The 66,245-nt window shown below is 32.9% G+C and overlaps 1 protein-coding gene and 1 long non-coding RNA gene across 5 annotated transcripts; both read right to left on the reverse strand.

Annotated features, from left to right (window-relative positions):
- Nucleotides 1–15,256: 15,256 nt before the first annotated feature.
- Nucleotides 15,257–41,961, reverse strand: LOC114931324 (very long chain fatty acid elongase AAEL008004-like). Of its 2 annotated transcripts, XM_085483534.1 has the most exons (4): nucleotides 41,897–41,961; nucleotides 41,725–41,781; nucleotides 15,775–16,077; nucleotides 15,257–15,440 (listed from the first exon to the last, which is right to left on the reverse strand). In XM_085483534.1, exons 2-4 carry the CDS (start codon nucleotides 41,743–41,745, stop codon nucleotides 15,276–15,278), a joined length of 489 nt encoding a protein of 162 aa, XP_085339660.1. In that variant the 5' UTR covers nucleotides 41,746–41,781; nucleotides 41,897–41,961; the 3' UTR covers nucleotides 15,257–15,275. The 2 variants fall into 2 exon arrangements, with proteins under 2 accessions (XP_085339660.1, XP_085339659.1); XM_085483533.1 differs by lacking the exons at nucleotides 41,725–41,781; nucleotides 41,897–41,961 and adding an exon at nucleotides 26,073–26,336.
- Nucleotides 41,962–43,564: 1,603 nt separating this feature from the next.
- On the reverse strand, nucleotides 43,565–45,651 carry LOC146722910 (uncharacterized). 3 transcript variants are annotated; one of them, XR_014924863.1, is made up of 4 exons: nucleotides 45,418–45,651; nucleotides 44,202–44,435; nucleotides 43,792–44,018; nucleotides 43,565–43,701 (listed from the first exon to the last, which is right to left on the reverse strand). It is a non-coding gene; the product is annotated as an uncharacterized LOC146722910 (long non-coding RNA). The 3 variants fall into 3 exon arrangements; XR_014924864.1 differs by lacking the exon at nucleotides 45,418–45,651 and having other exon boundaries at nucleotides 44,110–45,224; XR_014924862.1 differs by lacking the exon at nucleotides 45,418–45,651 and having other exon boundaries at nucleotides 44,202–45,221.
- Between the last annotated feature and the right edge of the window lie 20,594 nt (nucleotides 45,652–66,245).

A 66,245-nucleotide genomic window follows, 5' to 3' on the forward strand; every position in this document is an offset into this window, starting at 1 on the left:
AAAAAGACCTTTTCAGGAAAAACCTTATCTTTCTTTTCACACCACGCACTTTGCCATAAGATCGGCATAATTTATAACTTAGTTGATAGATGTCTACTATTATCATATTCACAATTTTTTAATAAAAACTTGATATTAATTATTGACATATTAAGAAGCAACGGTTATCCCCTGGATCTCATTTTTAATAAAATCAACTATCGGATAGGGCATCTTATTTCCAAAAAAAAGTATCTTAAATAGACACAGTAAAAGACAAATAGGCAACTCAGAAAAAGAACCAGTGCTAAAAAAATTCTTTGTTATCCTATATATATCAATAAAATTTCAGAAATAATTGTCTTTTCGGTAAATAATACGGAACTCATAACAGGATACAGATGTATCAATAAACTCGATAAAATTATTAAGACGTAAAAAGATAAAAATGAACACCCATGTACGTCAAATGTAGTCTATAAGATCAATTGTAAAGATTGCAACTTTTCTTATGTCCAAACGAAGAGACAATTGCAGACTAGAATGAAAGAACACGTTAACAACATAAAGTTAGATTTGACAAGATATTCGGTAATCTCTGATCACATATCAAATGAACATCATTCTTTTGATTGAGACAACGTTAAAATTTTAGACAGTAAAACTAATTATCATAAAAGACTCATTTCCGAGATGTTACACATTAAGGAACAAAAAAATGGGTTAAATCTAAATAGAGATACCGAGTTGCTTAGCGAATCTTATTTTGATATATTGGAAAAACTAGCAAACATGTAATAATAATAAAAAAACACACAAGAGAAACAGATCGTTAAAATCCTAAACACACTTAAACTATATAAACACACATAATTACAAAATGAGTATATTTGGAAATGAGAGGTCATGTTACGTTAGTACGGTCTAGTTGGGAAGCGGCAAACATTACAAGTAAGCTCACAGATCACGTAAGACCAATTTTTATATTTTGACACATTATTAATTTATTATATCTCACTACTCATAGTGCGTTATAACAACAATAATTTCTCGCATACTAACGATGAAATCTATGGGATCGGCCAAACATCTCAATAGAGCGATCAATCCGTAAGAAATATACTGATGTTTTGTAATTTGACTTAACACGACATGCACTAATTTGGCGATAAAATTGCGACTTACAATCACTTATGATCATCTACTTTTAATTCCTATACTGAAGAAGACCGCGTGCGGTCGAAACGTTTGTACTGTATTATCTTATATAGAATAAATACTTAGTTTATATCATCTAATAATGCTCGATTAGTTGGCCTTTTTATATATTAAATTTTGTTTTAATCAATAGACGAGCGAATACACGTTTTTAATATTCAAGATTCATTAAAATCGGTGATCACTTCCGACTGTTCCCTTGTCAAATAATTTCTTAAGGAGGACTCTTGAGTTAGAAGGAATAACCTCCTTAAATTTGGCTGTTGAAAGAGTGAAAGCAGTAAAAATTATTTAAGAAGAGAATTTTGAAAGAAGGAAATAAAATTTCGGAAAATTTAATAAAAATTTTGATAGATCAAAAAGCGGAGAGAAATGACGCGCGGAAATAGAACGAGAAGGGAGAAAATAAAAACAACGGAAACGGCGCGCGAAAAGAGTATGGAAAGAAAAATCCTTCGGGAGGAAACTGGCGAAGAAATAATTTTTTTTTGAAACGGAAAAAATGTTGGATGTGCGGAAACACAGGGCACTTCCGTTCAGAATGTCCTGAGGAAAGGGGAAACACGGGGTGAGCTTGACTTATTTGCGAAAAACCCCGATGATAAATCGATTCGTAGATTTAGATATTAGTAGAATTGGACAAAAATTTTTATTATGATGGAAATATTAATGGTGAAAGGTGTTCTTTTAAGATAAACACGGGCTCCGATATTTCTGTTTTGAATGAAATGTTGATGAATAAAGATATAAGAAAAGTTCGAATTGAGAATTCCAATTTATGATATGCGACGAGAAAAAAAGTATTAATTAAATTTCAAGTAGAGATTAGAGAGTAGAAAGTGGAAAACATTCTATTTTGATTCCCATGGTCGTTGCTAAGATGAATGATGATTGTTTGTTGGGAGCTGATTTTCTTCAAAGAATTAATTTAAAAAAACATTTTCGATTGTGAGTTCAATGAATCTGAATTGAATAAGAAGATTTATTGTATAATTGTTCTCGAATTAAAGTTTTTTCTAAAGTTCCGTCTATTTTGAGAGAATTTTTCGAAAATAATTTAATGAATTTGAAAAATGCACAAAGAGAAATTTTTGCTAACTTTTTGAATAATTTCCGTGATGTGTTTTCTGAAAATATTGTGGCTGGAAATTGCAATGTAGTAGAACATGTTATCAATGTGAAAGACTCTCCCCATAAAGCAGGTACCTCGTCGAATTCATATACACATAAAAAAGGAAGTAGATAAAATTCTTGAGGATATGAGGATACAAGGAGTAATAGAGGAATCACAAAGTCCCTGGATTTTTTCGGCCGTTATAGTGAGGAAAAAGAATGGCAGTTTAAGATAAGATTTTGTATGGATTACCGTAAATTGAATAATGTGACGGTAAAGAACTCATACTCTCTTCCCAAAAATTGACAATATTTTAGATCAACTATCAGATAATTGTTAGTTTTCTATGCTTGATTTAAAGAGCGGCTATTGGCAATTAAAAGTTCGAACGGAGGACAAAAAAAAGACAGCCTTCTCAATCGACAGGGGTCTCTGGCAATTCACAGTGATGCCGTTCGATTTATGTAACGCTCCCGCGACATTTGAACGATTAATGGAAAAAGTTTTGCACGATTTATTATCAAAAAAATGTTTGGTTTATTTAGATGATGTAATCATTTTTGGAAAAAGTTTTGACGAAATGTTTGAAAATTTAAATGTAGTATTTTCGCGGTTAAAAGAAGCTAATTTGAAAATTATTCCGAAAAAATGTATTTTCTTTCAAAAGAATGTTAAATATTTGGGACATAATTTCCGAGGAAGTCGTTACTACGGATCCAGAAAAGGTTATTGTCGTGTGGGATTGACCAATTCCCCATACGAAGTTTTCTCGGGTTCTGTTCTTACTATCGGAAATTTGTGAAAGGATTTTCTTCTTTGGCAAAACCCCTTTACGCATTAACTAAAAATTAGATAAAATTTGTTTGGGAAAATGAATGCCAAAATGCTTTCGCAAAATGGACAAAATTCGAAAATAGCCCTTTTTGCTATTTTAATTGCATGTCTCTTAAAATTGTGACGTAATGGAGCAATTTTGAAGACAGATTCATGTTCAGCGTCCAGAAAGCTATAAGAAACAACTAGCCTCATTCAGGTGTTCGAAAAAAGTCATTTTTTGTTGAACAGTGCAAACAAAAGGAAAAAAGGATAATTCGACTTATACGTATAATATAAAACTGAAGAACAAGTAATAATAAGAATACACAATCATGTTCAATATTTCTAATACGCGAGAATATAGTATAAACATGTCCTTACTGTCTTAATTTAAAATGTAGATTTTTTTATTTCTTTATTAATTGTACATAATACAATATTATTATTTACAGCTTGCATTCTGGTTGAATAAGTGCAATATGTGGGAAGAAATATTAGCAATAATTACTCATTTTTCGAAAGAAATCAATGAATTAACTGTTGAAAATAAATTTTTGTTCAACAACTTACAATCATATAATTGTTATACAAAATTATAATATATCCTTATTGCCACATCTTAAATCATCTATAATTCTATTAAAACCTTGCACTTGCGCCTGTCCTTTTTAGTGAAGAAGATTATGGTCTATGATTATATAATATTTTATGATTTTTAAGATATTTCTTATAAAAAAAATTCTTTTTATGTTAAGTAATTTTTTCAAAAATTACATCTGTAACCAAAATAATTTTTCACAAAGATTATTCAAAAATTATAAATTATATTTTATCTTTATTAATAACACAAAAAATCTTTAAATATTTGCATCAAAAAGTAGTGAAATCAAAAAATCACGCTAAGTAAATTTAGGAAGATATTTTTAAAAAATTAAAGTTAAAAAAATAAAAGAAAAACAAATTTAATTAAAATTAAGCAAAAAACTTTGCGCTGTTTTATCAAGGAAGCTACTTTAAGGCTAGCTAAATGCGTTATTATCACTTATGTTATGTATATAAAGATCAGTAGTTATATATAGATATTATACTACATGTCTAAAGCATTATAAGAGTTACAGCGTTAATATTTTTGAAATATTTTTGTAATATTTTTGATGGGTGTAAAACTATAAAAAGATAACTTTGTGTTTATTTATAATAAATTTGACTTACTTAGCATGATTTTTTATTTTACTATTTTTTTATGCGAATATTTTAAACTTTTTTGTGTTATTAATAAAGATATAAAATATAATTTATAAATATAATTTTTGAAAAGATATTTTTAATGCTAATTTTTTTTGGCGAAAGATATACTTAGCGCTTTTTTTTAACATCTGTGATGTCTATTGTATGGATTTCACATATTTTTGCAAAGTATGTATAGCATGAAGAAAAGGAATGAAAGAAAAAGCACAAAAGGAAGACAAAAAGAAAGAAAAAAGGAAAACAAAGCAAAAGAAAAAAAACTTGCCGCATGAATGATAAATCCGCAGTAATTATTTTTACAATTTTTATTTAATAATTTTATTAATAAAAGGATAAAGTAATTTACTGTGTATCCCCGTGGGGTTTACAGATTCCCTTTTCCAATTTTTATCCCTTCCTCCTTCTCTCTCTATCGTTGGACCCACTGTTTAACGTCTCTTCCGAAAGACGTGAGCCCAGTTTTCCCACCGCGATCTCCCCGATCCCGGTGATGAGCGCAGCGCGGAAAAATATTCCATGTTTACATGACTTCAGTGGACTCAAAAAACCGCGATCTGCGAGTTACGAGTCTGGCGCTCTACCACTGAGCCACACTGCCGCTCTTATAATTTTATTAATAATTATAATATTATTTTAATATATAAAAATTAAATTTACAAATTTTATGTAATAATTTTTTGCATAAATTCGGCTACTGTGGTTTCCGCGGCCGCAGCTATCGAGGTCTCCGCGGCTTCGAGCGCATTGCGCATATCAACGCGCTCTTGAGCGCCCAGCTCCTCTTCTGTATTGTGGATCTAAAATATGAAAAATAATAATTTTTATTTTATAATTAAAATGCATATATATATATATATACATATATTAAATATTAAAAAGAATATATTGTCAAAAATATATACTATCGTTTTAACAAGTCCTTTTCCCCGATATTTCAAGTGTGTGTTGCGAAGTCAGAATACCAAATGTCAAAATAGAGAGCGTGATGTATTTATTTATTACCAATGTTTTTTCTAAATTATGATTCAGCAAATTTTTTAAGTATGTCAAAATAACTACTGTCTAACAATTCGGTGTCTGTATTTAAATTAATTCCATTTTTCTGTTCTTTAATGTGGATCATTTCAGATATTAGTCTTTTATGGTAGTTTTTTTCGTGATCCATAATTTTAATATTGTCCCAGTCAAATGTATGTTGTTCGTTTAAAATGTGTTCTGTGACAACCGAATGTCTAGCAGAGTCTAGTTTAATATTATTTTTATGTTCTTTAAGTCTCGTTCCTAACTGTCTTTTTGTCTGTCCGACATATGTGGCGTCACAATCGTTGCAATTCAATTTATAAATAACATTAGAATTCGTGGGGCAATTATTATTGTCCTTTTGAACTTTTATAAAGTCATTCAATTTTTTAATGCAACGATATCCTACCACTACGTCAGGTCTTCTTATTGCTGAAGCAACTTTCTCAGATATTGATTCTATATATGGTATGACAAAATATTTAATGTTAGTATTAGTATTATTGGTATCTGTTATATTGTTATTATTAGGCTTGTCAAATTTCTTAGTTGAGAGATTTTTTAATCTGCGTTTTATTTCTGTGAAAATTAGATCAAGAGGATAACCGTTGGATAGCAAAATGTTAATAGCTTTCTCTATATTTTTTTTGTGAAATTGCGGATGTGATAGTAATAAAGCTCTATCTACCAAGTTATAAATTGTTCCTATTTTATGACAAGTCGGATGATTTGAAAAAAATGAAAGTAATCTACCTGAGAATGTCTTTTTGTGATACCAATCTAAATAAATTTTATTATCTATTACTTTGATCATTATGTCTAAAAAGCTTATACAACGATTATCCTCTTTTTCCAATGTAAATTGTAGTCTATCGTTATAATTTACTTCTATATATTTCTTGTTGCGGCTCTTGCTGCGGCTCTTATTGCGGCTGCTGCTGCGGCTCTTGCTGTGGCTGCTGCGCAACTCTCGCAACTGCTTCTGCAGTGATGGCTGTTGCTGTTGTTGCGGTGGCTACCCGGTAAAAATATTTTATATAAAATTATATGCATAAATTTTTATATATGTTTATGTATATATACATATATATATTGATAATAATTACAGTGTTAGCAAAAAGTTCGGAAACGGTTAAAATTCTTGAAAAATATTGATTTATTGGAAAAACGTTTCAAATAAAAGTTGTAAAGCTTAAAAAATCTATTAGCTGATGGCATTCATTTGACCTTGGGGTGACCTTAAAAACCATGATTCTCATCAACATAAAAATCTTAAGTGGAAACCCTCAATTTTTATTACACATTCTTGTAGCTGACATCTATAAAAAAGATGTGTAATTTACAACTATTTTTTTAAAAGCAACTATATGTTTTCTTTACAGCAATTGATTGGTCTTACTATTCCGTGCAAAAAACTAGTAAGGTATTACCGAACTAGTAAGGATTACCGAAAACTGAATATTTTGCAAGATATTTTACATTTTATGTCAAAAAATTTTCAACTTCAAACCTTTATAAGTCAAGTACGCAAGAGAAAGATATTTTATTATAGTGTTTTGGAAAGCTCTTGAGCTAAGCTACAAGAATACATAATAAAAATTGAAGGTTTCCTTTTAAGATTCTTATGTTAACGAGAATCGTGTTTTGCAAGATCATCTCAAGGTAAAATGTATACTATCAGCTAATAGATTTTTTAAGCGCTATAACTTTTATTTGAAACATTTTTCTAATAAATCAATATTTTTCAAGATCTTTAACCGTTTTATAACTTCTTGCCAGCATTGTATATACAATTAAATATATTTTTTAAATATGTTTTGTACAAACCTCTATATGATGATATATCTTCATATATGTATAATTACTTACAATTATATATAATTATATCACCAGAAAAATCCAATAAATTGAAAATTTAAATGCATACACAGAAAAATATATGTTTATATCTAAAAATATGTATATGTATAGAATTTCTATAATAATTATGTATAATTAAAATTAATTATTTATATGGACATATTTCCTATATAATTTTATAAAAAATGTATAAACATTTTTTTACCGGGCGTTGCTGCGGTGGCCCTTCTTGCGGCTGCATTCGTTGGATTCTTTGCAGCTCCTGCCGCACCTCTCTTTGCTGCTCCAGTATTTGCTGGAGGATGAGCATCATTAGTCTTTTATGCTCATCTTTCAGCTCCATGTCTACCATATGTCATCTAAATCTTCTGTTAAAGAGAAAAGTTTATTACAATACATATTACAATAAACATTTATCTTTAACAATATTTAGAATATATAATTCGGGTCTCGAAATTCAACATACACTATATATGTACATATCGGCCAATAGAGCCTAACGCGATGTCTTTTTGGGTGCGGAAATTAAGTTATAAAAGGAAAACATAGGAATTAAAAATCCCAACCAAAAGATACTATTCCTACTTAATTTTCGCACGCAAAAAGACATCGCTATAGACTCTATTGGCCAATATATACATATATAGTGTATAATTTATTTTTAAGATTTATTTTTTTACTTTACTTGCCGCTCACATTTTTATGAAAATAATAATTCATGAATACTTTTTTAATTTAATATGCTTATGTTATTAATAACGCTTACGGCAAGAAAAAATGTAAATTTTATAATTATTGGAAGATTAATAATAAATTATACTTACGAGACATTGCGTTCTTTTGGTCTTAATAATCACTCGCGGAACGTTTAGTCGCGCGTTGCTCTCTGGAAAAGTTTCTGTCGACTCGCCGTAACACCGGAGCAAGTTTTCGCGTTCACGCACTAAAGTCGCCTATCGAACAACAATTGGCCCTCGCGAAATCATATTATATTCGCGGCCAATAAAGGACGCATTTCTTTATTGAGTAAGAAGGCCTAATTTCGCGAAAACACGTCTCATCTTTGTCGCTCAAGTCATTTCGGTAGACTACGCCCGAAAAGCATGAAGACGCGAGAAGCGAACCGTCAACAGTGTTCAAATAATTTGCCATTATTATTATTTATAACACAAGTTGTAGTTGGGGAAACTAAAAATGTTTTTTTATTGATCAGTCGAAACAAAATTAGTAAATATTTATTTATCTTAATTAATTAATACTTTGGGAAATGCTTTGAAGTATCTATAGTGTTTCTTTAATCACAACAATATAATTTCTATATAGACCATTTCTATACAGATCTATACAGATAAATTTTTATATAGACATTTAAAATGCATTATTTTGTTGATTATAACTTTTTAAAGAAAGCTTGAACTTAACTTTTTGTCATCCTTTACTTTTGACTTATTTCGACTTTATCAATTCAATTTCTAAAGATGGAGCGTGATTATACACCCTGTGTACACACACACACACACACACACACACACACACACACACGCACGCACGCACGCACGCACACGCACGCACGCACACGCACACGCACACGCACACACACACACGCACACGCACACGCACACACACAAAATGTCCGGTAATGAAATAATCAACCGAGAGATAATGATAGATTAAGTGAAACTGAACAAAAAAGTCCTCTATTATTTTGCAAAATTCAAAGAAATTGAAGAAAAAAGTTTACCATTGTACAGTGGCAGTTAAAAAATAAAATAAAACAATTAGTACACAAATTGTGTTATTTTGCAAATATCTGTTTATATATCCATTTTATAAAAAAAATATAAAAGTAGAAAGTTAAAGAATGCACAATTTTACATAAAGTGTATAGTGTTGTATAATTTTTTACGTACGAGCAATACTTTTTACGTAAAAAATTTGCTAATTATTTGTTGTGCGGTGAATATACAAAGCTCGATAGAGCGTATTATGTAATATAGGTATTTTACAATTTCTCTAAAAATTCTACGATTATTTGTTGCCATTTTTATGAGAAAAGGCAAAAATTTTCTGTAAAATTTTACATAATAATAATTCGTTCAAAAATTATAATTTTTGTGCGTGCGTGTAACGCTTCAATCCACATAACGTCTATCGGTACGTACCATCGCGTTGTCAATTCACCGTACAGCGTACATCTTGCAAAATTATTTACATAAAATGTATCACTTGTATAAAAAAGACTTATAGAACATTTTTATGTAAAATTATTATATTCTTTAATTTTGTACTCTTATACTTTATTATCCTTTTTTGTAAAATTCATATTTAACGAAATATTTGCAAAAGACATTTGAGTCCAAATTGTTTAATTATTCTTCTTAACGGTCACTGTATGATGGTAAACCTTTTCCTCCTTCAATCTTATGCAAAAATAAAGGTCTGTACCAAAATTCAGCTTTTTAACATTTTTTCCGACCCCTAAAATAATTGTACTATTATTTATTACGTCTCGGGGGATCGCGGCTGCGAAGAAACGAATGCAGGGCTCGGGCCCTTCCACGAGACACGATCGCTATTACGGGTACGCGAATCTAAGCGATTCTTCCCGGGGATACCCGCGATCTGAGGTTATTTGCGCTGGAAGAAAGGAACGCGTGGTGATCGAATTATGATGTAGAATCTATCTGTGACTCTACTGTTACGACGATAGTCTCGTCGTCCGCTCTCAGCGAAACACTGTTTGGATCGCGTAAATAGTCTTCGTACTTGAATTGACAAAGTTCACACAAGTCCCCGGCTCGTGTAAGGGTGAGGCGATTGCTGCAAATTTCGCAATTTATCCCAACGGGTATTCCGCCTATAACTAAGCTATGCTTTCGAATCCTCGCCCAGAGTAATTTCGAAACTCTAGGTAAGGCGGCGTAATACGAAAGGCAGAGAGCAGCCTTAGTCTCAAAATAAATGTATCCGACACCGACTTGACAATAGAACAAAGGTGGAAACGGCACTATAAAGGTAACCTCTGGAGGAGAGGTTATGCCTCTAGGCGGAAACGGGCACATTGACATGTGAGAACCCTTAAGTTGGTTATTATTCATTTAAATAATTATTATGTCATCAAAAGAATCGCGCCGTTACTTCTCTAGATTTTTTTAGAAAATTAGAATATTTTGTCCTTTTGCGTTTTCGTATTACAAGGTGCTGAGCTGCAGCGCACGTGGTGCGATCCTATTTTTACGACTGACTCCTTTTTTATGACTGACCCCTTTTCCTTTTGACCGACCCTTTTGTGACTTCCGTAGTGGACACTCAAAAAGGGAAAATGCGTAGGATATTTTCCGAATATTCCTTTCCACGTGGCGGTGGCGTCTAAATTTATTCAACATGCGCGATTTCTTAGATCAACATGGATTTCACTTACCTTTAACAATATTTCCCTGATAGCGTCAGCTCGTTTTTGTAGGTAGCGAGTACGGCGGGGGTCGTCCTCCGGGATATTTAGTGGCGGCATGCGTCGTGGCAAGAAGGTTATTGGCATTGGTTTCCACGGCAGGAGCTTGACGTTGTTGTTAGTGTTCGTGTTATTTTTGGTGTCAAAAGTTTTTCGTACTCAGGATCGACCTGGTACTCTACATCAAGTAATTGAGAAATTTGTTCGGTCACAGATTCACGATAAATTTGATTTAACTTACGGAGTTGGTTTTTTCTTCCCGCGCGTCGCGTTTTAGGCATAGTGAATTCAAATCGGAGACATTCTCTGAACAATTGCGTTAATAAAAAAGATCGATGTGCGGCGGACCTCACTATCGATTCCTTATTTCGGCGCGTAAAAAGAATGTTATTCTAGCTGTGATGAGCGGCTGTCCGCTCTAAGCACGGTTCGAATTTGTTCCGAATTCGGGATTCGATGCCTTGTTGCTGATTAGTCACTAGCGCGTTTTTGTCGCAAATAGGTTTCATAAAATTTGTCGAGAAATGTATTAGACACTTGTTTCACAAAAACACACTGGTTTATTCTTATATATAAGTACAAAGTATTATTTAGAGTAAAATTTGAATATATATATTTTATAAATTAAACTTCGGCTCGTATACAATTAAAATATGTGATATAATAAAAGGCCAACTTAACGAGCTTATATGCTATTAATTGAAAAATTTTTTATTAATTCACGTCATACTATACAAAAGTTGAGATAAACGTTTCGACTGTACGACAGTCTTTCTCAATATCCTAATAATATGTTAAAAAATTAATTTAGTCATTTCGACATCATAAATAAATACAACAATTATAAGATTATATGACGAACGCAGTACAAATTCATGTTAGCTGGCATGAGTTAGAGCGTCAGATGCTGATTATATTATGTAACGACACTGTGAACAAATTAATATATCCGCTCAAATATTACATTTAGATTTTTAATAAATATTATTAACTTACTTTTTTGTCAACGAACATAACACTTTTTTTAAAAAATTATTTCTTTTTACTTAACATAATCACAATGTGTACTTTTTTAAAAAACAAATCGATATCTGTATCTTACAATGTCGGCGCGCTGTATATATACCCAATTTTTAAGATGACGTAGACAATTTTTTTAGAATATCATAATAAGAACCGTCAAGACGCTCGGTGTCCTTTTTTAGGTTGATACTGTTGTTTTCTTCTTTAATATATATCATTTCTGATATCAACCTTTTATAATAATTCTTTTCATAATCTAGGATTTTTGTGTCGTTCCAATTGAAATTGTGTGTAAGTTTTACAATATAATCAGAAACCACCATTTCCATAAAGTAGGTTACCCTCTTCGTATCATAATTTCAACGTTGGGAAGTCCGGTTTATTACATTGCATCTTATTTAGGTGAGATTTTACAAAATGCAGTCAAGAAACCTCGATCTCACATTAAGGATAGTTGGTCCTTTGTTGAAATTATTAAAGATAAAAACATTGATGACGATCATGTCATGATTTCGTTGAACGTGACTTCGCTTTTTACCAACACACCGTGGGAATTAATAAAGGCAGCAATAGAAAACCGTTGGGATGATATCTCACAATTTACTTCATTTAACATTGCACAGTTTTTACATGCTATTGACACGGTCATACGCTCGACTAGTTTTGTTTTCGATGGAAAATTTTACGAGCAGGTTTTCGGTTCGCCTATGGGGTCTCCTTTGTCTCCAATTTTGTCTGATATGGTGATGGACGATTTGGAATCATATTGTTTGCGTCAATTGGATTTTGAGCCCTTTTGTTATTTCAGATATGTTGATGACATTTTTTCAATTATTCCGAAATGTAAAGTGGAGGATATGCTTACGATTTTTAATAGTTTTTACACTCGACTAAAGTTTACGTTTGAATTGGAGAACAATTGTTCCTTAAGTTTTTTAGACACAAGCGTTATGCGAGTTAACGGCAAATTGACGACTGACTGGTTCCGTAAGCCTACGTTTTCAGGCCGTTATATAAATTTTCTTTCGAACCATCCGATGCGTTATAAAATTAGTGTGATCACAAGTCTCGTGGACAGGGCTATTTTACTCGCTGACCCTATGTTTCACGAGAAAAACATCATCTTAGTCAAACGAATTCTTCGTAACAATTGTTACCCGTTAACAGTCATAAACAAAATTGTTAACAGGAGACTTAGGGCGATTAAATTTGGCGGTAATTTTGGTGCGTCTAATCGAGATAAATTTGATACACGAAATGTTATAGTGTTGCCGTATATTAGAGATTTGAGCGAAAATATTACTCGTTGCATAAACAAAAATGGAATCGGTGTAGTATATACCGTCCCAAAAAAATTAGACACTTTGATAAAAAGAGGAAAAGATAGTATTGATAACTTAAAAAGAACCGATGTCGTCTATAAGATCGAATGCGCGAATTGCGACTCTACATATATTGGACAAACAAAGCGACATTTAGAAACACGTATTAAGGAACATAAAAATAACATTAAAAAAGACACGACATCACACTCAGTTGTTAGTTTGCATCGGACTTGTAACGATCATGAGTTCCGTTGGGATTCTCCTGTGATTCTGCATCAAGAAAAACAAACGAGAAAAAGAGAAATAGCAGAAATGTTCTATATAAAAAACCAAAGAAAAAGCATTAATTTACAAAAAGATACGGAGAATTTCAGTGGGATTTATGATCGCGTTCTTGAAGCTATTTAATATATTATATTGTCATATGTTACATATTTATTTATTTATTTATTTATTTATCTATTTATTTGACTTTGTATTGACGGTTTAAAAATTGCGAAAGACACAGTACTTTGGTTTTATATTTCCTCAACGCGTAATGACTAAGTTTTCTACTAACAGTCAACATCTATTTATTTCGGGCTTACTTCTGTCAGTTATACATTGTTCATCATAACAATCGTTAATTTTGTCGGGGGTTTGCTGTAAATATGATTTATTGTATTAATCTGGTATGTAAACATATATATTTTTGTAAATTTATAATTATTTGTATGATTAAGCGCATTAAGATTATATTTATATGTATATAATTGTTTATAGATTACTTGAAAAGGGCTGCAATGACAGCCGAAACGTTGTAAATTAAACTAATTATTTAAAATAAATTATTGCCAGTCTGGTCGACTTTAAAATTGGAGGAGAGATTTTCTTATACTTTAGAGTTAGGCTTAATTAGATTTAAAAGTGTACTGCTTGGAGTCGCGAGATGAATTGCCGAAATTCGGGACTGCTCTGAGGTCCTTCGTTTTGGCGGCTCGGGCCTGCGGCGGCCGAGAGAAAGGGAACTCTCTAGAGTAGGGGTTCTCGCTGTGGTGGGAGATCTCTAGGCGCTCCGGAGCGCCGCGCTTAGTTACTAGGCGGAGTTAAGGGCCATGGCCAACATTGGCGCGCTTTTTAAACGGCCTTTGATGAACTTAGAATTTTTTATTCTTTAAGAAACAAAAAAATTTATATGGCCGGACGTGACATATTACAGATATAAGAAAAAAAAAAGAGTGGAGAGGGAGAGAGAGAGAGGATGGGAGAAGGTGGGAGTGAGTGAAAAAGGGTGAGAGTGGGAGATTGTGGGTGGGGTAGATGGGTGGAAATGGAGGTGGGTGGGGTAGGTGGGAGAGTGTAGAAAAGGGTGGAAGTGAGTGAGAAAAGGTGAGAGAGGGTGGCAGAAGGTGGAAACAGTCGGAGAGAGTGGGTGTTGGTGGAGAAGAGTGAGAGATGGTTTGTGAGGGTGCAAAAGAGTGAGAGAGCCAGGAAAAAGTGTGAGGTTAAGCAACCATGTGCCTTGGCGGCCACCCATCTCGGACAATATAGCAGCTGGACAAGTATGACATATCTTAATAAAAATGACACATTTTCGACCGAAAAATTTCTAAAAAAATTTATATCTTTGCAACCACTGCAGCTATCAACTTCGTCAATATGTCACTTTACGCGGAAAAATTCACGCTTTTTATTGATATGGCCATTTTTGAAAAATATGTTCTTGTTCATAAAATATTTCAAATCATTGTTTCTAATATTCACAAAATTGAGTTACCTCCGGTAAAGGATACACAGTAGCATTCCTTCCAGTTTTTTCGATATTTTCGCTATATTTTTGATTGAATTTGAGAAATTTGAGTAAAACATATATACTTTCAATATGTTTTGAATAAATTTGAAAATTTGAAAAAGATATATTTAACGAGACGCTACCGCATCTCCTGATACTACTTGCGCTGTAGCATTCGAGCCACCTTGTGGACACCGCGTCCGCTGTGACATCCGGAGCCACTCTGTAAATATCGCTTATGCGCCGTGGCCTCCAAGCCACTTTTTAAATATTTCTGTAAATATTCTTATAATAAATTATTTGTCTTGTAATTGAGGAGTTTAATAAGTTCAAGTCTTCTCGTTTTTCGAACCTTGATGCCGACAAGCCGATCCGCGCGCTCGAGAGAGTGAACCGCGTTACATATCAAAAAATAAAAGTAACTCTGTTAATAATCTTGTTTTTTCTCTTTTATTGCTTTATTTTTGATGAAACGTACGTATTTTTATAAAATTTATAGAATAAGTACCAATTTATTGTCACATTTAGTAAAAGCCCAATGCCAAAACTATTCGGCACTTGACAATTTGGCATTAAGAATTGAAGCGCGTATAGCATTAGACCAAAGAACTGCACCTATTTATATAAACAAATTAACATTTAATTATATGTATATATATATATATATTTTATATTTCTTTATTAAATAAATAAATTATTTATTAAATATAATTTAATAAATGTGGAACAAATTTACAATATAAACATAATATATTATACATAAAATCTGCTGTTTAAGTTGCATTTTTTCCCTTTAACTTTTACTTTATTTATTAATATATTAAAAATAATATTTTAATTATTCTAAGTTTTTAAACATGTTAATATTTAAAATAATTTTCTAAATATAGTTTGTATTTTTTGTAGAACATCAAATTAGAACAAATTAAACATTAATAGTGATACTTACCATCTGAAGAATGGTGATATAAGGTTTGACCGGCATAATGATCGCTTGAATACGCGATCCAAATGTTGCGAGAAAATAATAGATATACATAAATACATGCACAGTACAATTAACCATAGAGACAAACGTGGATATCTCTTCTGAGTAGTACCTTACGATCAGCCAAGCAATCACCACACTTGATATGTGATGGTACAAATGCAAAATCGAAAGCTGCTTATCTTTGTTTCTTAGTATAAACATTATTGTCTCTGTGCAATCAGCTATTTTTACCAGTAGGACCCACCACATGATTTGAGTATGCTGCAATCAAATTTCGAATATTAATGTGTTATATATACAGGGTGTTCAGTGACTCCCGCATCACCTCTCGTGGGTAGGTAGAGCAGGTCAAACCGAATAGAAAAGTCCTGTACTATTTTGCGAAATTCTTAATACTTAATGGAAAATTAATCAATAAAGATCGATTAATATAAGCACGCCTACAAGCGCGCGACGAGAAGAGACAACCCATATAATTACACCGGTTCAGTTCGACTGGTCATCGAACGTGTATAAGCGCCCCTCCTCCCGGTTCACCGCGCGCTAAGCACTGGTGTAATTATTTGGGCTGTCTCTTTTCGCCGCGCGCTTGCAGGCGCGTTTATTGGCCTGCTCTACCTGCCTACAAGAGATGATATGCGAGTCACGGGACACCCTGTATACATATAAGTACTGTCTGTCTATCTGTCTGATCGCGAACTATTCCTTCATTAATGGACCGATTTTCTCGAAATTAATACCAAAATCAATAAAGTAAAAAAGGCCAGCATAATGATCATTAAATAGAATATAAGAGTTTTAACAAGGCCCTGTAATATAAATATAAATTTAACGTATAAGACGGGCAACAAGAGCCAAATCGCGGATGACAATGCGTTATCCTAACGAAACTAAATAATTTTCCGTTAGAATTAAATACCGGTGCACAAGGCACCAAATTTTACTTGGACACGGCCAAGATTTTAAATATGAAATAATCTCATATTTGAGATTTAATTTCAATACCCCCTTTAACCCCCTTACGGAAAATAAATAAATGAATGCAAGAGAAAAATATAGATCCGAAAATCGCTGAATCGGGAATCGAACCCGAGACTTTTCGCTTGCCGGGCGACTGCTCTTCCAGCTGAGCTATTCAGATCCTTTCGATTCTATACTTTTCTCTGTTATATATATTAATGTTGGTAAACAAACGCATCTTTTAAGCCAGCGTGTATCAATATAAGAGTTTTTTGCGACACGTAACACATTTCTAACATTATTAATTCGATAGGATATTAATGTAATATAATAGCGGTTAAGATATGACTTGATAATTTATGTAACACTGAAGAAGACTGCGTGCAGTCGAAACGTCTAATTCTTTTATGTAAGATTTTGTAAATTTACGGTTTGTCCGATTCGATTGATATTTTTTTCGGTTTAACAATGCTTACAGAATATATGAAATAAATTTCTGATTCTAACATTCTATTTAATGCTCGTTATGCTGGCCTCTTTTACTATATTGATTGTTTCAACAATATACGAGCGAATATTAAATTTATGCTAATACCAAAAATGTTGCAAATTTTTCAGATCAGAGTATTATGTGTTTATTTTAATTTTTTTATTTTTATTTTGCTTCCTCATAGAGAAAAATGTTTCCATGAAAAAATTTTTTCATATTTCTATGCCAATGTGGTCAGAATGTTCCAAAATGTCAGAATCTCATTTTTTTCAGATGTCCGTGCGTGCGTGCGTGCGTGCGTGCGTGCGTGCGTGCGTGCGTGCGTGCGTGCGTGTGTGTGTGTGTGTGTGTGTGTGTGTGTGTGTGTGTGCGCGCGCGCGCGCGTATGTATGTATGTGCTCACCTACATTTTTTTAATTTAAATATTTCAAGAACTGTTTGACTTGCAGCGCTCCAAATTGGCATACAAGTAAAGTAGTATTTTTATTTACTGTCATTTTTATAAAAATTTATAGTATTTTAAATTTTAACAAGATAAATTAATAAAAACGCTCGAATAATAATAACAAATTTAAGAGTTTAACAAGGCTCTGTAATATAAATATAAATTTAACGTATAAGACGGGCAATAAGAGCCAAATCGCGGATGACAATGCGTTATCCTAACAAAACTAAATAATTTTCCGTTAGAATTAAATACCGGTGCACAAGGCACCAAATTTTACTTGGACACGGCCAAGATTTTAAATATAAAATAATCTCATATTTGAGATTTAATTTCAATACCCCTTTAACCCCCCTGCGGAAAATAAATAAATGAATGCAAGAGAAAAATATAGATCCGAAAGTCGCTGAATCGGGAATCGAACCCGAGACCTTTCGCTTGCCGGGCGACTGCTCTTCCAGCTGAGCTATTCATTATTTCTCTTGCATTCATTTATTTATTTTCCGTAGGGAGGTTAAAGGGGTATTGAAATTAAATCTCAAATATGAGATTATTTCATATTTAAAATCTTGGCCGTGTCCAAGTAAAATTTGGTGCCTGGTGCACCGGTATTTAATTCTAACGGAAAATTATTTAGTTTCGTTAGGATAACGCATTGTCATCCGCGATTTGGCTCTTATTGCCCGTCTTATACGTTAAATTTATATTTATATTACAGAGCCTTGTTAAACTCTTAAATTTATACACGCTGGCTTAAAAAGGCGTTTGTTTACCAACATTAATATATATAACAGAGAAAAGTATAGAATCGAAAGGATCTGAATAGCTCAGCTGGAAGAGCAGTCGCCCGGCAAGCGAAAGGTCTCGGGTTCGATTCCCGATTCAGCGACTTTCGGATCTATATTTTTCTCTTGCATTCATTTATTTATTTTCCGTAGGGGGGTTAAAGGGGTATTGAAATTAAATCTCAAATATGAGATTATTTTATATTTAAAATCTTGGCCGTGTCCAAGTAAAATTTGGTGCCTTGTGCACCGGTATTTAATTCTAACGGAAAATTATTTAGTTTTGTTAGGATAACGCATTGTCATCCGCGATTTGGCTCTTATTGCCCGTCTTATACGTTAAAAATAATAACAAAGATAGAAAAAATATTTGCTGTGCAAGCCTAATGCCTATTTATTTATTTATTTGACTTTGTTATGAGGTTTTAGATTGCGAAAGACACATTTGTTTTGTCTCGATTTTCTTAACGCGTAGTAAGTAAGATTCTTGCTAACTGTTAACATCTATTTATTTAATATGAACGTAGATATTTGAGAATCGCCAGACAGAATTTAAAAAAGGTAAAATTCTTCTCTCGACCGTACTGGCAAATATTATTAATTCAATCACAACGTTTCGACCCTTCTTTGAATCCTTTTGTTAATATTACAAAATGATGAAAAGAAATGATGGATGATCTTGAAACACAGTGTTTAAGTCAACTTAGTATTAATGTTCCGACTTATTATAGATACGTTGACGATATTTTCGCTATTATTCCAAAGACAAAAATCCATGAAATAATTGATACTTTTAATAACTATCACCACCGTTTTACTTTTACATTTGAGACGGAATCAGACGGATGTCTTAATTTTTTGAATACAACGATCTCTCGGTCAAGTGGAAAGCTTGTAACAAATTGGTACAGGAAGGAAACGTGTTCGAAGAGATATATAAATTTCTTTTCCAACCACCTTTTTAAATATAAAATGAACACAATTATTAATCTTGTAGATCACGTGATTCTTTTATCTAATGACCAGTTTCACGACAAGAATATTAATATCGTGAAACAGATTTTATTTAATAACTGCTTTCCTAAACATGTAATCGATCGTTGGGTTAAAAAAAGGATTAATTTTTTAAAACACAGAAACATGAATGAATCGAGTAATGAGCGAAATATTGTTGAAAAGTCTCTTTTCATTTCACTACCTTATGTTAATAGCTTAGGCGATATCGATAAAATTTTTAAAAATATCGGATTTAATGTTGTTCATAATGTTCCTAAAAAACCGAATCATTTTTAATCACACTCGGCAAAGATAGACTGCCTACAGATAAAAAAAACTGAAATAGTTTACAAAATTAATTGTAAGGATTGCAACGTGTCATACATTGGACAAACAAAAAGACATCTTTGTACACGTGTAAAGGAACATTTCAGCAACATCAAAATGCATTCGAGTAATTTATCAGTTATCAGCAAACATAAAATTGAATTCGATCACGATTTTGACTGGACTTCACCTGTTATCTTGCATAGTAAAAAATACGTAAGAAAAAGAGAAATCGCTGAAATATTCTTTATTAAGGGAAATAATAACGCTATTAATTTTCAAAAGGATACCGACAATCTAAGTAATATCTACGACAAAATAATAAAGGTCGTTTAGTCTCCAATAACTCGTCTAAGAGTCTTGACGTGTTGTCAAACCGACACTATGTTCGTTCTTGACATCTTAGAATTATAATTTTATTTTTATTTTTACAAGTAAATCTCGCTTCTTTTTCTTTTTATCATTTTGTAATATTGTTAGTGAAGTAATTTTGGTTTTTTTAATGTATTAATCTCTGTCTATGTATATTTAGATCACTTGATAAGGACTCAAAGAAGGGTCGAAACGTTGTGATTGAATGAATAATATTTGCCAGTACGGTCGAGAGAAAAATTTTACTTTTTTTATCTATTTATTTCTTGCTTACTTCTGTCAATTCTACATTGTTCATTCAAACAATGGTGAATATTGTCGGTATTATACAGTGAATTTGATTTACTGTATTAATTTATTATGCATTTACGTTTAGTATGTAACATATTTTTGTATATGAATTTATAATTATTTGTTGCGATGAAATGTATTAAAATTATAATTATTTTCATGTAACTTTTTATAGATTTATTTGAAAAGGGCTGCAATGATAGCCAAAACGTTGTATTTTAACTAATTATTTATAATAAATGATTGCCAGTTTGGTCGACTTTTACCATTGAGAAATGATTTTTATTAATTATTACTGGCGAACCTTAAAGATTATTATCTATCAAATTTTAGATTACAATAGAATTTTATAATAATACACCTTTACATAGTAGTTTTTAGAAAACGTTAAAAGAGTAATAACGTAAAATATTACGTTACTTTGTGTGTTTCTTTAACTTTGAGGACTTATAACTTTCACTTTTCCCAACGTAAAAAGCTTTTCATAGGGTGTTTTGGAAAGCTCTCGATCTCAACTATTATATACAATATGCGATCAAAAACGTGCAACGCTTTGGCCCAAAAATCGGCCTTATTGGCCCTCCTCTTTTAACAGTTATAATGCTTAAAAAGATTTTATCTATTGTAAAAATGTTACCTGTATGTTTAACGCAAACCTCTCATCTTTGTAATAAGAATAAATATACATGTGTCAAGCGGTAAAAAATTAAATTATGAATTACATGTAAAAAACTGTAGTATAATACACATGTTTTCTTAATATTAACTGCTGTGTTGTGAAACAAACATTGACAACAATTATTAAAAGACTATTTTTATACCCGAGAAATAAACCGAGTTGAGGAAGCAATAACAAACAAGTTTTTTTCGTGTTTGTTTTGTTAAAAATAGATTCAAGTAACGGAAAATAGGATGGATCCAAATATTTACTGTCTTTTGTTGCATTTAAACCATTAGATTGTCGTTTAATATAGATAGTTTCAGAGATCAATCTTTTAAAATAATTCTTTTCATGGACTATAATTTTTGGATTTTTCCAATCGATATCGTGATCCGTTTCTGTAATATATTGGGACACTACTGTGTGTTTTGTCTCATTTTGTTTTAAATTAGACTTATGCTTCTTTAATCTAGTCTGTAACTACCTTTTTATCTGTTCCACATAAAAAGCCGAGCAGTCTTTACATTCGATTTTATATATTACGTTATTGTTAGATTCTTTTGGAGTGGCACTTTTATGTACTTTTATAATATTATGAAATTTATTAAAACATTTATATTTCTTAATAAATTCTACAATCCGGAAAGAATTGCTGATGTGTTAAGTTTAATTTTTTATGTACGGAATTGCTATAATTTTTGTTTTTTTATTAGATTGGTTATTATCAATATTATTATGATCTAACTTTGTATATATTAGTTTTTTATTCTGACCTCAACATGCTTAAACATAAAAGACGGAGGATACCCATTTTTTAGTAAAATGTCTATTTTGTTTTTATAATGGTACTGTGAATGTGACAAAAATATGGCTATATCTATCAAGCTATATAAAGAAAGGAAAATTGGCGGAAAGTAAGAAAACGGAGTTTTTGATGTTCCAGTTTGTAAAGTGGTGGAAGGTGGAAGTGAAGAAGAAGATTTAAAGTGGCAGAAAGTGAAAAGTGAGGAACGAGGAATGCGTGAAGAAAAGGAGAAAAAGTAAAGGAAGTATAGAAAGACGAGAAAAGGAGGACAAAAGCTGGAGTAAGAGTCGTAAAGGAATGCTGTGGAACAGTGGACACGTGGCAAATACGGAGAAACACACGGCAAAGGAGAGGAAAAAGAGTGAAGCGGAATGAGGGTGCAAGGAAAAGGAGAAGGAAAAAGAAAGGAGGTTAAAGAAAGTAGGTTGATGAAGTGAAAAGTGGAAAAAAGAAGATGAAAAAAGAAGGACGAAAGGAAGGACGCGGAGAGATGTGGGAGAGGAAGTGCAACGTTAGCAGAAGATCGGTAAAGTAGGAAGAAAAAGAAGATAAGAAAGGAAAATTAGTAGCAGAGGAAGACAAGAGAGAGAGAGAGAGACAGACACAGGTACTACAGGAGAAATGTAAGGCACGTGAAGATGTGAGGCAAGAGAAGAAAAGAAGTGAAAGATTATGCGCACAAGGCATTGTCAACCAGTGAAAGTAGCAAATAGAGATACACGCAAGGAGCGGTGGTAAAAAGGTGATGAGGAGAATAGAAGGAAATAAAGTGCAGGAAGAGAAGTAAAAGGAACAGAGGAGGAAAGAAGAGAAGAGATGAGAAAGAAAGGTGAGAATGTGAAAAGAAAGAGCGGCAAAGGAAAGGTGTGCAGAGAAAAAATTTACACGTGTAAGTACAAGCAAAGCACGGTGGTAAGGTGGTGAGAAGGAGGACAAAAGGAAGGAAATGGTGAGAATATACTCGTAAGTGAAAGGTAACAGAGGAGGAGAGAAAAGAGGAAGAGGAGTCAAAAAAATAAAGGAAGGAAAATACGAGAAGGAAATGAAAGGGTGGTAAAGAAAAGGTATGCAGTGTAAGAGTCAGAGAAGGTGGATAAAGGAAAAGAAAGGAAGATGGCGAAGAATGGGAACTGTGGGTGTAGGGAGGAACTGAAAGAGGCAAGTAGAAGGATAAATAGAATGGTTACGGGGGTAGAGGAGATGGCAGGGTGGATGAAGAAAAAAAGAGAGAAGAGAGAAGGAGAGAAGGGAGGAGACTAAAGGAAGTGAGAAAAGAATGGAAGAGAAAGGAGGAGAAAGAAAGGAAAGGGAGAAGGAGGAAAAAAGGAAGAAAGGAGTGCAAGAAAAAGATGCGGCGGAGAAAAGAAATAAAAAGGAAAGAGAGAAGGAAACTGAAGAAGGAATAGAGCGAGAGATGGAAAAAAAGAAAAAAAGGAAAGGAAAAGGGAGGAGAGGTGAAGAAAGAGGAAGAAGATAAGAGAGATGGTAGCAGGAGAAGTGAAAAAAGTGAAGAACAGATAAAATACATAGGGCAGGAAAGACAGCGTGGGAGGACGGAAGAATGGTGGAGGTTAGTAACGGAAGAAGAAAAGGTGAGAAAGAGGGAGAGAAGGAAGGCGGAGAAGAGGAAAAAGAAAGAGAAAAAAGGAAGCGGGAGCCAGAGGAGAAGAGAAAAGAAGATGGAGGAGAGGAAGTGAGACGAATGTTGGAAAGAGACGGAGGAGGAAGAAGAGGAAAGAGGAGGGAAGGGCGAAGAAGGAAAGGGAACAGAGAGGAAGAAGAGAATTAGCGGAAGAAAAGGACAATGAAGAGAAGGGAAGGGAAAAAGGAAGATACATGGAGAAATGAAGAGGAAATGTGGAGAAAGATAGAGAAAAGGGAGAAAAGGAGAAAAAGGGAGTGGAAAGAGAGAATAGAAAGGGAAAAGATGAAGAGACTGGATGAGCAGGAGAAAAGAAGGAAGAGGAAGAGAAATGTAATCTGGAGAGAATTAGACGGAGAGGATTCTGAGGTAAGGAGGGCGTTGGAAAATATATGGAAGTGGCGTTGGGCAGTACAGTAGGGATAGTAGGGTCGATGGAAGTGAGAGGAGACGATGGAAAGATGTTGATAGTGGAAATGGAGGAGAAAAGGAACAAGAAGAAATTATTAGAAAGGGGAAGGATGATGTGAAGAAGATGAGAAATAGGGATAGATGAGGACTTGACAAAAGAAGAAAGAAGGATTAAGTAGAAGATGACGGAGAAAGCAAGGGTAGAAAGGTGAAGGAAAATGAATGTGGTAGTTAGCGGGGAAAGAATGTGAGTGGAAGGAAAAGAATGGGTTTGAAATGAAGAGGAAATAGGAGAAGAGTAGGAGACGGAGAAGGAGAAATAGAGTAGATTTTTTGTTGGAGGAAAACTTTTTTGAAGGAGGGAAAAGGGAAAAAGAGAAAGAGAGAGAAAGAAGAAAGGGAATGAGGAAAGGATAAGGAAAGGAATAGGGGGCAGGGAATAAGAGTAGAAAATTGAAGAGTGAGGAGAGAAAAGGGGGAAAAAAGGAGAAGGAAAGAAGGGGTAAGGGTGCTTAGAAAAAAAATTGTAAGATCGCAAAATGACCAGAAAAAAAGGAAAGAGGAAAGGATATATGTATGTATATAAGGGAATGGATGAGAGGGGAAGGGTGAAAGGAAAAGAGGAAAAAGTGGAGTTTAGTAAAGGGAGAGGAGGATAGGGTATTCTTTTTGTTAAAGGAAGAAGGGAAGGAGAGTGGAGAGAGGAAAGAACAAGGAGACGAGAGAGAGAGAGAGAGAGAAAGGGCAGGAAAAGAGAGACGAGGAGCAAAAAATCAGAAGGAAGGTGAACGAGGATATAGAAGGAAGGAGAAAAGGATGCGGAGAGAAATGACCGGGGAGAAGTGGGACAAAGCAAGCTAGCAGGAGGCCCACCCCCGGTATTCGCGAGAATTCAAGGGAAAATTGTAGATTGTAGGTTTTAGAATATTTGTAAGGTCGCCAAGTTAATAGTGAAAGGAAAGCAGACTGTGAAAGGTTCAGGAACGCTCCTAAAAAGCGCCTTGTAAATCTATCTATCTATTTATCAAGCTATATATTGTGCCCACATTATGGCAAATTGGATGATTCGAAAAATATGAAAGATATTTGTCCAAGTGAGTGTTTTTATGAAACCAGTCAGTGACAATTTTCCCATCCTTGTTAATCATAATTTTTAAACCTAAGAAATTGATAGATTTATTGTTTTCTATTTTGCATGTAAACTACTCTGTCGTTATAAGAATTAAAATTTTCCACAATTTTTTTAGTCATTTGCAAGCTACTAATAATATGTCATCCACATATTTGTAATAAAATGATAATTTTCCCCTAATTTTAATAGAGCTTTATTTTCTATATCCTGTATTATTATGTTTGCAATTATTAGAGATAGTGGTAACCCCATGGGAGTTCCGAAAGTCTGTTTATAAATGATTGTATCAAAACTAAGGCATATCAAATCTAGCAAACGCATTCAACAAAGATAAAAATAATGCCTAGCATCTAAGGAAACAAAATTTTTATAATTTATTAAAATTTAGCAGCCCTTCAAATTTGTCGCAAAAGTCCGAATACATTCTGTATGTTATCATATATAATATATTATTATTATATATATTATATTTACATACATATATACATAATTTGCATTTTATCTTGAAGAAGTATGATTCTTTCTTACTCCAACATTCTTTCGCAATTTTGCCTGCTCTCCCTTCCTTTATCTTTACTTTGTATCTCCTTGCTCTAATTCCCCATCCTACTCTCAACTTATCCATCATCAGTTCTCTAGCAATTATGTATCTAGATGTGCAAAACTCTAAACCGAAAATCCATCTTGTATAGTCCATCATTATCTTTTCTAAATTCTCTTTCTCTTCCCACTTCCATATTTCTACCCCAAACGCCATTACACTCTGGACTAAATATTGGAACAAAACCCATCTCCTTCTGAAATCATTTCTACATATCTTTTTGCCTAGACCCCAAATCCTTCTCGCGGCGCTTTTCCCCTTTCCCCCAGTTCTTTCATATGTTTCTTATAATTACCTTTATTACTTAACACAAAACCAAGATATTTAAATTCTTGTACCTCTTCAATTTCCTTTCCTCCCCATTTCCATTTTTCTTTCTTTTCCTTTCTTTTTCTGTTAACCACCATCATCTTTGTTTTGTCCGCACTTAACTCTAACTTTATATCTTTTAAAAAGCGTCTGAATACGCTCATCATATCTTGCATCGCATCTCTATTATTTGCTAATAAAACTATATCATCTGCATACGCCAGGTTCCAAATCCTAATTTTGCCTATCTTAACGCCTCCTATATTTCTGTCCTCCATAATTTTATCTATGTCCGCTATATACATACATAAATTAAATAAGAGTAAACTCAGAACACATCCTTGCCTTACTAGTAAAGGAGTACCTTTTGTTGTCTTGAAACTGTTCGTGTATCCCTGTTGCGTTCTCACTGTCACTTCTGTCTCTTCATATATCCTCTTCATTCTTCTTATTAAATGTTCCGTCATTTCCTTTCTTCTCATACTCTCCCACAGCCTCCTTCTATCCACCTTATCGAAGGCTGCTTTCAAGTCCGCGAACAACATATACAGGATGTTAAAAAAGTGTTGCATACGCTCAGTACCATTCGATAGAGAATGAAAATCTAAGAATAAATGTCTAACACTATTTTTCGATCTGATGAATAATTTCACCGCAATTAATTATTGTAATCAGTCAATCAGCGCAGAGTTACAAGAATAAGTCAGGGGCGGGCGCGCGAAGTTAGCTGCGGCGCGGCGGCAACCGCGCTCACGTATAGTACGCAGTTTTACTTTTTCATAGCATAAACAATATTCCATTTAATATAAAAAGATTAAATAATTAATTGTCTTATATAATATAAATGAAATAAATTTATATTGATACATAAAAATAATTCGGTGAATTAAAATTATGTCGAGACATAAAGATAATTCGATGAATTAAAATTATTTCGAAACATAAAAAAAATTTTGGATTATTATTATGTGGCGATATATTTCTAACTTAAAGAATTTTCAACCACAATCTATACTTCATTCCTCTCGACCAATAGAGCAAAACGATGTTATTGCGACAATTAAGAAAGAAAGAAAATTTTTGGAAACCAAGGAATTTGAATCCTATGGTTGGGATCTCAGAAATTCCCCTTGTTCCTTCTCTTAACATCCCCTGTAAAGAATAGGCAAGAAAAATTCTGGTCCGAAAGTCGGCTGAATCGGGAATCGAACCCGAGACCTTCCGCTTGCCGGGCGACTGCTCTTCCAACTGAGCTATTCAGACACTTACAAATCAATATTTCTCTCAATGTTTATACTCCCCCAACCCCCCACCACCCATTAAAGAATTTTCATTATGCGGCGACATAATAATAATTCGATGAATTAAAGTTATATCGCGACATAAACATATTTCGGTAAAATAAAATTACATCGAAACATAATAAAAGTTCGATAAACTAAAATTATGTTTGGGTAAAAAAGTAATTCTCTATTCTTATTATGTATCGACATAATTTTAATTCATCAAAATTTTATTATGTGGCAACACATAATTCCATGAATTAAAATTATACCGCGACATAAAAATAATTCGGTGAATTAAAATTATGTCCAGACATAATAAGAATTCGGAATTATTATTATGTCGCGATATAATTTTAACTTAATGAATTTTTATTATGTGGCGACATAATAATAATTCCATGAATTAAAATTATGTCGAGAAATAAAAATAATTCGATAAATTAAAATTATTTCAAAACAATAAAAATTCTGGATTATTATTATGTGGCGATAGAATTTTTACTTATCAAATTTTTATTTTGTGGCGTCATAATAATAATTCCATGATTTAAAATTATATCAAGACATACAGATATTTCGGTGAATTAAAATTACATCGAAACATAATAAAAGTTCGATAAATTAAAATTATGCCTGGGTATAAAAATATTCTCTAATTTTTATTATGTCTTGACATAATTTATATTTATCGAATTATTATCAGGTCGCGACATAATTGTAATTCATCGATCTGTTATATCGCGGTATAATAAAAATTCGAAAAATTAAAATTATATCGCGACATAATTCCGATTTTTCATTATATCTCGATATAATTTCAATTTCGGCAATGTTTTATTCTACAATAGATGTAACAATGGATAAACAATGCACAAAATGGAATAAAATTAAAATTATGTCGTGATATGAAATAATTCGGTGAATTAAAATTATGTCTGAGTATAAAAGTAATTCTCTATTCTTATTATGTATCAACATAATTTTAATTTATCAAAATTTTATTATGTGGCGACATAATAATAATTTGATATATAATTTTAATTCATCGAATTATTTTTGTCTCGACATAATTTTAATTCACCGAATTATTTTTATGTCGCGGTATAATTTTAATTCATGGAATTATTATGTGTTGCCACATAATAAAATTTTGATGAGTTAAAATTATGTTGATACATAATAAGAATAGAGAGTTACTTTTATACCTTAACATAATTTTAGTTAATCGAACTTTTATTATGTTTTGATGTGATTTTACTTTACCGAAACATCTTTATGTCGCGATATAACTTTCCGCCTTCTCCATTCTTTTTCTTATGATTTCCGCATAGATCTTGTACGCCGAGCATAGCAGCGATATTCCTCTGTAATTTCCTACTGACTCACCTCTTGTCACATCTCTTATACAGTGGCACCACTATGCTCTTCTTCCAATCCCTCGGCATCGTCCCACACTTCCAAATGAGTTTCAACAGGTCGACCAATTTCTTCCATAAACTATCACCTGCGTACTTCCATGCTTCCATCGGAATCCCATCTACTCCTGCCGCTTTCTTCAATTTCATTTTCCGTACTGCCTTTATATTTTCTTCTTCCTCTAGCATATCCTCTTGCTCCATCTCTTCCCTCTGCTGTCCTCCTTCTGTATCACCTTCCTTCTCCCTTCGTTCCAAGAGGTCCATAAAATGCTGTCTCCAAACCTCCCTTTTTATTTTATTTTCCATATTTTCTCTCTTGTTTCTTGTCCTATTGATGTACCTCCATATGTCAGCTTCCTTCTTCAGTTCTCTGAGTTCCTTCTCTTCCTCCTTCCTCTTATTTTTCAGTTTCTTCTCTATTAACTCCTTGAACTTCTTTTTCTCCTCTATAAACTTTTCTTTTTCCACCTTTCTTTCTTTCCATCTCCTATACATTCTCTTTAACCCCCTCTTTTTCTTCGAACAATTTCTGTCCCATCAGTCTTTATGTCCTAATTCTTTCTTCTTTTGTCTTTTTATTTTCCTTCTCACCATTGCCCCGTTTATTATCCTCTTAATTATTTTCCACTTCTCTTCCACTGACGCTGGATTCCGGTCTTTACTATCTTCTAAACGACTCAGCTCTTCTGTCTTTTCCTCATACATCTTTCTCGACTTTTCGTCCCACAGAATGCGCTCTATTTCCTCTTCTTTTATGTCCCCCAGCTGCTCCACTTGATCCTCTACTTGTCCTCCCTCTTCCTCTTCTTCCATCACGAACTCCATCGGTAGGTGATCTGAGTCCACTCTTTCGCCGATACAGAATTTTCCTATCTTATTCCGCATCTCCTCACTCACAATAACGTAATCTATAACTGTGCTACCCCTGGCCCCTACATACGTATACTCCCCATTTCAATCCCCCTCCGTCGCTCCATTTAAAATATAACACCCGTTTTCTTTTATCCAATCTGATAAATTTTTACCCCCATTTCCTACTATCTTATTCTTACTATACCTTTCTACGCCTCCTTCCTCTACACTCCTACTGCTTAACTCACCCATTCTTACATTAAAGTCGCCGCCAATTACAATTTTTCCTTCCTCATCTTCTCCAATAAACTCCTTTAGCCTATCGCCTAGCCTTTTACCGCCATCTGACACATAAACTGATATAACTTTAATCCTGTCTCTTTCCGTCCTCTTCTTGCTCTCCCCCTCCAATTCCGTCATTACAAAGCCTTCTTCCTCCTTGCATATCTTGAATTTCATCTCACCCCTCTACCCCTTCTTTCTACTTATTATGAAACCCCCTTTCGCTCTTCTTCTTCTTTTATTCTTAACCGCAAAACTACATATCCAATCGTGCGTCTCCGGTAGCCTGTCCTTTATTCCAGTTCACCCTATTTCCTCTATCCATGTTTCGCATAGGCTGATGAAATCGAATTCTCCAATATATCTCCAGAAGTCTCTATCTTTATTCCTTATTCCTGCTACATTCCAAAATAAAAATCTCTTGCTCCTTTTCTGAATTCCCACGTGCTCCTCGTTATCCTCTCACCCATCCTCATCATTCGATTTTCTCCTCCCTTCTCGGCATTCATCTAGAAATTTGCCCTTGTTCTAAGCTCCTCTTCCTCTTTGTTCCACTCCCACTGTTTTCCATCAATAAATATTTTCTTATATCCTACCTTTTAGCAATTCTTCCTGTTTCTTTCTCTTCTCTGGCCCGCATTCTTATTTTTCTCTGTACCTCCCTTTCCTCTTTCGTCATATCGTGATCAATGTATATATTCTCACCTCTTAGTTTACTCTTCTCTTTCATTATCTTCTCCTTAGTTTTCCATTCATTCAGCTCTACTATTGTGATTTCCTTACCCTCGAAACCCGCAGTTTGCACATACTTTATTTTATCTTTGATCTCAAACTTCTGCTCTAATCATTTTCTCGCAATGTCTTTTATATTTCCCGTCTTTGCGGTTGTGCTCAAACCTCTTATGACTATATTGTTCTTTCTTCCTTTCCTCTCATTTTCCTCAATCGTTTTTTTTAATCTTCTCAGTTCTTGTCCTAATGCGTCTCTTTCTTCTTTCTTCTCATATTCTATGCATTCACCCCTGTCAATTTTTCTTTCACCCATCTGTTTCTCTATATTCTTTGTTCTTTCTTCCATTTCTGCCATCTTGTTTTCCATTCTATCCACTCTCAGCTCCCACTTCTCTTTTATTTCTTTTATCTCGTTTCTCAGACCTGCCATGTCATCTTTTAACTCTCTCATCATCTTAATCAATTAAACAATTAAAAGGCAATAAGAGCTAATTAAATCAATCAGTAATTTATTAGTGAAAAGATGTATAACATATTAAATAACATACAAAATTAAACTTGAACGTTTCGATCAATTTTATGACCTTCTTCAGCGACAGCAAAATAATCTTAAATTAATAAACTAATATCTTATATTATATTAATAAGTACAGATTCATCGTTATGATCATCGCTCATCAACATATATAAATTCATCGCTTGATATTATTTAAAAACAAAGTGATATTATGTAAAAACAAAGGAATCATAACGTCAAAACATATAAATTTATAAATAATATCTATCCTTACAAAAATGTCAATTTAGTTCATTAGCGTGCATAATTAAATATAGAGGTTATTAAAATTTACCATAAATTAATTATAAAAGTCATTATACTAAAAATATACAGAGTCAAGATATTTAATTTAAAGCGAAAGCAACGCATTTGTGAAGCATGAGCCTAATGATCGTCCCAACGATGTAAAAATACTTGATAAAGAATCAATTTATAACAAAAAATTGATTTCAGAAATGATATTTATAAAAAGACAAAATAACAGTCTCAATTTAAAAACAGACATCGATGGTTTACCAATAATTTATGACGATATTATACATAGACTACCTAAAATATGATAGTTAAATAACATAAACAGCGAACTATTGCTCTCACTTTGCGGTCGTCTTTTTAAGAATTTTGAACCATTTGTTATAGCAAGCATGAGCAATCAACATCTGAAAACCTTTACGTCAAAGATTTCTTCTCACTTGATTTAACTGTAAGTCTAATTTTTATTTTTATTTATCTGCATTGTTAATTTTCGTATTGATTTTATAGACATATTAACAATGGCAGTTATCGAGATTCGCAACCGACTTCCTAACGGAACAATTAGGGAGAGATTCGTTTCGCGACAATCACATATAATGACGGTTTGAGGAATAGATTACATAAATTAGGCTCATGCTTCACAAATGCGTTGCTTTCGCTTTAAATTAAATATCTTGACTCTGTATATTTTTAGTATAATGACTTCTATAATTAATTTATGGTAAATTTTAATAACCTCTATATTTAATTATGCACGCTAATGAACTAAATTGACATTTTTGTAAGGATAGATATTATTTATAAATTTATATGTTTTGACGTTATGATTCCTTTGTTTTTACATAATATCACTTTGTTTTTAAATAATATCAAGCGATGAATTTATATATGTTGATGAGCGATGATCATAACGATGAATTTGTACTTATTAATATAATATAAGATATTAGTTTATTAATTTAAGATTATTTTGCTGTCGCTAAAGAAGGTCATAAAATTGATCGAAACATTCGAATTTAATTTTGTATGTTATTTAATATGTTATACATCTTTTCACTAATAAATTATTGATTGATTTAATTAGCTCTTATTGCCTTTTAATTGTTTGATTCATTTAATAAAGAGCTTTTACAAATTATTTTAATCAATGTTCCTTCCTCATCTCCTGCACTTCTGTTTTCCTCCTTCCGCATTGTGCTTGGTAGTGATCTAATCATTCCCTTCTTGAAAATTTCGTCCGCAAGTTTCTCTCTTTCTACTCGTTTCCTCTTGTTTTTATCACTATCTCTCTCTTTATTTTCTCTATGGATGTAATCCAGGATGCTCAGCGAATCCGATCTTCCTCTTCATATTTGTTCTTTCGCTGTCCCCTTATTTGTTCTATTACCTTCTCCTTTTGACATGAGAACGTCGCTTGAGGACGGCGCTTAATGTTTCCCCCTCCCGTTCCAGGGACTCGTCGCTCGACCCGTCGGTGCGCTTTCCTATCTGCCTACTTGTGTTACCCGTGTCTGTCGCGTGTCCTTATAACCTCTCTCGTCACTCGCTTATTTCCGAGCCTTATTAATTAGTTAATACTAAATACCCCGCTGTCTCTTCACTTGCACATCTTCTGCTACGCCTCTTCTTCCTCCTTCCGTCTTTTACAGACTAACAAACCTATTCCTACTCTACTAAACACGCTAATTTCTCGCACAACTGCTCACTCCAACATTTACACGTTCACATCCACTAACCAAGTCAAACTAAACAGATTTATTAAACTTCATAAAGACATTCCACATTAAATAACAATATTGTTTATAAAATATTTTGTAAAGATTGCAATGTCACTTATGCTGATCAAACAAAGTGACAATTAAAACGAGGATTAATGCACAAAAAAAATATAATACAACCTTCTAATTTATCGATTATATCCCAACATATTTTGGATTGCAATCACAAATCAAATGGGATAATACAAAAATTTTTGATCATAAGAGCATTTATTTAAAAAAATTGATATCTGAAATAATTTCCATTAAACAAGAGAACGGTTTAAATTATATGGAGGACACAGATTTATTAAATAAATGTTATTTTGCTCTTATCGAGGCTGTAAACAAATTATAACAATTGTTTGAATATGTTGTTTATTGGGATATCAGGGTGATTACTTTTTCACAGTATAGATCCGTACTTATCACCGACACCATACCACTAGTTATCGACATATAAATTGCGATGTGTGTTATTTGATTTTATAAGTTACTATATTTCATATTATTTTATATTACTATATTTTAAAAGCGTTTGTTTATCAACATTATTATATATAACAGAAAAAAGTATAGAATCGGAAGGATCTGAATAGCTCAGTTAGAAGAGCAGTCGCCCGGCAAAGCGAAAGGTCTCGGGTTCGATTCCCGATTCAGCGACTTTCGGATCTATATTTTTCTTTTGCATTTATTTATTTCCGTAGGGGGGTTAAAGGATTATTGAAATTAAATCTCAAAAATGAGATTATTTCATATTTTAAAATCTTGGCCGTGACCAAGTAAAATTTGGTGCCTTGTGCACAGATATTTAGTTCTAACGAGAAAATTTAGTATTGTTAGGATAACGCACTGTCTTCCGCAATTGGCTCTTATTGTCTGTCTTACACTTTAAATTTATATTACTATATTTTATTTTTATAAAAAATGTTTTATCTTAATGAAATGTTATCAAATTATACAGATTAACTTGTAACAAAACCTCTCTGTCACGTGTATCAATTTTCGCATTGCCTTATGCAACGATGCAAGAGATTGGAAAAAGATGACGGCAATTTCTAAACTGCTTAATATTTCAATATGGAATTTGATTTAAGAGTTAACATGATTTGTTATATGTATAATTTTATAATTATTTGTTAAATTATTCATGATTGAAAAGACATAAATAATGTTCGAAACGTCTCATGTTTTAACTATAAGTAAATTATTTTGTTTTCTAATTTTAAACAACGTTATTTTGCTCATCTATTAAAAAAAAGTCTAACATTATTAATTTGACCCCATTAAAAAGATTTATTTACAAATCTTATCAGTTTGATAACGTTACCAAGGTTAGAGCAAAATTATTTTGAATTTTTTAAATTGGACAATCATACATATTTTATATAAATCGATTCCTCGCAATATTGTACGTAAAAAGTTATAAAAGTATAATGATCAAAAAGTGAATAGTTTATGAGATACTAGTTTTGAGGCTTTTGTGGCCATTGGAATCATCAATGCTAAGACTTCTGGATGGATGCCGCGTGATTGAACAGCGTTAAGGTATTATTTCATGTGCAGAATACTGCCGCAGCAATTTGTTGCTATTGGTGAAGTTCAATTGAACGAACAGCAAAGGCAGCAAAGCAAAAGAACACACAACTAGTTGATTCTAATTATTGTTATTCTTATATTAGTTAAATAATGGATTTAAGATTAAGAAAGAATGTTAAAAGCTAGGGGGTGGTCCCAGATGAGACCCACCTATAGCACGCAGACTTAGTCCATTGTACCTCCCCAGCGAAGATGGGGTATTCCATTGCTGTTCCGGAGGTTTGTTCATAGGACTTTCCTTGAAATTGAAAATAGGTTGAGATTAAGAAATGTTCTATTAATAGGAAAAAATTTGAGTCGATTTTTTCCGATTTTTTAAAAATATCTAAAGTGTCTTGTACTGGAACATTCATGAACAAAGATACTATATCAGAACTGACAAGAATGTCATTAGTTTTTGTTCTGAGTTTAATAATCCTGCTCACGAAGTCTATTGAGTTTTTGATGTGGGAATTATTGAATCCCGTAAGGGTTTGTAGTTTGACGAGATACTGAGCTAATTAATATAAATAAATTAATAATAATAATAAGTGGGTCCTTCGATATTGCTGACAATAGAACGTAATAGAACTGAATCTTTATGGATTTTCGAGAGATAAAGTCTAGCAGAAGATTACGAATATAAGCGACTAATAAGAGCAGATTCAACATCAAGGTTAAACAACTAATTTATTACATTTAATCCATGTATACTGATACAAACAATACAGTTTAAATTAAAACTATAAAAATAGACTCGAAAATTGAAACAAATTAGGAAGCGAACGTTTCGATCCAATTTTTCGGATCTTCTTCAGCGCAGTATAAAAAGCAAAATTAAAATCAACAAAGTCTAAATGTTTTTAACGTATAAACGTCTAATAAACATATTTAAACGCCGTTAAATCAGTAAACGAAATAAAACGTCGTAAGATTAATATGACTCTCGCTAAGCTATCACATTTACGTTACTGTGGGAAGCGATTCTCTCTAGTTTTCTGACTACGAGGTTGGCAGGTGTTAGAATATAAAATATTAATCGCATCCTATAAATTAAAATAATTTTTCAATACACCTCAATAATTATAAGATCCAAAGTCAAGTGCGTTATAAAACAATAATCTAACATATGGTATAAAAAATGCTAATAAAAACTTACATGTATTTATGATGTGACAATATTTCAATTGTAACAGTAACAACAGTAACGCTAGTGAAATTCTCATGTCAGTAGAACAGCTCAGAGGAAACTGAAGCTCAGTTGGAAACGAAAAGTGACAAACAATTATAATCATTTTGTATTTGTTATTTAACCTTAGAGTTTAGGTAGTCTCTCTATAGCTTCAATATAAATATCGGATAGATTTTCAGTATCAGTCTGTAAATTGAGACTATTATTTTGTCTTTTTATGTATATCATTTCTGATACTGATTTTTTTCCGTAATAAATTTCTTTATCTAAAATATTAATGTTGTTCCAATCAAATTCATGGTTAAAATTAACGCGGTGGTCCGTTATTACTGATTTAGTATTAGTATTTCTAACAATGTGTTTCCTATGTTCAAAAATTCTTGTGGTCAGTCTTCTACTAGTCTGGCCCACGTAAGAAGCGTCGCAGTTTGAACAATTAATTTTGTAAACAACGTTTGTATTATTTATTGTAGAAATAGTATTTTTATGTACTCGTATGTATTTATTTAATTTATTAAAACTAAAGAAGGATAATTTAATATTCATGTTCCTAATAATATTTCTAAATTGTTCCGTCAATCCAGGTAAAAATGGAATAGTGAAAAAAGACGTTTTTTCATTATTATTATTATTATTATTGTTGTTACCGTTAGTTGTGGTATTTTTTTTTTAATTTTTTAATTTTATTCAAAAAATTAAAAAATATCAAGATAGTAGAAAGATGCCGCGTGATTGAAGTTTATGGAATATTTTATACTTTAATTTGTGTGTGTGTGTGTGTGTGTGTGTGTGTGTGTGTGTGTGTGTGATATAATCTTGTATAAACTATAAAATATTTCGTAAAATATTAAGATTTTAATAATTCTCCTTCAATATTTTCATGCATAAAATAATAGAAACAAAAAGAAAGAAGATAAGTGTAGAAAAAAGATAGTTGTTTCTAAAAACAAAATATGTAACTGCTAGTTGCAAATTACATTTTTTTAAAAACGTGTTCTTAAAAATTATATGTACACAATCGATTCCTTTTATTTTGTGTAAAAAAGTAATAATATTATTAAATAATCGAATTATTATGTATAAAGTGATTATGACAATTATGAGATTGAGGTCTTAATATCCTTAGATGTTTCCTCTTTGTATACTAATGTTCCGAAATCCTTGGTTACCTCGGGTATCGAGAAGAGATGGAATGAAATTGCTCCGAATACCATATTCTTTTTGAATCAATTTTTGCATGCTCTGGAATTCATTATTGATTCCACAAGTTTTTGTCTTAATGGTGGATTTTATGAACAAATATTTGGTATGCCAATGGGGTCTCCTTTTTCGCCCATATTGGCAAACATTGTTATGGATGATCCATTGTCTTAATTCACTGACTAAACCGATTTCCACTTATTGTAGGTTTGTTGATAACATCTTTGCGATTGTACCAAGGGATGGTGTTAATGACATTTTGGATTGTTTTAATAACTTCATCCGCGATTAAAATTTACACATAAATTATAATGTGATGACTCTTTAAGTTTTTTGGATATTAAGGTAATTAGACGAAATGATAAGCTTATAACGAATTGGCACAGAAAATCAATCTTTTCGGGAAGATATATAAATTATTTCTCTAGTCATCCGCAAAAATACAAAACTGATGCAATTATTAACTTAATAGACAGAGCCATTTTACTTTTAGATAGACAGTTTCACAGTGAGAACATTTCCATTGTAAAGCAGATTTTATTTGATAATTGTTATCCTGCAAGTTTCGTTAATGCTATTATTAATAAAAGATTAAAATATTTACAATATATTCATTGGGCGATGAAAATGTAAGGCATAATAATAATAAAGGCATTGATTTCTCCAAATGCAGTTCTCTCATACATTAATGGCTTAAGTGAGAATATTCTTTGGGATTTAAATAAGTACGGTATTAATGGTCTTTATACAGTTCAAAATAAGCTTAATAAATTAATAAAAAAAGGAAGAGACCAGCTCTCACCAAATAAAAGAACAAATGTAGTGTATAAAATCACATGCAATGATTGTTCGGCATGTTATATAGGGCAAACCAAACGGTACTTAGAAACGCGTATTAAAGAACATTATAATGATGTTAAGAAGCATGAAAGTAATCATTTGGTTGTCAGCAAACATAGAGTTAATCTTAATCATGACTTTTGTTGGGACATTTGTGTCTATTTTGCATAGCGAGTGTAATGTTAAAAAAAGGAAGATTATTGAAATGATTTTTATCAGAAAACATAAAGACGCTATAAATTTGCAAAAAAATACAGAGAATTTAAATGCTATTTATGATACGATTCTTAATGTTTTTTAGGATCCTTGAATATGTATTTTTATTTATTTGTTTTGACTTATATTGATTATTATGTCTATGTTTACCTCATAGTTAGTCCTTCCGATTATTTATCAGTGTATGTTTAACCGGCGTTCGTGCACAGTGTAAAGTTATGACTGAATACTCTAGTTCGTTCCTTTCACTGGTTAGCATGATCGAATATAAGACCTTTATCATCATTTAATAGGTATTAACATTATTTTACAATTTATTATGACTTTAATTTAAGTATATTTAATGACTTTTATGTAATATGACCTGAGTGTTATTTTGAGATAATTTGATTGTAAGATTAACACTTATTTCATTTGCACTGTATATATGTTTATTATTATAACGACTAGATGTAATTATTTGTACATTTTATTTCATTTTTATTTCATATTTTATAATTTTTTAGTGCGTAGTTATACATTTATTATTGTTAATTTATCCTACATAGGTTTGATGTGTCTTAAATTTCAATTCATTCGTAAAAAATTTTTTGTTTATTGTAGCCTGAAGAGAACCCGATATAGCGGTCAAAACGTTGCTAATAAATTAAATTCAACACCTTAGCCAGTTGGTTGATTTAATTCTTATCAACCTTGATTTCAAAATTTACTGGTGATCAAACTACTCATCTTGAATTATTAAAGTATTAAATCATCGAAAAATTAATATTTTATGAGATATTTCATGATTTATTAAAACAATAAAAATACAAATCAACACTCGTGTAAAATTTAAAATTAATAAAACATGAAAAGTAGGCCAAATATATGAGCCGAAATGATTTAGATGTAAGAATAATTAAAAATTATTTATTCATAATATAAATGTAGACGTTTCGACCTTACTAGGTCTTTATCAACCGCAAGTATAAAATTATAAAATATAATAAAGAAATTTAAACATAATCTTGCAAGCTAGGTAAAGACGAAACTTCGATTATCATTCGATTTAATTGCAATGGTTGAAACAATTATTCTTAGATGTCTTATGTTTAAGACCATCTCTCAATTAAATGCACGGAGTCCAAATTGGTCGTTGGACAGCGCGAACAGTCTGTTCCGGCATCTTCACGAGATGAGTCCCATTTATTCAAGCCCTTTTTCTCCCACAAAATAGATATATTAAAAGAATTCCAAAGAAGAACACTCCGAAAAATATAAATTAGCAATAACTTACATATTGATGTTATGTGTTGGTTGTTGCGATTCAGCAATATCAAGGAATATTATTATTATATACATTATTATATCGTAGCCTGTTTATATAGTCAAGTGTGTTGTCAATAGTTAAAGGTTAATTTGTATATTATTTTTATATTAAAAAAGTGTGTCATAATTCTTCTAAAATGTCAAAATAACAGCTTTCAAGAGATTCGATGTCTTTCTTTAAATTTATACTGTTTTTATGTTCTTTTATGTATAACATTTCAGAAATAAGTCTTTTATTATAGTTGATTTCATGATCTAATATTTCAGTCCCTTCCCAGTCAAAAGTATGCTTATTATTTAAAATATGTGTTCAGAAATCACCGAATGTTTTGCAGAGTCTAATTTAAAATTGTTTTTATGTTCGTTAAGTCTGGTACGTAATTGTCTTTCTGTTTGTCCAATATAAATTGCGTCACAGTCTCTGCAATTGATTTTATATACAACATTTGAATTGCTGGAGTCATCATTCTTGTCTTTATGTGTTTTAATCCAAATGTTTAGATTTTTCAAGACACGATATCCTACATTTACATCCGATTTTTTAACATTAGCTGATATTTTTTCGGAGATGGATTCCACATATGGAATTGCAACAAATTTGTTATTTATAAATAGTAAATTAAATATAACTGATAAAGGAAATAAAAAGGGTCCTCATGATAGCAAAGATAAAAATAATTTACTATTTATAAATAACAAATTTGTTGCAATTCCATATGTGGAATCCATCTCCGAAAAAATATCAGCTAATGTTAAAAAATCGGATGTAAATGTAGGATATCGTGTCTTGAAAAATCTAAACATTTGGATTAAAACACATAAAGACAAGAATGATGACTCCAGCAATTCAAATGTTGTATATAAAATCAATTGCAGAGACTGTGACGCAACTTATATTGGACAAACAGAAAGACAATTACGTACCAGACTTAACGAACATAAAAACAATTTTAAATTAGACTCTGCAAAACATTCGGTGATTTCTGAACACATATTTTAAATAATAAGCATACTTTTGACTGGGAAGGGACTGAAATATTAGATCATGAAATCAACTATAATAAAAGACTTATTTCTGAAATGTTATACATAAAAGAACATAAAAACAGTATAAATTTAAAGAAACACATCGAATCTCTTGAAAGCTGTTATTTTGACATTTTAGAAGAATTATGACACACTTTTTTAATATAAAAATAATATACAAATTAACCTTTAACTATTGACAACACACTTGACTATATAAACAGGCTACGATATAATAATGTATATAATAATAATATTCCTTGATATTGCTGAATCGCAACAACCAACACATAACATCAATATGTAAGTTATTGCTAATTTATATTTTTCGGAGTGTTCTTCTTTGGAATTCTTTTAATATATCTATTTTGTGGGAGAAAAAGGGCTTGAATAAATGGGACTCATCTCGTGAAGATGCCGGAACAGACTGTTCGCGCTGTCCAACGACCAATTTGGACTCCGTGCATTTAATTGAGAGATGGTCTTAAACATAAGACATCTAAGAATAATTGTTTCAACCATTGCAATTAAATCGAATGATAATCGAAGTTTTGTCTTTACCTAGCTTGCAAGATTATGTTTAAATTTCTTCATTATATTTTATAATTTTATACTTGCGGTTGATAAAAACCTAGTAAGGTCGAAACGTCTACATTTATATTATGAATAAATAATTTTTAATTATTCTTACATCTAAATCATTTCGGCTCGTATATTTGGCCTACTTTTCATGTTTTATTAATTTTATGATTTATTAAGCTATAAAAATTAAAGTAAAATATTTTGTGACATGTTCATTTTTTGATCATCTTATTCTTACATTTTTCCTAAAAATTGTGAGAAATCGATATTATATGTAAAAATATAGCATCGATATTATATATGTATAAAAAATAGCAGTCCCGTTTAAAAAAACAAATGGCCTTCAAATGACCTTGAAAGCATCTTTTAGAGAAAAAGTCAGTAGTGCCATCATCTGTATTCCTTCAAACAAGTTTTGTTTGGAACATTTTATTATACAATAAAAAATAAAAAAGTTTTCGGAAATAAGCGATTAAAATTGGGTACCCTATATATGTATATAGTACATGTACAGTATGTACTACACACACGTCCTCACGCGCTCATGCAACACGCGACACACACGCAACACGCTTTCACGCACACACACTTCACTTACCTTTTTTGAGAGTATCTTCATTCCTCATATATATACATATAGTATATCTCTATAAATCTGATTGCATGATGTGTATGAGAAGTATATTAATATTATATATAATAAATACTAATATTATTATATATTACTTTCAAATATATATATATATATATATATATAAATCTAGCTGTACCTTGTAATAACGTGGTTCGTAGAAATAAGTAATAGATAGACAAGTTATCAGTAAATCTTTCAACCATCCAGCGGCTATACTTTCTCGTACTATCAAAGCGTTAACTAAGATTTGGCAAATGTTGTAAATTTTTATAAATAATTTTAAAGAATAAAGCGGTTTATTTTTCATAAATCGAAAATTATAAATCGAGGATCCCAATATAGGACAACAAAGAAATATATAATTAAAATAAGTGGAATTTCGTAAGTGATTAGAATCCAATTGTTTGTTCGTGGATCTGAAAAATTAGAATGTTCAAGGTTTGTCACAAATATTTTTAAGTAACGAGTAACATTTTTAAATTGTTTTGTTTGTTTATTTTATAATAATGCTTTATAATAATGAATAAATCGCTTAAGTTAATAAATCGCTTTTTGAATAATTGTGTGTCATAAATATTTCCATGAACACATAACAGCCATTTTCGTGAGCTCAAAATAGCTAAATTGGGATTAGAGATCATAAAATTTAGGGTTAGAGATCATAAAAAATGGAGACACAGAACGTCGAATATGTAGATGTAAAAAAAATAAAATATTAGATTGTTCCATATAAAATGTTCGATTTTTTAATGTAAACTTTTTGAAGCTTTTCTTGGTCAATAAAAATCTTTATATTTGTACATATTTTGTACATAGTATGTATATCATTTCAAAACTCAAAATTTGCCTATTTATCTGATTTTATTTTTTAACTTAATTGATTTTGAATGTACTTTTTTAATATTTTAAAATATGAATAAACTTAATTTTTGTGTACTTTTTTATGAGTAGATATGTGGTCATAATGTATTTGACGGGACCTCTGTCAACAAACGTACGTAGTATAAAAGATTTTAATCTGGAGACAAAAGCTTCACAAATGACGATCATGAACCAAAAATTATTGTTGATGACATTAAAGGTTGAGGCATTAAAGTTGAAACTGTTTTGCGTCAAACTGTTAAAAATGAGTAGAATGATTTTTACTTTGATTAATAAATATAAGATGTTCCATTTTAACTTTGCCATTGAAATATCTCCTAAAGTCTAAAAAATGCAAAAACATGTTTCAAACAAAAGTTGTAGGATTTCAAGGGGATATCTGATGGTGACTTTGACTGACCTAGAGGTCATTTAAAGGCTTAATTTTTTAAAATAAAACCCCCTATTTTTTATTACATATTCTTGTAGCTCATCTCGAGAGCTTTCTAAAACACTATAATAAAACATTTTTTCTCAAGTACTTTTTAAGTTATAAGACTGGAATATATCAATATTTGAAAATCATATCTTTACTTTAAAGCACCAATCGTGTTTGTACATCCGTAGTAAACGTGTCACTGCAAAGAAAACTTATTTGCTGCTATAGTTAAAGCTATGGTGAGTAAAGTTGAAATTGACGGTATAGTCTCGCTCTACCATATTATTATTATTCTCTCTTCTCTGTTTTCTCTAATCCCTATATATATTCCTATACGTAACTTTATACGTATTAGCAATCTAAATCTACGATTAATACTAAAAATTAAAAATTTTTTGCTCTCTGACAAGAGTCAGAGTAATAGTAGATAGTAGTAGTAGAAAGTAGAGATTAGAGAGCATTGTTAGTCAATTTTGATAAATTCAGTGACATATTTGTCCTTACAAAATGTCAAATTATCCACTAATCAAAGTAGTCGACATTTTTTTTATTCTTAGTGAATGTCATAGAAACTACAGACGTGCGGCAAGCATTTATGGTCAACGAAATCCTGATCGCCGGCATCCGGCTCATCAGCAAGACTGCAATATTGAAATAAGAACTCACTGGAAATAATCTATCGCCAAAGATAGAAACAGACTTCAAAACAATAATGACCCTAGAGTACTCACAATTTTGGAATTGGTCCATGTCAATCTACATATTAATATTCATCGAGCGCAACGTCAAACTGGAATTTCAAATACCACTATTCATCAAATATTACATTTGGTTCAATACCGCTTTTACCACATAACTTGTACAGGAATTAAGCGCAAACAATCACAGAATGCGAGTGCAATTGTGTAGATGGGCACTCAATGTATTAGATCAAAATCCAGAATTTTTTTGGAATGTCCTGTTCGGAGATAAAGCCAACATTTCACAACAATAAGTGTCTTAATAGACATAATTGTCATTATTGGTCAGCAGTAAATACTTATTGGTACCGACAAGTACTTAATCAGCATCGTTGGTCTCTTCATGTTTAGATCGAAATATGCTATGATGAAATTATCGGACCTCAGTTTTTTGAACATACCGTCTTTGGTGCATCTTCTTTACAATTCTTTCAGAAATATTTGCCAGAACACCTTGAGAACATTCCATTAAATATCCGCCAAACGTGTTGATTCCAACAAGATAGTGCTCTAGCTCATTTGCATCATGATGTTAGGATTTTCTTAGACGAACAATATTCAAATTGTTGGATAAGTCCAGGACCAATTCCGTGGCCTCCAAAACCACCAGATTTAAATTTGCTCGATTTTTTCTTCTAAAGTTATTCAAAAAATATTGTTTACGAGAATACACCGACTGCCAGATTAAACATAATGAAATTGTCAACGTGCAAAAAGTGACCGCGTGTGCGAGAAATGCGGAGCTTGTGTAGACGAGATTTTGCAGAAAGATGCAAAATCTCATTGCTATTGTGCGATTCCGTTCTCGTAGGAATTTGATGACAATAGTTGGGCTTGCTGGAGAGTATTGTCCGCGTAACACTCTGAATAGACTGCGCACCAACTGAGAACCGGGATACGGCGCGTAAAAATCTCTTTGATAAGGAAATGATCGGCGAGACCGCTTTGTGGTATATGCGCCGAAATATCGAATTTATCAATCGCGATCGATTGTCCGGCAAATCCGAGAACCGTTGACCGTGACTAACTTACACTACGAAAAACAAAAGACTTGATTGAGATCTTTTAAGGCAATGTTCGAACGTTGTTATCGCACTCTGGTTGAAACAAAAAAGAGAAATTAATTTTCATGGGGAGCTTTGTCTTCGTTTAGAATAGATAAAGGGAGTAGCCAAAATACGTGTCGCGCCCAGATTGACTGAGAGATCGAATGAGTTGCGCAATACTCTGAAAATTAGGAACCTCGGATCCTCAAGTCTTGCGATGATTGATGTGACGCGTGACGATTAGGCAACAAGGGTGTATTTGGTTCATCGGTTCTAGTCCCGCTGAAGCAATGACGTGTTTTAGCCCGCCAGCGCCCGCGGTTATTTAATTTTACATTTTTATGTATGCTCTAAATTCTAACAATAAAGTGAAGTTTAAAAAGTTTTTTAAATTTATATAAAAAATATTTTTAATTAACTGTTTTTGTTAATCAATATTTTTAATAAAAAGTTTAAAGAAACATATTTTTCACACTTAATTTTATTAATCAAAATAAGAATCGAAATAAGAACCATTCTACGCATTTCTGACGTTTTGATGCGCATCCGCTTCATCTTATAATGCTTTCACCTTTAATATCATCAACCATCTGCCTCAGATTCATCGTAATTTTTTAAGCTTTTGTCTTCAAATTTAAATTTTTTATATTGGTGCGTTTGTTGACAGTTTTCTCGCTAAATGCAACTTAATGTTTCTGTTGTAATATTTTGACCACTTTTCTACGCATACAAAAAAATACGTAAAAATCATGTTTATTTATTAATAATTACGTATGTCAAAGAACCACTAGAAGAATTAAAAAATAAAAATAATAAATTTTTTTTCTCGACTGTTCTGGCAAATAATTTATTAAATAATAATCACTACGTTTTGACCATAGTTCTTGGTCCTTTTCAAGTAAACTATAAAGAATAAAAATACAAAGTCGTATAAAATTAACGCAAAAACGCAAATTATATAACAAAACCAATATAGATATGTATACTTGCAAACAATAATTATACTCCTGAGATGTCAAAAAAGGAGAACATAGTGTCAAGTTGACATCACTTCTAATAAATTGAAAAGGTTTAAACTGACTAAACAACTTTTATTATCTTGTCGTAAATGTTATTTAAGTTGTCAGTGTCCTTATGTGAATTAATTGTATTATTGTTTTTCTCAGTAAAAAACATTTCAGCGATCTCTCTTTTCCTAACATGTTTTTCGTTGTGTAAAATAATCATCGAATGTTGGGTACATAAAAGACAATTTTTAGAGCATTATTCTTTTAATAGAATAAGCAGGAATTGCAATAGAACTGATAAGCCTTCTTTCATTTTTTTACCATATGTTAGTTGTTTAAGTGAAATCAATCAAATCTTTAATAAGGTTGGACTTAATGTAGTACCTAATATACCGAAGAAATTAAATTGTTTAATAACTTTGGGTAAGGATAGATTGCCTACTGAAAATAAGACCGAAGTGGTCTATAGAATTAATTGTAAAAACTGGGATGTCTCATATATTAGGCAAACGAAAAGATATCTGTGTACACGCATAAAAGAACATTTTAGTAATATTAAAATGCGTTCGAGTAATTTTTCAGTAATTAGCAAACATAAGGTTGAATTTAATCACGACTTTGATTGATCTACACTTATTATTTTACACAACAAAAAACATGTTAGAAAAAGAGAGATCGCTGAAATGTTTTTTACTGAGAAAAACAATAATACAATTAATTTACATAAGGACACGACAACTTAAATAACATTTACGACAAGATAATAAAGGTCGTTTAGTCAGTTTAAATCTTTTCAATTTATTAGACGTGATGTCAACTTGACATTATGTTCTCCTTTTTTAACATCTTAGGAGTATAATTATTGTTCGCAAGTATACATATCTATATTGGTTTTATTATATAATTTGCGTTTTTGCGTTACTTTTGTACAATTTTGTATTTTTATTCTTTACAGTTTAATAACATTTACTTGAAAAGGACCAAGAACTATGGTCAAAACGTAGTGATTATTATTCAATAAATTATTTGCTAGAATGGTCGAGAGAAGTGTTTATTATTTTTATGTTTATTTATATTGAAAAGAATGTTAAAAGAAAAAAAACATTTGAAATCAATTATACCAAAAAATAAAATCAGATATAAAAAGGCAACTTTAAAATTATATAAAACATGTACGAATATACAGATTTTTATTGACAAAGAAACAATGCAAAATTAATACCTAATCAAAACATCACATACCAATGCTCAAGCTCGTATGACAATAAAAACAATGATAAATTATTAAATTAAGGCCATGTGTAACGAGCAATACAATATTATTTTATTATTGAGAAGAAAATTCTTAATTTGAAATAATAATTATACAAACGTTTCGAGCTCTACTTGCTCCTCTTCAGTGCGCAAAAAAATAGTGATAATAAATAACGATAATAAATAAATACATAAAATTCTAATAAAATCCGCAATACATAGTCAATATAAGTTATATAGTTGAGTCATAGTTAAAACGCAAAATATATTTACAATGAATTGAGACCATTAAAATAGTTCAACAAAGTAAGAACCCAATTAGAAGCAGAATGATTCGTCCGGTTATTCATAAAATATATTAGAATTATTAATAAAAACTTGGAGTGACACTTATACATTACTCCAAATGAACCACTTATCGTTATTTGACGAAAGTCCCTCGATCTGGTAATGATTATGTTCATCCTCTCCAAATTATTTGATATTTGTTAACTGAATTTAAAGAATTTATTCAATTGTAAAATAGGATTCCACTAATGTGTATGTGAAAAAAAGATTAAAAATTATAAATTAAACTAACTACTAAAATATTGAACCTTTATGCTTACAAATTGTTCCGAATAACTTGAGATGACGATGCTTCTAATTGTTGTTGGCCTTATTGTTAGTACTTGACTCTTGTCTAGTCTTTTAAAAAGTCGAATAAATAGGTGTCAGATCTCACAACATAAACATTTACATAAGTCTAAAAATTCGATATTTCTTCTAGAATGTCGAAATACGCGTTGTTGCAATAGAAAGTGTGAGCAATAGATGGAATTATATCAATACACATACATTAATTCCAAAAAATGAATTCATTTCCATGGTTAAATTTATATTGTCGTCAACATACTTCACATTCAATGACATTGTATACAAGCAAGTTTATGGCACACCTATGGGTTCCCCGTTATCGCCAATAATTGCTAATATTGTTATGCAGGATCTTGAAGAATCAATAATTAATGAATTGGACATCGGTATTGGAATATATTATAGATATGTAGACGACATTATTATGGTGGCACCAAAGAATAAAATTGATAGCGTATTGAATAAGTTTAATAGTTACAATCAACGACTACAATTTACGATTGAATACGAAATTAATAGAAGCATAAATTTTCTAGATTTAAACATTAAAATAATAGACAACATCATACACTTAGATTGGTTTCAAAAAAAGACATGTTCAGGTAGAGTACTATCTTTTTTATCGAGTCACCCTATGTGCCATAAAATAGGAGTAATTTATAATCTTATTAATAGGGCATTGTTATTATCTCATCCCATATATCATAAGAAAAATTTAGAACTGTGTATTAAAATATTATTGGACAACGGTTACCCTATTCATTTGATCTTTAAAGAAATAAATAAGAGAATAAGAGTTTTAAACAATGGACAGTTTAACAACAATAGAAAAAAAGAAATTGCAGAAGATAATAGCAAGAAAAAATTTTTCGTCATTCCATACATTAATAACATTTCTGAGACAATAGCATCGACAATAAAAAAATCAGATTTCAGAGTAGGATACCGTTGTCTAAATAATCTTAACAAATTAATTAAAGTCCACAAGGACAAAAACGTGCATAACAATAATATAATGTTGTCTACAAAATTAATTGTAAGGATTGTGAAGCTTCGTATGTTGGGCAAACCAAAAGAAAATTACGCACTAGACTAAAAGAGCATATGAATAATATTAAATTTGATTCCTCCAAGCATTCTGTGATCTTTGAACATATTATGGATAAAAAACATGCTTTTGATTGGGATAACGTTAAAATACTTGATATTGAATCTAATTATTATAAAAGACTTATCTCGGAAATGATACACATCAAGGAACAAAGGCATGGTATAAATAATAACACAGACACCGAATTGCTTAACAACGCGTATTTCGACATTCTAGAAGAAATATCGAATTTTTAGACTTATGTAAATGTTTATGTTGTGAGATCTGACACCTATTTATTCGACTTTTTAAAAGACTAGACAAGAGTCAAGTACTAACAATAAGGCCAACAACAATTAGAAGCATCGTCATCTCAAGTTATTCGGAACAATTTGTAAGCATAAAGGTTCAATATTTTAGTAGTTAGTTTAATTTATAATTTTTAATCTTTTTTTCACATACACATTAGTGGAATCCTATTTTACAATTGAATAAATTCTTTAAATTCAGTTAACAAATATCAAATAATTTGGAGAGGATGAACATAATCATTACCAGATCGAGGGACTTTCGTCAAATAACGATAAGTGGTTCATTTGGAGTAATGTATAAGTGTCACTCCAAGTTTTTATTAATAATTCTAATATATTTTATGAATAACCGGACGAATCATTCTGCTTCTAATTGGGTTCTTACTTTGTTGAACTATTTTAATGGTCTCAATTCATTGTAAATATATTTTGCGTTTTAACTATGACTCAACTATATAACTTATATTGACTATGTATTGCGGATTTTATTAGAATTTTATGTATTTATTTATTATCGTTATTTATTATCACTATTTTTTTGCGCACTGAAGAGGAGCAAGTAGAGCTCGAAACGTTTGTATAATTATTATTTCAAATTAAGAATTTTCTTCTCAATAATAAAATAATATTGTATTGCTCGTTACACATGGCCTTAATTTAATAATTTATCATTGTTTTTATTGACAAAGAAAGTTTCAAAAATTTACATTGAAAAATCAGATATGGAACAACTTAATAATTATTGTAAAATGTAAATTATGTACATATGCGTGTGTGCGTGTGTAGGAGCGTGCAAAGTATACTCGCCAGTATAGAGTACGCGTGCCGCGCGTCGAAATTGTGCAATCCGAATATGTGGCGATGGTATGCTTACATATAAATGTAAATATTCAGTTTTTTATTCAAAACCCATGCAGGAAATATTGTGGGTGATGCCAATAACATATTCTGCAAGTTACAGCCCCTATCTTTGCGTTAAAAAATGATAATAATTTTCTCGCCTATACAGTGATGGCAAAAATTCCATAACAATCAAATATCTTGGAAAATAATGACTATGGAAGAAAATGTTAAATATCAAAGTTTTAGAAAATTAAATGGTCTATTATGTGGTATATTGATATGACCTTTATGTGACCTTAAAGGACCTTGAAGGATACCGTGAAGGTCAACTTTGAAATTTTAAATGGAAACCCCATTTTTTTATTATGTAACTGTGTAGCTTATTTTGAGAGCTTTTCAAAACACTACAATAAAGTATTTTTTTCTTAAAACTTTTCTTATTATTTATACGTTTTTATGTAATAAAAAATGAGGGTTTCCATTTAAGATTTCAAAGTTGATCTTCACTGTGTCCTTCAAAGTTACATGTAGGTCATATCAAAATAACCATAAAATGGAACATTCAATTTTCTAAAACTTTTGTATTTAACATTTTCTCCCATAGTCATTATTTTCAAAGATATTTGAGTGTTAATTTTTGCCATCACTAAATAAGTGAGAAAGTTATTGTACCATTTTTTTAATGCAAAGATAAGGGCTGTAACTTGCAGAATATATTATTGGCATCACCCACAACATTTCTGCATAGGTTTTGAATCAAAAACGATGAATCAGCTGATCTTCGCTTATTAAATGTAGTAACGTTGATCGTAATGCACAAGTTACGGTGAGTTAATGTTGTCGGATCGAAATACAATAACGATATTAATTACGACGGCTCAATACAGCGTGTATGTATTACAGACATTTAATTGTTGTGCGTTCGTGACTTTTATGTACAGGAACGCACCGAATAACAAAAAAACTCATTGAAGGTGGCGAAATCACCATCCGTTTAGTATGTCCGATGCGTGAAGATTTTGGTGGAATGGGAACTTGATATTTGAGATTAACTCTAAAAAAGAAGACAGACTTCTACTTCGTTTAGTCTCGAGATACAATCGATAAAATAAAGAAGAGTTAAGAACGAGCGGTGAGACATCTCGACAGAGGCGGAGTATTTTTCCAGCTAGGTCTCATACTTCGGTCAGCTACGGATTTGGCTATCAGGCGGTATTACTCTGATCGGATGGCGAGTTAGATCAGGAACAGTAATGCCAGATTTGGATCGCGCACCAAACTAAATCGTAAGGAAAGAGATACACATACACTGAATACTGCATGCCGCGCATTGAGTGTTAGCTCTTTCTTTACAATTTGGTTGATGTGCAACTCAAGTCTAAATATCACTAATTTTCTGTGGAATACTTTGATCCCAAGATTTCGCCTTATATCCAAAGATCAGAAGATCACCTTCATCTATTTAGCAGATAAATTTGATATTCCCTATTATCAATTATACCAATCGCTTGGGAATCGTTTGGGCACATTTATGAATAAATTTTCATAGTTTAGGAAATAATAGTTTATTTATTAAAAATGAAAATAAATTGAGCGTATAGTTAACAGACATTAATTCAAAAAAATGTTTTTTATTTTTAGTTAACGTTAAATTATTTGGGAAGCACGTCTATAATAATTTTAACATTTGGGAAATAATTATTTCATTTGAAAATCAAGTTTAAAGTACGCTTAGTGGACATCGATTGGACAAATTTTTTATTTTTTACAAATTTATTAAAATTTCGACTTAACTAGCCAGTATAAATTATTATAACACTACGAACCTTAGGTACGGGTCCTTATCAAGTGTAACTGCACAATAAAAAAAAGATTAGCGTGAACTTATTTGGAAAAATCTCATTTTTAATTAAAAACGGTTTAATCGATGCGTAATCGTTTACTGATGATTGTTTGTCTAATTATAGCGTTTGTTGATTTATTATTTGTCTTAAAAATGAAAAATTATCTCTTACATTAAAGCTGCATCTACAATAGACCGCAATCACAATTGAATGTAAAATAGTAATCGAATATGATTGGTTCATTTCTTACAACTTTAGGCTTATTTTCATAAATCTAAAGCTTAATCATCTATAAATCTTAAAAACTTTTTCTATATTTTGTATATCATATGTGTGTATTTGTCTATCCATACATGTATGTAAAGGTTCTAATACAATTTTTTTGATTTCTTAACTATTGTTTCTACAATTTAATAAAATTTTTTAAAATTTGATTGAGCATTATTAATTACTAATTTTTTATAACAGTGCTTTCAAAAAATTAATTCTTTATAAAGAAATAGTGATAAACTTATAAAAATAACTATATAAGATATTAATAAATAATATAAAGAATTTAATATACTAAATAACACAAGCGCACACTTTGCGTGCGCCAAATAAACTTTTTCTCCGCGAAGGTACATAATTTTAATTTGCTGAATTTTTATTATGTACATAACTTTAATTCTCGAATTTTTATTATATACATAATTTTAATTCATCGATCATTCGATCATTCGATGAATTAAAATTATGTACATAATAGAAATTTGGGAATTTAAATTATGTACATAATAGAACACATCATTACGAGGTGCTCGAACGCTACGCACCTACCTTAACTACAAATATATCGCAACGCGCCAGAATCCAATCATGCACTTTTTAAGGAAAGGATAAAGAAGATATGGAAAAATATTAATAATAAGTATAAGCAGTTTTTAAATAATTTAACATCAATATTAATAGATATTCAAATCTCTATATTAGAAAAAAATAATTTTGTTTAACAATTATTGCTAATGTGTCTTTGTATAAAATCTCATCATTAGTCTAGTCTCATTATTAAATCAGAATATGATTGACTAAGCAGAATTTTGAGATCTCAACCATAAGATACGAATTCCTAAGCTTCTTAATTTTCGTAATAACATCGCGTTTGGCTTTATTGGTCGATATATATATATATATATATATATATATATATATTATGTACCTATAAAAATGTATCTAATCGATGTCCAGTAAATCGTACTTCAAACTTGATTTTCAAATGAAATAATTATTTCCCAAACGTTAAAATTATTACAGACGTGCTTTCCAAATAATTTAACGTTAATTGAAAATTTTTTTAAATGTTTTTTTGAATTAATGTCTGCTAATTATACGCTCAATTTATTTTAATTTATAATAAACTATTATTTCCTAAACTATGAGAATCTATTCCTAAATATGCCCAAACAATTCCCAAGCGATTGGTATAATTGATAATAGGGAATATCGAAGTCTGCTAAATAGACGGAAATGGGAAAATCGTTCAATCCTGAGCGGACGACATAGTGGAGAAACATAGCTCGGTGAACTCCGACAAACGTTGAGCGTTTTCAGAGCAGAGTCCGTTCTTCTGGTATGCGGTTTAACGGCGTTTGGATAAGTGTTAAAAAATGGACACTAAGCGCCTGCTCTGCCTGGCTGATGTTTATCAGCCGTGCATAGTCTTAGCGAATGGACTGCTGGATAATAATGGGGAAGGGGGACATCGCCACAAACAAAAAATGCAAAAATTTTTAAATATACAGCATATCCCATCAAAATCCGGACAAAATTGAATTAAAAATTTCTATTATCAAGGAGAGTGTCAACCCTTCGGGTCACCGATTTTATCGAACTTTCGTAAAAATTAGTAGTATTTATATAAAAACTAGTACTAGTAGTATTCATATGAAAATAACACATATTATTCGAAGACTATACGCCTTTCAAGCGTTGATGAGAATTCGCATTGTGATATTTAACACGCTTCTTTAGTTTCACTGCAATAAAGCGTTCTTTTTCGAGTCGCAACGTAACGTAGCGGAGTAGGCAATAAACTACAAGTATGAAAGTTGCCAGTTTGCGGATCATCTTTTCTTTAATTTGTTTTTTTTTAATATTTTATATATATATTATTACACATTACATACAAAAAATTTATAATTATTATTATTAGTTTAAAAAATATTTATTATAATCTCCCTTTCCGTGCCTTGCGCCTCTTTCTATATCTTCTATATTCTTTGCCCGGACCGTCACCTATCTCTCTACCTAATTCTATCTTCTGCCTTCCTATTATCTATTTTCGCCCTCCTCACTTTCACTCACTCACTTTTTCCTTCGCTATCTTCTCACTCTCTTCTCTCTTTTTTCTCCTCCCTCTGTACGGCTCTAATGTCTCCCTCAAACGCACACACACTCTTCACGTGTTCACGCACACCCTCCGCGTGTACCAACGCACCGGAAACGGAAGTCTATATATATATATATATATATATAGAGAGAGAGAGAGAGAGAGAGAGAGAGAGAGAGAGATAGGTGACGGTCCGGGCAAGAAATGTAGAAGATATAGAAAGAGGCGCAAGGCACGGAAAGGGAGATTAGGCATTAGGGTAAATCTGGCAAAGCAGTCAATGACTGCGCGGTTTCGTCCCGGTTGCGGCGCAGGGCGACACCGACCTCACGCCGCGCTCTCCCAAAAAGTTTGGGGGGCGGGGCCATGGCTCGAGAGCTCCCGCTCGAGCCATCGCCCCCCGCCCCCTCGGTGGTCGCGACCCCCAGATCCCCTAGAGAGTGATCCGGTTCGGCGTTCCACCAGGGGAGTCCTCACCAGGTAACTTTGGCATAGTGAGAAACAGATAGCATAGAAAATATAGAGAGAATATGTATAGCGGAAAGAAAGAAGGAAGCGTAGGAAATGAAGGGGGAGGAGTAAAAGGGAAAAAAGAGGAGTGGGAGCCTAGGAAATATAGAGGATTTATTGAAAAGAAAAAGAGAATAGAAAATATAGAAAGAATATGTATAGGGGAAAGAAAGAAGGAAGCGTAGGAAATGAAGGAGGAGGAGTAAAAGGGAAAAGGGAAAAAAGAGGAGTGGGAGCCTAGGAAATATAGAGAATTTATTGAAAAGAAAAAGAGATATAATAGAAAAGGGTGAAGAAAAAGACATGGATTTTAAAAGGAGCAACAAAGTAGTGAGATCTCCGAAGAAAGAAGAGAAAGAGGAGGAGGAAAAGGGGCACATAAGGAGATTGATCTTGGAGATGAGAATGGAAGTAAGAGATATGTTAGATAAAATAAGAAGAGGAGCAGGGTGAAAGAATAAGAGGCTCCCTCTTCGGAGGGGGTCTCCGGGAGGAGGCCCTCGAGTCTGCCACCGATTCCTAAACCCTCATGGGTGAAAGAGGGAGTGGCAGATCGGGGGGTCGGGGGAGCTGCTGAGTTTCAAGGGCGGGGGCCCTTGAACTCATTGCACGCGGCTCCCCGCGGAGGGGGAGAGGAGTGGTGGTGATCCCTATTCTTCTCTACCCGATCTGGCCCCTTCAGGGTCAGGTCGAAGGAGGAGGCACACCTTGAATTGGTGTGCCGGGCGGTGGGTACCCTGCGTGCATGCGAAGAGCGATTCCCAGGGTATCCACAACAATGCCAGAAAGAGATCACCGACGGGTTTAGTGGGTACGGGGGAGGGCCTTCAGCCCTCCTTTCGCCATTGGGCGTTAACTATCCCCACATAATCCAAAGCTTCCCCCGAAGTGGAGGATATGTGTTTAGCACATTCCCGTCGTAAAAAAAAAAAAAAAAGGGGTGAAAGAATAAAGGAAAAGATGGAGGAATTAAGAAAAGATCATAAAAAACAAATAGAAAAATGGAGAGAAGAGAAGAAGGAGTTAAGAGAGGATATAGAGAAGATGAAGAGAAAAATGGAAAAGATGGAGAAAACAATAGGGGAGTGGAAGGAAAGTAAGAGAGGGAAGGAGGAAAGTTTAGGGAGTGAAATATTAAGGAGAGTAGGGGATATGGAGAGGAGATGGAAAACAATGGAGAGGGGAGAGAGAAGGAAAAACATAATTATAAGAGAACTAGAAGTAAAGGACGGGAAGAGAAGAGAAGGAGCGGAGAAGTTGTTAGCGGAGATAGGAGCGAATGTGAGGATAATGAAAATAAAGAAAGTAGGAGAGGAAAGAGAAAAGAGAAAAAAGATGGTGGTGATGGAGTTGGAGAAGGAGGAACAGAAATGGGAAAGAGCTGGAGGATTGGAAAGTAATGGTTTTATCAGAGACATGGATGGAGAAAAAAGATTGGTTGAGGTTGAAAAGAAGTTTACCGAAAGGATACGTATGGGGAACACAATAGGCGAACAGGAAGAACAAGAGAAGCAGAGCAATAGGAGGCATGTTAATGGGAATCAGGAAGGAGATAGTTGAGAAGGGTTCGAAGATGGAATCGGATAAAAACGGTTTTATGGTAGGATAGATCAAGAAGAAAGAGAAAGAGATAGAGGATAATGAAAGTATATGAGGGGGAGAGTATGGAGAAAGCATTAAAAGAAATGGAGTAATGGATGGAGGTCAAAGAGGAAGAAGTATACACATTAATAGGAGGGGACTTCAACGCAAGGACAGGAGAAGAGAGTGGGAGAATGAGATTAGAAGAGACGAGCGAGGAAGAAGAAGAAGAAAGGGGAAAAAGAAAATCAAAGGACAAGGTAATCAATGCGATCCCAAATTTTTTGAGAGAAAATGGATGGAGAGTACTAAATGGAAATGTGAGAGAAGATGAGGAAGGAGAATGGACATTCACAAAAGAAAAAGGAAACACTGTGATTAATTATGTAATAGGGAATGAGGAAAGCAGAGGAAGGATTAAAAATCTAAGGATAGGGGACAAGGTAGATTCGGATCGTCATCCGGTGGGAGTGGAGTTCAAAAGAGGAAAAATGCAGATAGGAAGGAAGAAAGAGTGGAAGAAAGATGGGAGAAAAGAAATTTGGAATGAGGAAGGGTGCAACAGGTTTAGAGAGAAGATTGGTGAAATAGAGATAGAAAAAGAGAAAATAGAAAAGAAATGGAAAAAGTGGAGGGGAAGTTGAAGGAGGCGATGGCGGAAACGGAGAAGGAGATGAGAAAGGAAGTGACAGGAATAAGAAGATGGTGGGATGAGGAGTGTTGGGAGACGAAAAGGATGATAAGAAGGGAGCTGAGGAGATGAAGGGAAGGAGGAGAGGGTGCAGAGTACAGGGAAAAGAAACTGGGATACAAAAAGATATGTGAGAAGAACAAGAAGAAGAAGAAAAACGAGAGATGGGAAAGATAAGCAGCAAAGGCGAAAAGAGAAAAGGGCGTATGGGAAATAGTAAATAGAGAGAAAAGGGGAAAAAAAGGGATAAACAAAGAAGGTCGAAATGAGAAAATGGAAAGAATATTTCATGAGGTTATTGGGAGGAATAGAAGAAAGAGTAGTTAGGGAGAAAAGGGTGGAAGAGAGGAAGGAAGGAGTAGGATACGGAAGAGGAGGTAAGGAGAGGAGAAATAAGGGAGGCAATAGGAAAACTGAAGGAAGGGAAAGCAGGGGGGTTAGATGAGGTGCCAAATAAATTGTGGATGTTTGGGGGGGAGTATGTGGAAGAGTGGGTAAGGGACTTTTGCAATAGGATTTGGAGAGGAGAAGAATGATCGGAAAATTGGAGAGAAGGGGTGATAGTGCCGATAGTCAAGAAAGAAGAGGAAAAAAGGTAGAGGAGTACAGAAAAGTGACATTGATGTCGACTCTATATAAGATATACGCGATGGTACTGGAGGAAAGGATAAGGATGGATGTGGAGAAAAAGGAAATGGTACCGCAGGCGGGATTCAGAAAGGGGATGGGAACGATGGACAACATTTACGTATTAAACTAAATAATAAATAGATTTAGAAAGGAAGGAGGAGAAATGACAGCAATGTTAGTGGATTTGAAGGCGGCGTTTGATAGGGGATAGGGGATAGGGAAAGGTTAAGGGAGGCGATGAGAGAGAGAGGGGGGGGGAGAGAGAGAGAGAGAGGGGGGGGGAGGGGGAGAGAGAGAGAGAGGAGAGAGAGGGAGAGAGAGAGAGAGAGGAATAAGGTTTAATAAGAAGAGTGAAGGGAATTATGAAGAAGACGAGATGTAGAATAAAAGTGAGAGTAGAAGTAAGCAAGAGTTTTTGGCAAGCAAGAGAGTGAGACAGGGATGCCCATTGAATCCAATACTGTTTAACATCTTGACAGCTGATTTGGAGGAGAGGATGGGGAGAGTGAAGAGGGGAGGGGTTAAGATTTGGGGGGAAAGGATTTACACGTTGGCGTATGCGGACGACATGGTGTTGATGGTGGAGGATAAGGAGGAATTGAGAAGTATAATTGGGAGATTGGGGGAATATTTAGAGGAAAAGAGATTGGAGCTAAATGCGAGTAAGACGAAGATAATGAGGTTTAGAAGAGGAGGGGGAGGTGTAAAGAAGTGGGAGTGGAGATGAAAAGAGGAAAAGATGGAAGAGGTAAAAGAGTTTACGTATTTGGGGCACAGATTACAGAGGAATAAAGGACAGGTAAAGAAAAGAATATGAAGAGCGGCGGCAGTGATGGGACAGGTCTGGGGAATAGGGAAGAAAAGATTCGGGAAAGATTGAGAGAGGATACGGTTGTTCGACAGGCTAGTATGGACGGTGTTAAGTTATGGGGTATAGGGTATAGAGATATAGGAATGAAAAGAAAGGAAGAGAATAGAAAAAAGAGAGGAAAGATACATGAGATGGGTCCTAGGAGTGGAGGAAAGGACACCCGGATATTTGGTGAGAGGAGATGCAGAGAGAAGAATTAAGAACAAAAACTGGGAAAAGAGCCTGGAGTTTTCAAAAAAGAATGGAAGAAAAGAAAGGAAGCGAACTGGCGAGAAGATGTTGGAGGAAAATAAAGGAAAGGGCAAAAGAGGGTAGGACAGGATTAGATTGGGAGAGGAAAAGAAAAGAGTATTTTGAGGAAAAAGGATGTAGGAGTACCTAATGTATAAGTACCAAATGTATAATCGTTCTTCATGATGGCGTGTAAAGTGATATGTAACTGAGCAGCGGCGTGAATATTTATAAAGTCATCGATTTAGCAGATTCATTAGTAAGCAATTTTCATCGTATTATTCATAAAAATTTCCTAACATTAGTTATTAAAAAGTGTCATTTTATATAGAAACGTACAATAATTAAAGAAAACTGAGACAATTCTACGCTTTCAAACGATGGAATGCCAAGAGTTTTTCCACTTTTAAAATCATCATTGAAAATAATCCGCATTAACATCTTGAAATGATCCAAGAATAATATAGCGATGTATTCAGCCTCAAAATCATACATGCTACACATCATCAAAAGTTGTAATTGTTCGCATCATCCAAGTTATTTATATGTTTATAATTAATAGCATGAATTGCAATCATTCGCATCGTCGAAATGTTTTTTTTTTAATTTTATAATTGACTAATACTATATGACACCACTGAAGAAGACTGCGTACAGTCGAAACGTTTGATTTAATTGTATTAATATGTTTTAATTGTTTTAATATGTTTTAATTGTTTTAATATGGTATAATTAAGAACTAATAAAAATTTATATTATGTGACGTGACGCCTTTAGAGCGCCGTCACAAGGGCGGAAAGCCCGATCGGGTAGAACGCGAAGATCTGGAGCGCCCCTTATTTTGGGGAGAGTGCGATCCGTTTCATTTGTTTTTATTTTTTGCGAGAATCGTAATTGCGCGCAGCATCGGCCTATCGATGCGCGTGCCGTGCGATTCATAGGGAGAGCGACGGCGACGGTCCGAGAGAGCGGTCGGAGACCATGTTGTGAAGCAAGAAGAAACGAGACGGAAGATGCCGGAATGCCGCAGCAGAGAGAGAGGGATGGAGCGAGAGTGAGAGAGAGCACGGGACCTCGCGCAGTTAAGTATCGAGTGGCCGAAAAGTAATTGAATATCTCTCGCGCAAAATTTAATGCAGGTGACTTCTTCTAGAATACCGAAAGGACTCCGAGCCATATAAACCCCGAGGCCGATCCTGGAGAGAGACGACGGAGGGCCCGGCCAGCCTACCACCTGTTCCCCCAGGAGAAAGGCCAGAGGAGCAAACTCGGAGAAACATCTTCTCGTGCAGCGTTGAACATATCGGCGAGAAATTACCCCAGCTAGGGGGAGAGTCAGGGAGACCCTAGGACCCCCGCCATCGACCCTATCATCGATGGAATGCGCGAGAGATCGGCGCGGCGCTTAAGGTACCAAGGCGCGCGAGGCCCGGCTCTTCATTGTTCGATGTTCCGTAAGCCAGAGAGGGTGCCTCCAGATCTCCAGTTGTGCGACCAGAGGACCAATCTTCACCGTCAAATACTGTAAGCCGCCTCTCGGGTAGCCGTACGTTGGTGCCGTGGGTGGCGAGAACGTAGAGTAATTACCGTGAGTACCGTGTCCTCTCGTTATCGTATCGTTTTGTGTTAGAGAGAGCGGTCTCTTTCTCTGAGTATCGTACCGCGGGGCCAGCCGACTTCGAGTTTCGCGAGCCGAGCCCTCTTCGAAAAAGTGCCGCCGACAGTCAATCGTTCCGAGAGCGAGAATCGTAAATTCTTGTTTGCCGATATATTCAAAGTAACGTTTATTACATATTCGATCATTAGATTTTCGGAATTTGCGTACAGCCGTTCTCCGCGAGTGTGTTAAATATTTCAATTTTTGACTCGGCGAGAGTTGTGCGAAAGAGTCACGAAATTACCGTTATCTCATTGTTACCTTTTTTTGTATACCGCGCCGTGTCTTGAATTATGTTTATGTGACCTCTGTATATACCGCGTGTCCGCGATAATAAATTTAAACAGCAAACCGTTTACCGATTTTTTCTTTGTGAATTCCGTTCTTATAATATTGTCGCGAAATTGTTAAAAGTATTCAACGTTGTTATAATTAATGAAAAGTTAATAGATCGATTCCATTATACCGACATATTCGCATATATCATTATATTATATTCTTCCATACCGCTAGCCTCAATGTTCATAATTGTTATATAATTATATTATCCATTTATATTTATCATATGTAAAATTGTTAGTCCTAAGTGTTTGAAATATACAGGGTGTCCGGTAAGTGTCGCCTTAACCGTCGTGTGCAGGTAAAGTAAGTTAAACCGAATAGGAAAGTCCTCTACCGTTTTGCGATTTTTCGCAATAATTATTGAATTATTAAATAAAAAAGATCGGCCAATCCACGCGAATAGAAGCGCGCTACGAGAAGAGACGTCCTACTGTAACACGATACACAAAGATTTCTCGAACACGAGTCGTAGACAGTCATCGTTCGCTCCTCCTTCCGCTTTGCGGCGCGCCGTGTATCGTGTTACAGTAGGACGTCTCTTCTCGTCGCGCGCTTCTATTCGCGTGGATTGGCCGATCTTTTTTATTTAATAACTCAATAATTATTGCGAAAATCGCAAAACGGTAGAGGACTTTCCTATTCGGTTTAACTTACTCTACCTGCACACGACGGTTGAGGCGACACTTACCGGACACCCTGTATATATGTCTATTTATGTCAACATGTGTAATGTGTATGTCTCTCTATATACTTCTCTCTCAGCCATAGACTAAAAATCCTATAAACCCGCGACTCATTGCCGAATTTTGAAGAGTTACCTTAAGTACCATTTTCATTGATATCGTGGCGCATTTACATGCGCCTGGAGCCCAACTTTATCGTGAGTTACCAAAAGTACCGAAGTACGAGTAATTAACTCTTTTGTTACCGATCTTTGACGTTTTGTTATCAGAATTATTAGAATATTTAAATTGAACGCTCCCCTGTCCGAACTTGGCGTTTCGGAGCAGGAAAAGACGTTGCAATTATCGCTAACATCCTAATAACTTATGCTCTTGAGTTGGCCTGTTCTTACATTAATTTTACAATTTTATTTTAATATATAAAAGCGTTATAATTTTTTACCAATTTATTATATTAATTTTCAATAAAAATAAAATCTCGACGGCAATCGGAGCCTGTGCGAATGACATGCAATATCATGGATGTAATATCACGGTTGCGATGAACAGAGATATGTACATGGACAAAATGTGTGATTTGCTGGCTGACCGGGATACTTATACTGTTGTTAAAAAAGATCCGACTAGGAACCTAATTAATCAATTACACGGGATTTTAATGAGATGGAAAATGAAGAATTACATTTCTTCAACAACATATAAATCCCTGAACTGCACGGACGGGGTTTTACCGAGAGCGTATGGTCTGCCAAAGGTGCATAAACCGAATTGCCCTTTACGTGTCATCGTGTCATCTAGGAATACACCTCTTTATTACTTGGCAAAATTTTTACATAAGATAATATATAAGGCAATTCCAAAACCTGATTCGGCTATTTCTGATAGTTTCCAATTAGTGAACAAATTAAATGGTTTATGTGTGGATAGTGATGTGAAGCTAGTTTCACTAGATGTTGCATCATTGTTCACCAACGTACCATTGGATATGGCTATTGATAGTTTAATTAATAGATGGGGGTATATTGAAAAAGAGTGTATTATTCCACGAGATGAATTTTTATTGACAATTCGTTTTATTATGAATTCGACTTATTTTATGTTTAATAATGTATGTTATCAACAGACTTTTGGCACACCTATGGGTTTCCCCCTCTCACCGATCATTGCGGATATCACGTTGCAAGATTTGGAGAGTAGAGCGATTGCTGCGATTCCAATGTCATTTCCATTTTATTTTAGATATGTTGACGATATCGCGTTGGCGGCCCCACCCTCCATGCTTAAAATTGTTTTAAACACTTTCAATTCTTTCCATCCTAGATTGCAGTTCACCATGGAGGAGGGGGTTGACAACCGATTGAATTTTTTAGACGTCACCATTATTATAAATAATGGGAGCATTGAGTTTGATTTGTTTCATAAGCCGACGTATTCAGGTAGATATTTAAATTTTGAATCGCAGCATCCTCTCTGTCATAAAAAAGGCACCATTATCAGCCTCATAGATAGAGTTTTTTGGCTATCTCATCCGAAATTCCATAAAGGTAACTTTGAGTCTATGATTGGAGTTCTTTTGTCTAATAATTATCCTCTCAATTTGATATTTCAAACATTACAAGCGCGGTTAAAAAAGTTGTTCTTCCGCTACAATAATAAGTTGCATAACAATAGAGCAAATATATGCAATGACAAGATCCTAACGCAGAAAAAAGTTTCGTACTTTAATATTCCGTATATTAATAATGTATCGAAGAGAATCGAGGACATTACACGTGATTTGGATGTCATTCCATCCTATACAGCAATTAACAGTCTCCGTAAATTCATCAAAGTACACAAGGATAAGTTACCAAGGGAACTCCATAACAATGTAGTTTATAAAATTGATTGTATGGATTGTGATGCGTCGTACGTAGGGCAGACAGGTAGATTGTTGAAAACTAGAATAAAAGAACATCGCAACAACATAAAAAGAAACGCGTCACAATTATCAGTCATATCGGAACATAGATTATTGAACCATGAATTTAATTGGGAGAATGTAAAAGTCTTAGACGAGGAGCCTTTTTTAGGTAAACGTTTGATATCCAAAATGATCCACATAAAACGTCAGAGGAATAGTTTAAATTTACATAGCGACACTGATAAATTAAACGAGAATTTTGATCTGTTAATAGAAAAATTTACCAAAATCTAGCTTTGTGATTATACATAGCCGGGTTTTTTTGTTAGACCTTTGACATGAGTGCCGATAAGTTTTAGTTGTTTTTATTTTTATTTTCATATTTTATTTTTATATTTGTTTTTTGCGTATATATGTATCGACTGTGTCGAGGTAGAATACCGCACAGTCGTTAGAGTGATGTGTCACGTGTAGCATCGTCTTCTCTCTGTTTTTGCTGTCGGGGTGAGTGTTCTTCCCGGTTTTCAATTTTTAATTCTTGTGGATTTTTCTACGTTTAATTTATACTATGTTGATTAGTGTTGGTAAGGGAGTCACTGCTCTGCTTCCTTCCTGACGATGGTCATTGTTAGGGAGACACTCCGACGGCCGGACGGTTTGAATAGGGAGGAGAATGATATTTAATTTATTTGCGGATTGTATGTATACGAGTTTTATAATTTTCTGATTGTACCGATTATCTTTTATTTTTGTTTCTTTGTATTTTGCAGCTACTGAAGAAGACCCGAAGTGGGTCGAAACGTTTAGAATTTAATAAATGAGTTTGATTTGAGATCTCATTTTAATTTATTAATTTTGTGCATGTCATCCGCACATATATATATATATATATATATATAAACTGTTAATCTCGGCTCGAATTATTGTGTTACAATAAAAATAAAAACTCGACGGCAATCGGAGCCTGTGCGGATGACATGCACAAAATTAATAAATTAAAATGAGATCTCAAATCAAACTCATTTATTAAATTCTAAACGTTTCGACCCACTTCGGGTCTTCTTCAGTAGCTGCAAAATACAAAGAAACAAAAATAAAAGATAATCGGTACAATCAGAAAATTATAAAACTCGTATACATACAATCCGCAAATAAATTAAATATCATTCTCCTCCCTATTCAAACCGTCCGGCCGTCGGAGTGTCTCCCTAACGGTGTAGATATATATATATATATATCTACATACCTATCGATTTATTTAGCTATCTGCCTATCTATCGAACTATCTATCGATCTACTTATCGATCAACCTATCTATCTATTTATCTATCTATTGATCTATCTGTCTCTCTGTGTTCCTGTTTCTATCTCTCTGGCTCTTCTCTCTTTTCTACATTGCATTCTCTTATACATGCATACGTATATATAATTTTTTTAAAATAATCTGCATTACATAAATAAAAATAATTAAATTTATAATCTAAAAATATAATAATTGTAAACAAAGAAGGGCTATAAGAGCTATTAAACATAATGCAGTGTCAAATGTTATTAATAAAATTCATTTAAACTAAATAATAAATACATAAGAAATAAACATTTATGCGAACGTTTCGGCTGACATTTCAAGCCTTCTTCAGCGCAATGCAAATATTTTAATTATAAATTGAATTGTAATATTAAACATTAAATTTAAAGTGTAAGACAGGCAATAAGAGCCAATGGCGGAAGACAGTGCGTTATCCCAACGAAATTAAATTTTTTTGTTAGAATTAAATATCTATGCACAAGGCACCAAATTTTACTTGGTCACGGCCAAGATTTAAAATATGAAATAATCTAATTTTTGAAATTTAATTTCAATAATCCTTTAACCCCCCTACAGAAATAAAAAAATAAAATGCAAAAGAAAATAATAGATCCGAAAGTCGCTGAATCGGGAATCGAACCCGATTATTTAATATTTTAAATCTTGGCCGTGACCAAGTAAAATTTGGTGCCTTGTGCATAGATATTTAATTCTAACAAAAAAATTTAGTTTTGTTGGGATAACGCACTGTCTGCCGCGATTGGCTCTTATTGCCTGTCTTACACTTTAAATTTATATTTATATTACAAAGCCGTGTTTAAACTCTTAACTTAAACATTAAAGACGGTAATTAACAATGTTAAAATAATAAATATATAAAGTCAGTTTTTTTGTCTTTTTATTTTTGGGAAAAGTCATGGATGACAACCACCTTACTGTAATACTGATTGGGGCCCCCTACCACAATCATTTGATATGGATTCCTGTTTTTTGGTCAAGAAATATTTTATTGTACCTCATATAAAAAGTTTTTAAAAATAAATTTTAAAATCAATAAAAATATCCATTTTCATTATACCCGTATATACTCTAATAAAAAACAATATTTGATAAGTATAAAAATGTATTATTTAATGTATGTTGAATATTTTTGTTTAAAGGTGTCCGAACTGATTTTCCCGGAAACATTTTGTTTTTTGAGATCTTCTAAAATAAAAAATTTTTAAATTTTAAATTTTTCCCATCTTACTTTTTTTGATACTAAAGACCCCCCCCCATCTTATTAAAATTAAGAGCCAAAACGCGGATGAATGCTTTTTTCTAAAAGAAACTAAAATTTTTTTTTGTTTGAATTAAATACCTGGGGCCAAAGGGAAACCAATTTTTACTTGGACCGGCCAAGATATAAAATTGGATAATCTCTAAAAAAGATTTTTAAATTCCATGTATCCCCCTATTCCCCCTAAAGAAATAAAGTGCAGAGAAAAATATAGATCCGAAAGTCGCAGAATCGGGAATCGAACCCGAGACCTTTCGCTTTCCGGGCGATTGCTCTTTCCAAATGAGCTATCAGATCCTTTCGTTCTATACTTTTCTTTTTATATATTAATGTTTGGGAAAAAACGCCTTTTTTAAAAA

The sequence above is a fragment of the Nylanderia fulva genome, unplaced genomic scaffold (genome assembly GCF_048542155.1).
Source record: "Nylanderia fulva isolate GAGA-0341 unplaced genomic scaffold, ASM4854215v1 Scaffold256, whole genome shotgun sequence".
NCBI lineage: Eukaryota > Metazoa > Arthropoda > Insecta > Hymenoptera > Formicidae > Nylanderia > Nylanderia fulva.

Coding starts and splice junctions, on each gene's coding strand:
- LOC114931324 (XM_085483533.1), bottom strand. CDS start 26,321: ATGGAGGACAGAAATATAGGAGGCGTTAAGATAGGCAAAATTAGGATT. Junction 16,078..26,072: donor GAGGAAAGGAAATTGAAGAG/GTACAAGAATTT, acceptor ATTTGATTGCAG/CATACTCAAATCATGTGGTG. Junction 15,441..15,774: donor ATATCACCATTCTTCAGATG/GTAAGTATCACT, acceptor TTATATAAATAG/GTGCAGTTCTTTGGTCTAAT.